General features: G+C 43.5%; 1 non-coding gene across 1 annotated transcript; it reads left to right on the top strand.

Moving 5' to 3' along the window:
• The first annotated feature begins 8537 nt into the window (after positions 1 to 8537).
• Positions 8538 to 8644, top strand: LOC145103467 (small nucleolar RNA R71). Its single transcript, XR_013706559.1, has one exon. It is a non-coding gene; the product is annotated as a small nucleolar RNA R71 (small nucleolar RNA).
• Positions 8645 to 72089: the final 63445 nt, after the last annotated feature.

The following is a 72089-nucleotide window of genomic DNA, read 5'->3' on the forward strand; positions in this document are numbered from 1 at the left end:
AGGCTGATGAAGGGATCTTTGTGGGCTACTCTTTGCAATCAAAGGCGTATAGAGTTCTGAATAAACGCTCAAAGAAGATTGAAGAGACATACTATGTCACTTTCGATGACAAGTATGTCAAGAAGTTGAAGACCCCTGAAGGTGCAATGCAGGAAATTTTTTCAAAGTCTAGTCAAGTCACTGTGCCTATCTTAAATCTTTTCGAGCAATATATGCTTCTCCGTGATGAACCTAAAAAAGCTATCGATTCTGAATCCACGACTGAAGATAACAAAGTCAATAGTTTGAAGCAAATTATTGACGATGTTGCACAAAAGATGGCATCTGAACAACCAAAGGCAAGCGAAAGGCCTGACTCAAGCGAACCTTTTGGTGACTGTTCTTCTATCCAGGGGGAGGGTTCCTCTCTACCAAATGATCAAGATTCAACAATTTAGAGGGAGAATTCATTGTCACAATCATCTAGCTCAACCGAAAGTCCAAACGAAGGGGAACGTTCTGATCCAGAAATTTGTTGGATAAGGTGTCTAAGTCCATAACTATTTCTGATATGTACTTGACCCGACTCGGCATGGTCCATTTGGGTTGCATGGCACCATGCAATTGGATAGACTAAATGAGAGAAATAACACTTGGGAATTATTAATATATTATAAGTTCTAATATATTAATAATATTATTTAATTAGTTTGATCAAGAATTAATTTAGAATTAATTAAGTGATCAAAAGATAACTAATTAAATATATGGGTTGATTATGTAAATCATCCATCACTTGTATAGTAGGCTAAGAGGCTCCATGGATTATCAAGTTGGGTTCCACCCATAGGATGCTCCATGGATGCTCCATGGGAGTTACAAACCCATGGCTCATGGAAATGAAGAGTCATGACACATTAGGGTTTACATGGTGTAACCCTAGATGTGTCAACACTATATAAGAAACCCATTCTCCACCAAAATCGGCTACACATATTAAACAAGAGGGCTAGACCGATTTTAGAAGTGTGTATTCTCTCTAAAGTCATTCGAAAAGCATTTGGTGTTGTGTGAAGCATTTGATGCATCACACTTGGGGTGCTAGGCTCACAAGGTTTCAAGGATCATAAGCAACATCAAGGTAAGTTATTCTATCTTTCATTCAAGTTAAAAATTGTTCCCCATGTATGCTAGATAGGAATATAACCTTGGAATTCAACTTTGCATGATAATTAGACAAACATATATCCAAGGTTATTTGGGTTGCATGTTGATGTGCACAAAAGTACCCACTAATTTTAATATTTATAACCTAACAAACTTAACTATCTATGCACTTATAGGCAGTGTACCTAGTCAGATTACAGTATAGCTTGGGTAAGTCGGGTGTCGATCACAGGGAACGGTGTTACTAATTAATTTACTTGCTATTAAATTAACCTAATTTATTAACAAATTTAATAAAGGGTTTTATCTGATTTTACAAGATCAGATGAACTTAAATCAAATTCAATAAGTAAAAACACACACTCTTGTTTAGATTGAATCCACTTCTCCCTTATGGCTAGCTAACGATTACGGATTACTAAGTTGGTTTTTAGTTGTATTAGTAATTTAGTTCTATCTTACCAATAATTAACTAATTTATGTCAAACCATGTATGTTCACAGATAGTTAAACACATAACTAATTATGAATGTAAATATGCTATGTAGGATTTGTTGCATAAACGCAATTATGATCACAATTCACGTTCTCTAGCACAACCAAACTTTTATTTATTCTAATTACTAACTAAGATTTGTCAATCCTAGCTCTAACAATTCAATGTTCACTAAATTATTAGGTAAACAAGTTCATGCAGTTTAATGGTCACTAAGCTACACAGAACATGCAATTAAGCAATTAGATAACAAATTTTAACATGCTAGGTTATACAAATCAAACACAAGCAAATTTTTACCAACTAAACTCAATCCATAATCATATAACTATTCATAAGTTTAAAGCTTCATCTAGCTAAACAAGAGTAGCTAGATTCAGCTGCTCATCATAGTATTTAAACTAACACAGCTAAAACTAATAAAAGACATGTTCTAAAAATAAACCTTTACTTCTTTTGGTGTTGAAAACCCTCTTCCAGAACCTTTCTTTCGCTCTGAAACGTCTTCTGGAAATCCTTCTTTCTGCCCCCAAAATGTCTCTATTCGTAAAGGTCAAGGATTTATATAGTTGCTGATATCCATAAATTCACGTCGTGAATAATCATAAATTCACGTCGTGAGTCTTAGATAACCGTGCCCTTCAAGGATTCCTTCACCCACGTACATATCTTCTAGAACCAACGATTCACGTTGTGAATCCTTTAGGTCTCACGTGGTGAATAACCTTTTTCCAGATTTACTTCACTTTTACTCTTTTGATTCCCAAAGTTTCTTTCTTTAACACTTTCAGTCCCCTTTTCTTCAAAATGTCTTCTTTTTGGCTGTAAACAACATTTAAGCTCATAAGTACCATTATTCTAAACAAATTACCAACTTTTTAATAAAAATGTACTTAAATATTGCCTAAAAATAAGTATAAATATGGCAATATCAAAATACCCCACACTTAGGCTTTGCTTGCTCTCAAGCAAATTTAAACTTAATTCTTAATTACTAACACTACACAGAACAATCCGACTCTAGTTCAGCCATTATGCCAAAACCTCAACGCATGCATCTGTGTCTAAAATTTTCCTAAAGTACCCCCCCATACTTTAAATACTCACAATCTTCATAAACACTCGCCTACTTTTTCCGAACAATGCTCATTTTATGCAACCCTCCGAATCCATCCGCAGAAAACCTCCTAACCTCAAGGTATTTTTAGTTGAGCAACCTAAGCATACATAAACTAGAATTACAATTTTTCGATACCACTATGGAGCTCTTTTGTAATTCTTCAATTCTTTGACATTTGATCTTTGATTTCTTTGAATTCACCACCTTCTTTGATTTGATTTCTGGTATCTTCAACTTTTTGAATTTCTTGGAATTTTGATCTTTTGATCTTCACTTTATTTGCTCCAAAATTCTTACAACTTTTCTGGTAATTCTCTCTTTTTTTTTAACATGTACCTCTCTTTTTTCACTAAAATCCCTACATGCTTAAGCAGAGGCGCTCAAACTCAACCTTTATTGATTAATGATAATAATTTTCCTGGATACATTTCTGGTTTAGGCTGCTAAACATATTGCATCCCTCAAACCAAGCGGGGTTACGTTTTTGTTCCATGATTTCACTAAAATAAGGGAGGCCACAAATGCACTATAACGTATATTGGCTCAACTAAACATTTGAGTTCTCATCGGATTATCTCATACAATAATAGAAAAAATTTAAATTATCACTAGATTTTTCTAAATTAAACTATTATTTCAAGTTTTTAAACTTTTTTTTAATTTCCTAAATCTAGCAATTTCATTTTTCTTTTAATTTTAATTTACTTTTACCGACCCCCTACCCTACACTTATTCCATACAATGCCCTCATTGTATGTATAAAAACAAATCAAAATTAAAGAAAAGGGAGAAAAAAAGGAACAGACTCCCCTAGGATAGTGGCGTGAGCATCTCCAAAAGTGCGGGAAACGTGCATCTTGAATATGGACTCCAAAAATAGAAACTCGGTTCTTGAACTTGCGAAATAAGGAGTGTACTGGCAAAACATGAAATCGAGCCTTCAATCATCTTCAAATATGGTGTAAGTCTCCAAAAGTAGAATGACCAATGTGGGAAAGCATACGCCACATTGCATGGTGGTAAAAAAAAATGAGCCCCAGTAATCTTGAATATATTGACAAGAAGAACCGCGTCAACCCATAGAAGATTAAAATGTCAAGGGCCATGAATCTCTTAAAAATCTAATATTCACGACGTGAGTGTGGAATAATTCACGACGTGAGATCGAACTGAGCATATTCTGAGAACCTCCTGATAACTGACTTACGACGTGAATTAGAAATGTTCACGTCGTGAGAACTAGACAAGTAGAAAACATTGCTCAATCCTTCTTCTAATGTCTTAATGTATTAAGACTCTTCCAAAGTCATCAGTTTATGACTCTTTCGCTGACACTCCACTCTATTAACTCACCCCACACTTATTTTGAAAATAGGGGTCTCGACTCTCGGAATTAAACACTCCCAGCTAAAAACGTACGCATTCATAACTCGCTATCCCTCCTAGGCACTCCGTAGCAATTTCTGAGAAACAACGAAGAATAAAAGTAACATAATATTCAAAGTAGTTCTTACAATCCCATAAAAACAAACTAAAAAAAACAAACTAAACACAAATCAAACAAAAGAAATAACGATCAATCATCCTCCTCATTGTCATGCGCTCCACTGGTACCAGCTCCATCACCTCCACGACCACCATACTCCGACCATCGTTGGCAAATCGGGTAATGATACCCTAAATGAGGCGGCTGCTCCACCCCAAGATGCCGAACCACATTCTCCATCGTGCCGCCTATCCAATTCACACTCAACGAAAACTGGTCAAAGTAACCAGCCATATCACCCCCAAAAGGTGCACCAACCATGGAAGCAGGTGGGTGTATCGGCTGCCCGCGGTCTCCCCTTCCTCTCACGTTCCTGCGCCTCGGTCTCGGCTCTGGCGTAGGTTGATCGGCTGTCTGATCATCCTCATCTTCACCCTCAATATCTGATGGAACTATTCCCCAATGCGATCCAAAATTTCTGACCACCCGCATAGTCTCCAGATATCCCATACCAAAGTCATGCTCGTCCACACACGTCATGGATCTAGTAATATCGAGAACAATTAGATGATAAGAACGGGCCAAACGAGTAACAAAATGCCCCCCACAAATAGGGCTCCCAGGGCGCGAACTCGCGGCAGACCCGACCAGAAAACGAGCTAGAAAATACGGGATGTTGCAACAGACACCAGGCTGTAAGATGCACCATAAGAAAAATAAATTCTGCTTAGTCACTTTGTCTCCATGCCTCTTATGGTTGATGGAAAAGGTAATGAACCGGTGGAGTAAACGATGGATCGGGGACCGAATACTGCTCTCAGGAGATGCTCCGGAATTAAACATCCCGGAGGCAATGTTATGCCAAAACGAATATCCCGTGACGCCCTCCGCATATCCTCTAGCAGCCTCACCCAAAAACATGCCAAACTTGGGAGTCATAGCCTCCTGTCGATCATACAGTCCTACTCTCCAAGCAAACTCAACTAGGCTGCACTCCCAGTACTCACCCCCCCAATCTAAATACCTACGCCTGTGGCCAATGTGGATCTTGGACCGTTTCCTGAAATGTCATCGTTGCGAAAAACTCGACACAAAATTCCTTGTAAACCCGCTCTTGCACCCGGAACAGATTTTGCCAACCAGAACAGGTGAACGAATACCCATCTCCAATGAATATCTTTGTCAAGAACGGGCCCACCCGGTCTACAAGCCCTACTTCCCTCAATCTTGTCCAATTGACTGTTGGAGCAACTGCAATTTCCCTGTTGTAAAGCCACCCCAATCTGTTGTTCCAACGGGTCAAAACATCACAGGCCGTTGTCGCGGGAAAATTGTAAAACGGGTGCAAACCCGCAACCCCAGCTGGAACCTCTCTTCTTGGAGCCATTCCTGCAAAAGCACGAAAAAGAAACAGCCAAAACCAATATCCACAAATTAAACATAGAATAAAAATGAATTTTGTTTAGCCCCAGAATTCACGTCGTGAATCATGTAGGATTCACGTCATGAGTTCGTAATCGTAGAAGGAAGAATCTTAACAATCGGGGAAAATCCAGTCAAAATATCCTTGGGTTTTACTCCTATACCACTTCCAAAAACTTAGCACGAACATTCCAAGGTTATTACGAATTGTAAAGAATTAATTTCGTCTTTTAACAAACCCTAACCCTAAATTGCTCTACTAGAACCTAAAATTAAACTTAATAATCAATAATTGGTACCTTTGTTGGAAGTATTACGTAAGCACAATGGTGATTAGTAGAATTGTCGGCTAAAATCGCAGCAATGGGGACCAAGGGGGACCAATTTCTGTTTCCACTTCGTGAACAATAAACAAATGAAAGGGTTTACTGGTTTCCAGGGACTTATCATGTGGTCCCGTACTTTTAAACATTCATGTCGTGAATTCTATAAGATTCACGTCGTGAATAGTGTCTGGGCTTAAGTTTGGGCCATGTACTCACGGACTGATCTTGAGCTTGCTAGTCTAATGGGTTAAGCCATATCATGGATTACGTGTCCGGTTCATTCACAATTCACGTCGTGAACTGCTAACTATTCACGTTGTGAATAAAATCTGGAAAATAATTTTAGAGTTTGAACTAAGTTCTTAATTATTACTACTTTCGTTTTAAGGTCCCCACATTTTGTTCTAATAGAGTTGGATGACTTGGTCTAAGTTTTCAAAATTAATTGCAAAAAGAAAGAAAAAAAAATTTCAACCCAAACTCGGGTTGCCTCCCGAGAAGCGCTTCTTTTTCTTGGAGTCTTGAGTTGGACTCCGTGCCTCTTACGTTGAGCCTTCGGAGGAGTCCTCCACCAAGATCTTTTGTTCCTTGAACCGCCTCTTGTAAGCTTGAATTCGACTTTTATAAGCTTTCTTTGAATTCTCCTTTTTAGCTCTTCCTTCTTCAAGCTTGCGTTTTGTCCCTTGGGTTCCTCCTTGCATTTTATGTCAGTCTCCTCCTCTTTCACCACCGGCCTTGTTACTCTTGAAGTGACCTCCTCTTCATCACTTGTTAATTCCTCTTCCTCTTTGCTTACCCAAGAAGGCGGACTCTTGTAAGCTATGACTTCAATCAAATATGGAACAGATGCCCTTGGTTTTGTCCTTTTGACTTGATGAACTGCCTTTATCTCTGCTTCCATAAGCTTTTCCAGTTCTTCTAGTTCATTCTCTTCATTAATTGTGAACACCTCTTCTTTATCTTCTTGAAAGTCATCCTTTATCCCAAAGACTTCTTGTTCATCTCCAACCCTCAAAGTTAGCTTAGACTCGCGGATATCAACAAGGGCACCAACAGTGTGAAGCAATGGCCGACCAAGGATTATCGGAACATCCGGATCTTCTTTCATGTCCAAGACTACAAAGTCTATTGGAAAAACAAATTTTTCCAATTTTCACCAAAATATCCTCCACTATGCCTCGGGGTTGCATCACTGAATGGTTCGCCATGTGAATCTTCATTTTTGTAGCCCTCATCTTCTGAATTTCCAATTTTTGATAAAATGAAAAAGGCCTTAGATTAATGTTAGCCGCATAATCGGCTAAAGCATTAACCTTCATTTTGTTCCCAAACTCACATGGAAGAGTGAGGCGTCCAGGATCCCCCATCTTTTCTGGTGTTTCTCCCAACACAACTTTTGAAGTTTGTTCACTTAGAATCACTGTAGACTACATCTTTAATTGCCTTCAAGTGTCTATCAAGTCTTGCAGTAATTTCTGGTTCTCGGGAGCTTTAGATAAGGACTCGACAAAGGGGGTATTAATCGGGATCCCCTTCACATGCTTGACAAACTCTCTATGCTCTCTCTCCAGTGGACTAAGGGTAGCTTGGGAAGGAAAAGGCAAATTTGGCTTATAAACCGAATTGACTGCAGAATTTTTCTGTTCATGACGGGCCCACGTCGTGAACATATAAGGTTCACGTCGTGAATTCTGGAACTCAGCAGCTTCATGATGTTCGAGCTTGATCTTCTTCATCTTTTGATCAGGCTTCCGTGGTTCTTCTTCCAATGCTTCCAGGAACTCCGAGATGGCTTCTTCTTCGGTGTCTATGGCCATTACATGAGATTGATTCTTTACTTCGGGATTCTTCGGGGACAATTTTTCATGAACTAAAGTGGCTAGTTGACCAAATTGTACTTCAAGGTTATGGATGGAGGCTTGCTGATTCTTTATCAAAGTTTGTTGTTCCAGAATAGCAGAATCAGTGGCATCGTGTCGCTTTTCTGATGCTTCCATAAACTTCATTAAAATGGTCTCTAGGTCGGGTTTCTTCTCGGCTGGTGGCTGCTCCTTTTGATAGAGGCCTCGACCTGTCTGCCTATACTTCTCTTCTTTTTGCTTCTTATACTCTTCATATGGCAGCCACTCCTTCTTCGGTTTTCTCCAGTCCTCATCAAGCTTATCCCCACTAGAGTAGCACACTTGAGCCTTTCTGTTCCCATAATCATCTATATTGCAGTCCTTTGTCAAGTGTGGACCACTGCATCTCTCGCAACCCACTCTTATGGCATGTATCGACTGGTCCATCTGTGTTATCCTACGGTCCATATTATTTAACATGGCCATGACCGCTGCTATTTCTTCAGTTTGGGACCCTCCTCCGCCTTTGATTCCTTCTTGCCTCGGGTTGTGGTATTCGCGGGAGTGTTTCGCGAATTCTTCAATTAGCTCATTGACCTCCCTTGGATTTTTCTTTGTCAAAGGTCCTTGAGAATCAAGGAGTTGTCTTGTCATCACGTTGACCCCATCATAAAAGATTGACATCTCTTGCTGCACATTTATGTCATGTTGAGGGTAATTTCTAAGTAAGCCCTTGTACCGCTCCCATGCTTCGTATAGTGACTCCCCCGGCTGTTGCTCAAAGTTGGCTATTGCCTTCTTGAGTTTGGCTATCTTGGATGGCGGGCAAAACTGATCCAGGAATTGCTCACACATCTGAGCCCAAGTGGTGATTGTACTCGGTGGGAGTGCTTTTAACCACTCCTTAGCAGCTCCTTTGAAAGTGATGGGAAGCATCCTAAGCAAGACTGTGTTTCTGGTGACATTTGGGACATTGAAGTAATCCGAAATGTCGTTGACTTCGTCTAGATGCTTAAAAGCATCCTCATGATCCTTCCATAAGAATGGGATGTCCTTCAGTGCTGTCAATATGTGTCCCTTCAGCTCGAATGTGGTAGTGACAGGAATTGCGGGTTGGACTAAACCGGGAACCACATCTTCTCGGATCTGCTTCTTGTAAGCTCCCATGGACATTTCTTCAATTGCTGCCATCTCGTTCCTTGGCTCGTTCTTGGCTTCACTCGTGTGTTCTTCAAATTCTGGCTCGGTATCGCTTTCGGACTCGGTTTACACGGGTGTGTGATCCAAATGCTCAAGATTGCTCTTGTGCTTTGCTGATGAACTTGACTCTCCTGTCTTCTTTCCCGACTTCCTAGAAAAGGCCGACTTCAATTCTTGCAAGGGCGTCTTTTTTTTGTGAATTGCAGACTCGGGATCTTCAAGTGGTGGCACCAAGGGTGTGTTTGAGCTTCTGGTCATGAACTCCTGCAACTTGCTAAACTAAAACGTAAAAATGGACTAAAATAAGAAAAACTAAAAATGGACTCTTCAGATTTCACGTCGTGAGTGTACTAAATCTCACGTCATGAACGTTGTGACAGAAAAAGAAATTAAACTAAGATAAGCTAGCAAACAAAATAAATAACCAATTAAACTTTTTGCAGATTTTATTCCACAAAAAGGGGCGATTAATCTAATGCAACTAAATAAACTAATAATCTGCGCCGTTCCCCGGCAACGGCGCCAAAAACTTGATGTGCACAAAAGTACCCACTAATTTTAATATTTATAACCTAACAAACTTAACTATCTATGCACTTATAGGCAGTGTACCTAGTCAGATTACAGTATAGCTTGGGTAAGTCGGGTGTCGATCACAGGGAAACAAGTTCATGCAGTTTAATGGTCACTAAGCTACACAGAACATGCAATTAAGCAATTAGATAACAAATTTTAACATGCTAGGTTATACAAATCAAACACAAGCAAATTTTTACCAACTAAACTCAATCCATAATCATATAACTATTCATAAGTTTAAAGCTTCATCTAGCTAAACAAGAGTAGCTAGATTCAGCTGCTCATCATAGTAGTTAAACTAACACAGCTAAAACTAATAAAAGACATGTTCTAAAAATAAACCTTTACTTCTTTTGGTGTTGAAAACCCTCTTCCAGAACCTTTCTTTCGCTCTGAAACGTCTTCTGGAAATCCTTCTTTCTGCCCCAAAAGTGTCTCTATTCGTAAAGGTCAAGGATTTATATAGTTGCTGATATCCATAAATTCACGTCGTGAATAATCATAAATTCACGTCGTGAGTCTTAGATAACCGTGCCCTTCAAGGATTCCTTCACCCGCGTACATATCTTCTAGAACCAACGATTCACGTCATGAATCCTTTAGGTCTCACGTCGTGAATAACCTTTTTCCAGATTTACTTCACTTTTACTCTTTTGATTCCCAAAGTTTCTTTCTTTAACACTTTCAGTCCCCTTTTCTTCAAAATGTCTTCTTTTTGGCTGTAAACAACATTTAAGCTCATAAGTACCATTATTCTAAACAAATTACCGACTTTTTAATAAAAATGTACTTAAATATTGCCTAAAAATAAGTATAAATATGGCAATATCACATGTACACTTAGGAAGTGTTAGAATGCTCAAAACCCATCAGCGGTATAAAGCGACTAGGCTTGTTTGTTTGTTATTTGTGCAAAATTGTTGAAAAAAGTCAATATTGTGCAATCTGCTTGATGAACTCGTCGAGTCCACGGGGGGACTTGCCGAGTTCATGTGTAACTCCATCCTACTCGCCGAGTAGATTCGTGCACTCGACGAGTAAGAGCCTCAGAATGCAGTTTTTCGACTTTTGTTACTGGAAATGGACTAGAAACATTACCCTAAACTGCTTTGGTACTTGAAAACTTGTTTTAGATGGTGTAATGTTTATGCTAATCCATTTGCAATGGCAATTATCAAAATTACAAAGTTTTTAAGTGTAACTTTTGATTCTTGAAAATGTGCATATTCATGTTCTTGAACTTATGAAGATTAGATGATCATAGGAATTGCTTGTAACCTTCATGGTAGTTTAATTAATGATCATAAAGTGTTTTAATGGAGTCCATTACTTGTCCTCAAGTTATGGAAAACCAAAAGTCACACTTTTATTAAAGCCATTAAAAGAACACTAGAGTTATAAAAATGAAGAGTCTTCATTTTTTATCACTCAATTAAATTCATAAGTTATAAGAAATGAAAAGTTTTGAAAGTTTACAAAACTTGCCCTCAAGTTTGGAACAAGTAAACTCTTGATTAAGACTTTAGTTCTAACCCTTAGAATTTTAAAAGTTAAAATTCAACCCTTATACTTTATAATATTATAAGTTAATATATATATATATATATATATATATATATATATATATATATATATATATATATATATGTATATATAAGATCAAGTCATCTTACCGCTAGTACGCCTGATTCACGAAGCCGATCTATAAGGGGGTATAAGGTTGTTGCTTATAAAATGGCAACTTAATGGGTGTCCACTCTCATCCACCGCTTCCTTGATCGGTGGAGGGTCGTTAGCCGAATGGGTAAGACAAGGACTTATAAATTCTCATTAAAAGTATCATGAGTATTATAAAGTAACTAAATGCTTTTATTAAATTCCCAATCTTAGTTACTTTAGGAAAAATGTGAATAAGGTGCTAATCCATGAAATTACACTAAGTTGTTGGTGGAGCGTGTATGGTTAACCGGCACACTAACTTGGACTTAACAAGGTAGGTAAAGGGTGACATAAGGTTTGACATAACATCAGTGGAGCGTGTGTGGTTTACCAGCACACCGATTGAGTGATAAACTTTAAGGGTACCAAGTTATTTGCATGGTTATTTCACACCTCGTTTTGTGATCCTCGGTATCCCAGTTACAAAACTTGGAGGGCACACTCGAGATTGAAACATGCCTTTGAAAAGTTCATTGAATCTCAAAAGAATCTAGGAATTTCTAAGAACCAATCAAAAACCTAATATTTTAATATTTCGTTTTTCATGGTGGAAATTGGTGAATCGTCATTCACTTACCTTTCAAATATGTTATAGCTTGGATTACGGCATACCTCTTCTAAGTTGTAATATGTTGTGATTGGATCCTAGCCTTAATATTACATTTGGGTGTTTTATTAAGGACTCTTTTAATATCTAAACTAATCTTGTCCTCTTCCTTCAGATGTCTTCAAACAATGTTGCTTCTGGCTCTAATCCTAATGGCTCCTTTACCCTTATGAACTTATGTGGGAAAGTGACTTTTGATGTATCCAACTTCAATGAATGGATCAGAAACATCAGGATGATTACCCGCTAAGAGGACAAAGAATATGTCCTCAACAAGGAGCTTAAGGAGATTGATGAGACCACTACAACTCCCCAGGAGATCGCTGACTTTCAGGCACATGAAAGGGATGCTACCAAAGTGGCATGCATCATGATGGCCATGATGACAGCGGAACTCCAAAAGTCCTGTGAGGACTTCTACCCTTTTGAAATGCACCAAGATCTGATGGAAAGATACCATCAAAGTGCACGACAAGAGAAGTATGAAATCATCTGCTCCATGATAACAACCATGATGAAGGACGGGGAATCCGTCACAAGCCACATGCAAAAAATGCAAAGGTATGTGGATCGGTTGCTGAAGCTTAATGTGAACTTCCCGGAGGAGCTTACAAAAGATATCGTTTTGCACTCTTTAACATCGTGCTATGATCAATTCCGCATGACATATCACATGAATAAGGAAGAGGTCACACTCAGCAAACTTCAGGGTCTTCTCAAGATCGCAGAAACAGGTCTTAAGGGGAAGTCGATTGTTAACACTCCTACTCCAAACTCCGCCCCGGTTTTGGCAATCGGGAAAAGTTGAGGGAAGAAGAGAAAGAGCTCTTCGAAGGGTACCAAGGCTAGGACCCTTGATGGCTCTTCTTCAAGTGGACCCAAGAAAGGTTTCGTCACTCCTTCTTCTGACACAAAACAGGTTGAATGCTTCTATTGCAATGAAAAGTCACATTGGAAGCGGAACTGCCCAAAATACCAGCAAGATGTGAAGGAAGGGAAAGTTAAACACAACCATCCAGGTATTTACACTATCTTATCTAATAACTCACCCCATTCTAACTCTTGGGTCCTTGATAACGGTTGTGGTATTCATATCTATTCTGATTTGGAGGGACTATGAAGAAGTGAGAATGTGGAGCAAGGAAGAATAAACTTAATCATGGGAATAGAAAAGTTTTACCTGTCACCAAGATTGGAGTTTCTACTTTATCGATAAGTAGTGAGTTTAGTTTAGATTTGAATAACTGTTGTTATTCGCCAGAACTGGAGAGAAACATTATTTCCTTTCATGCATTGTATAAACAAGGTTTCACCTTTTCATTTAATAATGAAGTTGGTTCAATTAATGCTTTCTTTAATAATGTTCTTTATTTTAAAGCATTACCTTGAGATGGCGTGTATGAAACAATATCTGTGGTTGATAACTTAGGAAATAATGTATTATGTATTGATTATGTTAACGATAATAACTTGGATAAAGCATCATTATGGCATTGTCATCTTGAACATATAAGCAAGAAACGCATAGGCCAACTCCAAAAGGATGGAGTCTTGGAGTCATTTGACCTAAAGTCAGGATGATAGTTGCGAATCATGCTTACTTGGAAAAATGACAAAGTCTCCCTTCACAGGTTCTTGTGAGAGGGATGAAGGTTTGTTGGATCTTGTACACACGGATGTGTGTGGGCCCTTCAAACATGCCACAAAGGATGCTAATCATTATTATTTGACTTTTACTGATGATTACAGTAGATATGAATATGTCTACTTAATCAAGAATAAGTCAGAGACTTTTGAAAAGTTTAATGAATTTAAAAAGGAAGTCGAGAATCAGTTGGGTAGGAACATTAAGATGCTTCAATCCGATTGAGGTGGTGAGTATCTTAGTTCAGAGTTCCTCGACTATCTTAGGGAATGTGAGATTGTCTCACAATTGACACCTCCCAGGACACCGCAGTTGAATGGTGTGTCTGAGAGGCGTAATCGAACCTTGTTTGATATGGTTCGTTCCATGATGAGTCGAGCTTTGCTACCAATTTCATTTTGGGGGTATGCCTTAGAGACTGCCGCCCATATCCTTAATCTAGTCCCTACAAAGAAAGTTGCCAAAACACCTCATGAGATGTGGACTGGTAAAGTACCCAAACTAGACCACATTAAGATTTGGGGTTGCGAGGCTTTTGCGAGACGCGAGACTCATTATAAGCTCAAACCTCGAAGCGAGAGGTGTATTTTCATCGACTACCCACAACAATCCTTTGGTTACCTCTTCTACGGACCTAGTGAAAATGTGGTCTTTGTAGCTAGGAGGGATTTCTTCAGAGAGAGAGAGAGAGAGTTCATAAGCCAAGGAAACAGTGGGACGCAAGTTGACCGTGAAGAAATTCAAGAGTCAAGTGGTGAAGGAACTTCAAACCCTAGCACCCAACATGAGGAGGAAACTCCTGTTGAGCCAAATGACAAGTTTGTACCTCTAAGGCATTCCACAAGGGTTAGGAATGCACCTGAGCATTACTACGAATTCCATATTACTGCAGAAGGTGATACACTTATCAGTGATGGGACACTGATAGGTCTAGATGAACCTAACAGTTACGCGGAAGCCATGGAAGGAACTGAGTCAGCCAAGTGGAAAGAGGCAATGGATAGCGAGATATAGTCCATGTATGACAATCAAGTTTGGAACTTGGTTGAGAATGTACCAGGTCGTAAGACTGTAGGGTGCAAATGGATCTTCAAGAAGAAAACCAACATGGATGGTAAGGTACACACTTATAAGGCACGACTGGTTGCAAAGGGTTTCTCACAAACTTTGGGAGTTGATTATGATGAGACCTTTTCTCCAGTGGCCAAGATTAAGTCTATTAGGGTTTTGTTAGCCATAGCCGCATTTCATGACTATGAAATATGGCAAATGGATGTCAAAACCTCTTTTCTTAATGGAAAGTTGGTTGAGGATGTTTACATGAGTCAGCCTCTTCGTCAGGAAGAAGGACGGTTCGCACCGGATGTGCATCGATTATAGCGAGTTGAACAAGTTGATGGTGAAGAACCGTTATCCACTCCCGAGGATAGATGACATCTTTGATCAGTTATAGGGTGCATCTTGGTTCACCAACATAGATTTGAGTTCGGGGTATCATCAAGTTCAGGTAAGAGAGGAAGATGTGGAGAAGACCGCGTTTCAGACTCGTTATTGCCATTACGAGTTCGTGGTGATTCCATTTGGGCTCACTAATGCGCCAACAATATTTATAGACCTGATGAATTGGGGTCTGCAGACTGATGCTTGATTGCTCGGTCATAGTGTTTGTTGATAATATCTTGGTATATTCCAATACCCGAGAGCAGCACGAGGAGCACCTCTGGGAGTTATTGGGAGTTCTGAGACCAGAACAGTTGTATGCTAAGTTCTCGAAGTGTGTGTTTTGGTTAGGAGAGGTCCAATTCCTCAGACATCTCGTTAACTAGGAGGGGATCCTGGTCGATCTGGTGAAAATCGACGCAGTCATTCAGTGATAGGTGTCGAGATCTCCCTCGGATATCAGAAGTTTTCTTGGATTAGCAGGTTACTACCGTAGATTTATTCGGGATTTCTCCCAAATTGCGGTACCCCTCACTCATCTGACGAGGAAAAGGGTGGATTTCCAGTGGGGCCCTTAGCAGTAAAGGGTATTTGAGATCCTCCGTCAGTGGTTGTGCGAGGCTCCAGTTTTGACTCTCCCGGAGGGAGTTGAGCATTTTGTGGTGTTATATGATGCATCCATCACAGGCTTGGGGGTGATCCTCATGCAGAGAGGGTTAGTGATACCCTACGCGTCGCGACAGCTGAAGCCGCATGAGACGAGATATCCTACTCATGATTTAGAGCTGGGAGCGGTGGTGTTCGCTCTCAAGATATGGAGACAATACCTAAACGGGGTCCATTGTACTATATACACAGATCACAAGAGCTTGAGACACATCATGGATCAGCCAAACCTGAATATGAGGCAATACAGGTAGTTGGATGTAGTCAAGGACTACGACTGCGAGATCCTTTACCACCCCGGTAAAGCGAATGTGGTGGCGGATGCTTTGAGCCGCAAGTCAGTTGGGTCATCCACCCCAGCGGTATGTATGAGAATTGCGTTGGATTCTCCGCTTGTAAGCTTGATCAATGATGCTAATGTTGAGGGAATGCGACCAGAGAACTGGAAGTTAGTGAGGATTAAGGGTGAAAACACCCGCTTTGTGCAGGATAGCCGGGGATTATTGACCCGATGCGGTAGGGTATGGGTTCCGATGACTGGTGGGGTCAGACAGACAGTCATGGAGGAGGGTCATAAGTCTCATTTCTCTATTCACCAGGGGCCACCAAGATGTACCCAGATTTGAATTTGAGTTATTGGTGGCCATGTATGAAGCGAGAAATCGTTTGGTATGTCGAGAGGTATTTCACCTACAGGATGGTCAAGGCCAAGAATCAGAGGCCGCATGGTATGTTGCAGCCTCTAGAGATTCCCATGTGGAAATGGGAACATATCACGATGGACTTCATTACCAAGTTGCTGAGGACGTCAAAGGGATTTAATGCTATATGGATCAATGTAGATCGATTGACCAAGAGTTCCCATTTCTTGGCAACTCAGGAGAGTTCGTCGGCCGAGAAGTTGGCCTACATGTATGTCTGTGAGATCGTGGCATGCCATGGGGTTCCGGTCTCCAATATCTTTGACCGGGATGTTAGGTTCACCTCTCAGTTCTGGCAGAAGTTCCATGAGGAACTGGGCACGCAGCTGCACTTTAGCACATCTTTCCATCCACAGACTGATGGTCAGAGTGAACGGACCATTCAGACCCTCGAGGATATGTTGAGGGTGTGTGTCATTGACTTCGGTGGGAGCTGGGATTCCCACCTACTGCTTGCAGAGTTCGCCTACAACAACAACTATCATTCTAGCATTGGCGCTTCGCCCTTCGAGCTGTTGTATGGGCAGAGATGTCGCACCCCAGTTTGTTGGGGTAAGGTCAGACATAGGGTGCTGGGACAGACGGAGGTAGTCTTGCATACTACCGAGAAGATTCAGTAGATTAGGCAGTGACTGCAGACCGCTCTGAGTCAGCAGAAGAGTTACGCCGACAGGCGCCGATCTGAGTTAGAGTTCCAGGTGGGTGATATGATGCTCCTGAAGGTTTCACCCTGGAAAGGTGTGATCTGCTTCAGGAATAGGGGGAAATTAGGTCCCCGCTACATTGGACTGCTCAGGATTGTTGTCAGGGTTGGCAAGGTAGCATACAGGCTAGAGCTACGGGAGGAGCTTAGCCGGATCTACAACACTTTCCACGTTTCGCAATTGCAAAAGTGCATCATGGATCAGGAGGCAGTGGTGTCACTGGATGATATTCAGGTCGATGATCGCCTGAATTACGTGGAGAGGACTATGGCTATACTAGAAAGGAAGAAGAAGGTTCTAAGGAACAAGGAGATACCTTTGGTGAAGGTACAGTGGGACCATCGGAGGGGGTCCGAGTGGACATGGGAGCCCGATTTCGAGGCGCAGGAGCATTACCCGGATCTATTTGTCTTAGCAGACTTCGAGGGCGAAGTCTAAGTCAAGTGGGGGAGAACTGTAACATCCTGAGAATTTGGTAGGTATTTCCGAACCCTCTTCTATCATTACCCTGTCATTTATGGTCCTTGGGGTTTGAAGTGAAGAGCCAAGAAAAGTTTAAGGACCAAGTTTGCAAACTTGGGCCAAAAATGGAGTAGGTTGCACGTACATAAGAGTACACTAAGTGTATTAAGGTTCGCCTTAGTACGCTGGGCGTACTCATGTCTGGGTGAAACCCTAATATTTAGGGTTTGGGGCCTATATAAGCAACATAATGTAGACCAACACCTCTTTTACCTCAGCCTCCATAGATCAAACTCGTCTCTCTCAAACCCTAGCCTCCCCTTTGTGTTTTAAGCTCATTTTGGTGTGTTCTTGAGTGCCTTAGTAGGAAACCATTGCATCAACGATTTGAAGGAAGAGATCATGTAACACTGTAAATTTTTCAAACAAAATTTTAAATTTGAAAACTCATAATCACATATTATAATTCTCAAAATCTCAAGTGTAGGTGTCATAACATATTTCAAAATAGTGTTGAAAAGCAATTATTCAAATCCAGGATCATCGTTCATGACTCTTTTCTCTTGTGTGTACAATCGAGCCTCCGCCTTCCCGCGATCCTGATAAGAACCTGAAAAACATAACACATAACATGGTAAGCACGAAACTTAGTGAGTTCCCCAAAATACCACATACGCATACTAGTCACCTTAGGCTACAAGACCTTCCGATCATTGTGTCTCAGTGGGATCTTCGGATCCCATAATCCTGTTCGACCTTCCGGTCCTAACTCTGTTGAGCTTCCGGTCCAACTCATACAACATATACATATCGTATCAAATCATATAATTCATACAAGCTCATAAGACCTTCCGGTCACACATAGTTACCATTTCAGGTAAAGTATAGTGAAAAGACTCACCTTGGAAGTAACCTCGCGACAGCCTCGCACTCAGAAATCTCGACCTAGCTTCCGCCTAGCACATAGGATAAACATTTCTTAGAAATACTTATTCATACTCAAATATACCCAAGGCTTTTCTCTTTTTCTGTCTAGCTCTTGATGTGGATGAAAGACCATTTTACCCATCCATGGTCTCCATTACACATGGTTGACCCAACCCTAAAGACAACCAAAGTCTATCTCATGTCCACAGTCCCGGATTGACCTGACATGGCGAGTGCACCCTTGTGACTCATCGAGTCCACTCATTTTCTCTGAAGTTTCGCGAGGATTCAATTCAACTCGTCGAGTTGACCCCACAACTCACCGAGTTAGTACGTAATTCAGATCGATCAGGAAAACCCTACCCGACTCGTCGAGTCGGCTCATTGACTCGGTGAGTCTATCCAGTCTCATTCTCATTCAGACGATTTCAACCAGGTCTATCACTCTAAACCATAGATCTATCATCTCAAGGATCAATAATCACATAAAGCTTCAATCTTTACATTCATGCATGATGCTATTGCTTCAAAACACTATTACATGCTCTTCATGAGGGATTTAGCTCATCAACCCTCATTTGGACAACTAAATTTGGGGCATCTAGTCTTCAAGGACCCCACAAGGTTCAGATCTGAGGTTTCCCACCTCAGATCATGTCTCAATAATTTCATAGATACAAGAGAAGGGGAGTAAAACTCTAAAACTCCCAAGATCATGAGATCTAAACAAAATAGATGGAAATGATGTAAGCTTATACCTTCTACAACAACCCCACGTGAAGAAGTGCTAGATCCACAGCCCCCAACTCGTTCTTGCTTGAATCAAACTCTTTTGCTTCTAAAAGACCTACCAAATTACTTGATTTCATCATAAGAACTCTCTCATGGTTCCAATGGCGATCTAGGGTTTCTTACAGGATGTATGGGCAGCTGGTGAGGCGCATATTAGGTTATAAGTTCCCTTAAATAGGCCCCAACCACGGAAACTTAGGGTTTTCCCTGCCCAGGACCTACTCGGTGAGTCATTCCTCTGAATCATCGAGTCCACTCATTAAATCCATGTGGACAACTTGACACGACTTGGTGAGTCAGACCTTCGACTCGTCGAGTCTCTCCTTAATCCTCAAAATTGAAACACAAAATATTATTCCTGAAAATCCGGATGTTACAGATCAAGCTTGTATATTTGAAGTTAGCTCGTGCACAAGAAGCTCCAGAAGGTATGAAGTTCCAAACTTTATGCTTATATGATAAGATCTCTCCATTTTGCTTTAAAAGACCCATTTCTTGTCCCAAAAACCACAAGGTGGTGCATGTTGTGTTTTGAACTAAAAGGATTGTCCTTCTGGACTCTTGAAGGCACATGGAATGATAAAAATTAGGTCCCATCAGCTAATGGTGACCCATGCATGGAAAGATAAGGGCTTAACGGATTAAGACCATGCATTTAGAACTTTATGGACGTCCAAAGTGATAAAGTTCACAACTTTATAGATCCTTGGCATGTTAGATCTCTGGATCCTAGGTTTGGGCTTAAGTGCTTAAGCCATTAAGCACTTAACAATGTTTTGGCAAACTGTCCAGTATGCCCAGCGTAAATCCAGTACGCCCAGCGTACGGAGTCAACCACCCCGATGGTGGTCAACGTCTGGATGAGTACGCCCCGCATACCAGAGGAGTACGCCCTGCATACGTCCTCTGTTGGGCCATTGACAAATGTTAAGGACTTGGTGTCGGGCTTTGCCCCAACAAAAGGGAATGGAGTTAATGAGTTATGAGGACACTAAATAAAGGAGTAATATTGGGTATTAACCTAGTATTTATTATTATGTGACAGTTCGGGATTCCCGGTGAGACAGCAGTCAGAGATTTGCAGTATTTCAGCACTACTTATGAGGTGAGTTATCCTCACTTTATCAATAGGGTCTAAGACACCAAGGCCGGCCCTTATGGATTGTATCTGGTTATGGCATGATATGTTTATTGGTTTGCCTCCTAGTAGTTAGGATGAGTTTATGTTATGCTTAGTGACCTGGTTAGGTCAATGTCCTTGTTATAGGTTGGTATTACACAATATGCTAGTATGATCTGTTAGACTGGTATCCTGATAGACAGGATGGTATGATGTGTTATGTGGTATGGTCTGTTTTGATCAATTGTTGTCTATAAACTATTATGTGATTATTTGATATCTATATGTGCACATGTTTGTTTGGCGGTTGAGGCTTATATACTTTGTGCGGAGGCCAATAGACTGTGGTATTCCAACGTGTTGGTTGTGGGCCATGAGTGTTCCATCTCGAGGATGATTGGAATCATAGTATGTGGGCATTCTATGTATATTATCGTGGTTATGGGTGTTTTGGGGGTAGCTCACTAAGCTTTCGGGCTTATAGTTTCAGTTCGTTGTTTTAGGTACTTCCGGTGATCACAGAAAGGAGAAGGCATGATCGTACCGCTCCTCCTACTGTTATGTCTTTATGATTTGATACTAGGATACTCTGATAATTATTATTTTGAAAAGAAACTATGTAATGTTGAATGGTTTTAAGTGTTTTGAAAATGTTTAAAATTGGCTTAAATTTTATGGGTGTTACAAGTTGGTATCAGAGCCTTGGTTTGAGTGAATTGGAGGAACACTCTTGTGACTCTAGTCTCAAATCAAGGGAAAGATTTTAAAATGATGTTTTTTTCTAATGGTTTTAAAAATAAGTAAAGGAGGATGCAGGGGTACGATCAGCCAGAGCCAATAAGTAATCCCCAAAATATCATACAATTATTTGATTATGTGATATGTTAGAACAACATGCTAGTACTAGGCTAGGGATTTTCAGGAATTGTACGATAGAATTGTCTGATTACATGATGCCTGCTAGCCTAGGGTTTTCCCTATATGAGATTGACATCATTATTGTAGTTGTTGGTGTATATATCACGGTTGTACGTAATTAAGATCTTATAGCCCGAGAATGTTCGATTTGGCCTTATGTTATGTTCTTATTGATTAGGTCTTAGGGTAGGATCTGATATTCGAAAGTCTATAGGGCCCAACATTATGTATGGTTAGCATACACTAGTGCTGCAGGGGTTGGTGGAAGTCTCATGGATGAGTGAGGTTGAGCGACCACCATGTGCATGTATAGTGTTAGGATGTTGTGGTGATACTTGAGACAAATATGGGTGGGTGTGGAACGTAGTATGGGCCCGTACTACTGAAAGCACAAGACCCATATGCATAGCAAGGAAGTCATAACCGCTAGGTTTTAGTAGGGAGTTGGTTCCCGGTTATTTATGTTGATTGTCTGACATCTTCCTGTTATATTTTTAGTATGGTGGCTACGAGGCATTTCGTGATTGGATCCGGATAGGGTGATCAGGAGGCCCCAACGGCGCCTGAGATTATCACCTGGGAAGAACCAGTGTTGACAGAGGATCGGGTTAGGGAGATCATCTGTCACACCCCCAAACCTAGGATGGCGGAAACGTCTGGGGGTGGAGGACTTCATGTATAATATCATAACAACGAATATAATAGTGCTCAAAGTATAGAAAACCAACATAAATATAATTGAAAAAGTTACATCATAGTATATGTTTACATGATTCTAAATCAATTACAGTATGTTGACAAAAATACAATGTTTGACGCCTTAGCGTTCCATCCTCAAAAGCAGTCGATTACCTGTTTAGTGATTCCCTGAGAATACAAGTAGTTTTGAAAAAGTGTCAACAATTAAGTTGCTGAGTTCATAAGCTTTTGAAGGTGATGCTAAAATCCTTTTTCTTGTAAAAGTGATGTTTGTTCAAGAAAAATCCAATATTTTCCTTATGTAATGCATTGTAATCTTAAAAGTCAAGACTGAAATGTACAAGTATTTTACCATACTTAAAGAAATGTATGCAAGTTTAAATCAAGATAAACTCGTTAAATTTAGAAGGAAAACCCGTAAATCTTATGTTTTGTTAATACCCCATGTGAGTTATTATAACCATACTACGACCCAGACGGCCTCGTAATACGATGTTCTTCAGGCATCGCAAGTTAAATGACACTTGTCACCCCATACTTGCCGGTCTAGCTGTTGCATGCAGCTCAAATGTGGGTTTGTCAGATCCAATATAGATCTATACACAACTATCATGTTCTCCCTACAAGAGACTCTGGTTACAATTTACAGGACTTTTGATTTCGTTACTTTGGAAGTAACGCAAAGCGAATGTCTCACAAATTTATTCATTAAGAGATTTACGTGAACTGAAAACCTTAGGTAATTAGTTTGAAATGTAAATGAAACATAAAATATACCTATTATAGTTTATCGTAATCGTTTATAATGTAAAAGAAACATAAACTATACTACCATAGTTTATCAAATGTTTGTATACAATGGATGTAAACTTTGTTTATAACAATTAATTAATTACCATTCTTATGAAGGTAAAAATCCATTTGTTTTCTGATGTATGTCTATATACTAAGACGAAATGACATATAATCTTAAAACATATATTCACATAATTGCTCAACAAGTTACATGGTGTAAATGAAGTTGATAACATTTTTCTAGTGTTAACATTTCTATTCCTGTTCTTAGAAGATTTATAGAAAAATCATCAAATATTCAAATTAGAATCCGTATATTCTGAGAGTTTGGAATGTGTATAGTTTGTTCATAAATTTTATTATGATGTTTAGTGACCACCAACTTGTGTGAAAAAGTCCATATTCACAGACTGGTCCGGATTTGTTCTTGAAATGATAGACAGTTTTGTAAAAATCACCATAAATTGTAGAAAAGTTATATGGTGATGTGCAAGTAGTCATTTAAAGGTATGAACTTGAACTATTTGCATCTAATACAGTTTTGAAAACTAAAATGTTTAAGTTGACCAAAACAGTCCGTGAATGGAGTTAAAGTTTCTTGATGAAAGCTGTTGGATGAGTTTAGTTGTGTTCTTGGTGTTTTAACTTGTATTCCCCCCCCCCCTTTAAAACTTAAGAAAAATGTGAAAAGATAGGGGTATGAAATCACCTTGTATGGTTTCAGTGAATGGATGATGAAGAAAGGAAGTGTTCAACTCAAGAACACTTTAAATGATTCTTGAAGATTCGAAGATCTAACACAAATATGATGATATTTGTGTAAGGAACTCATGATTTGAGTGAAGAAGTGTAAGGAAATTGTTGGGATTAAAACCCTAATTGAGATTTGATGAACAAGATGCGGAAAATAAGAACAAACACAAATATGAAGATTATGTCGAATGATCACTCGATTTATTGAATTGTGAGGAACAAATTACACTTAAGAAATAAGAATCTAACTCTACAAGAAACCTCACAACGTGGCGGCTACATTTTGCCTCACTCTTAACCCTAATAATGAATAATACATGACTATTTATAGGGAAAAGACAAGTCTTGGGCTTTTAACCTAGAATTCATCAAAGGGGCCCATTGCCATCATCCATGGAGTGCTTTGAAACCCTACAATCTCCCCCTCAAAGTATGGAATGGATGACAATGCTTTAATTTCCAAAACAAGCATCTAGCAAATAAAAAGATCTGCAACGAGGAATATATGAAGCAATCCTCGAATCTTGATTCTTCAATGGTCTTCAAACACGGGCTCTAGGATATATAAATCAAGCACTGAAGTAATGTCTTTAAACTTCATTTTCGAATGTAATCCCAAAGAATCTTCATGAAAACCAAACCCGCCATAAAACCCATCTCAGAACAAAGAAACTGAATCACTTCTTGTCTTTGAAGAGCTCCCCCTCCAAGTTACAACGATCTTCAAATAAGCTAATGATATAAGCCATCAAAAAATATCATGTAACAACCCAAACTTTAAGATTCGTAACGCCACTTGATCGAGAAAATACAAGAAGTCGGAGATATAACAAGTCCTTAGCAGAGCTCGATGAAGAACTCCTGCTGTAAAGGATACTTCTCTGTAAAAACCTTAGTAGAGCTCGATGAAGAACTTCTGTAAAAAAACTACCTTCATAATTCTCCCACAAGCTTTATCAAAAATCTTCGACTTTGAAAAGTCACAAATCCAATTTCGAATGGCCATACCAAATTCTCCCCCGATTTATAATCAAAAACATGATTATAAAGCCTTCAAAAGGTCATGAGAATGATCTTGAATGGATAAAAATTTACTATGCTCCCCCGCGACAAAAAGATATACAAAAAAAAAAAATCCGAAAAAATCGTGAAAACTTGACGTTAAAAAAAACGACTTTCCGAACCGCCAAGACTTGATGGAATCTTTATTTTTCTGTTCACAAAAAAAATATGAACGTTAAAGAATCCAAAACTGTTCACCGGCCCTCAATGTAGTAACTTTTCTGAAAATTGGGCCGAAACTGTCACTTTATGAAAGACAGGGGCTGGAATGGTAATTCAGCATCAACAAACCCTTTTATATGTAACAAAATCTGCAAATGGTCCAAAACTGCCAAGGCATGAAAAGTATAGGGACCAGATCGTTAAATTCTTGAAGTGGCAGGGACCAAGTATGAAACATTAAGTCATCTTCCCCATTTATACAAACACAGCGACTGGAACATGATTTCAAGCGAACGCGAATCTGAGCCACTTTCGTTTCAAGCACAACCAACCGAACCAAGGTTCGTTTCAAGATCGCCATTGATTCACGCGAACATAACCGAACGTTCGGTTCGTTTCTTATTCCAAATCAAGCTTCATCAGGCGAAACTCCTTTCGCTTTCGGTTCATCCTTCGTTCGCTCCAACCATTAACAACCGAACCCAGTTTCATTGATACAAAAGCAAAACCGAGCATCCCGATTAGAATAGGGAGCGAAACCTTAGCCAAGCCATATCACAGGTTCGCTTTCGGTTCATCTCCTATTTCAGTCTCAGCATAAACACGCGAACCCAAGATCGAGGTTCGTTCCAAGAGCTGCCAACGCGAATCTCCCCCCTTTTGTTCCAAGTGCTAACAAATGACCCCAAGTTTATTTCACGTTCGTTTTGAGCACAAGCCTTCATACCGAGCCCTGAGTTCTGAACACCAAGAATCTCACCCAAAGCGAACCAATTTCAAACACGAACCCAATGTCAGATCGAGGTTCGTTCCAATTCCGTTGATTATACCCCAAGGCGAGTCTCCATTCCCAGGTTCGCTTACTGTCTTCCCTTCTTTCGTTCTAAGGAAACAGACGAACCCAGTCATATATTTGCTTCAATTTTGACGATTATACCCCAAAGAGAAGAACAGTACACGAGCATTCATAGGTAAGGCTTTCATAGCGATTTTGACTTTTCAGTATTTGACCACAAACAAACGCTCAATCATTCCGATAAGTTCCAATTCCGATTTTGTTTTGATGTGTACCGATTCCGAATGCAATTTCCATTCAGAATGCGTCCAGATTCCTTAGCATAAATCCGAAGGCAAGTTCCAGTTCAACTATGATATTAGTTCTGATTCCTCAAACATTTGTTCGATTGCGAGTGAAAAAAGCGAAACATAATTTGCAATTACAACAGCCTTCATTCTGATGTCTAGGTCCCTTCCAAAATCAATTACGAAATCACTCTCCCATTTACTTCCGAAATCTCATCTAATTATCAGATTTGGCTAAGATTATGAGATCACGATGAGAATCAGAAATCCAAGAATACCGATTTTGACTTTTCTGCTTTGACAACCAAAATCAATTAACGCCAAACAACAAAATCAATGTTTTTCAACTTAATCTCCGCGCTAAACAGGTTGATTTTGGAACATGATAGATGAACAAAATCAAAATCGATTTTGATAATGATATTTTTCAGAAATCTCAACTCAGGACAGAACTATTAGTGAATTAAATAAATATCGAGAATTGTGAAATCCAAAAAGAATGCTTAATCGTCATGAAGTTAAACCCATAAATCGAATAAGAATATTGACATTCGAGATTCAGAATTTTGTGATTTCAAACACCGATGAACGATAGATGAACAATAAACAACAGTTGAAACTATTGGGCTTTGAAGAAATAGGATGAATAGTAAAGAATAACTCTTTGGGCTAAATCGAAAGGGATTGATCCACAAAGCAATGTATTAATTTCGGACTAAACAATTTATTGGATCCAAATAAAATGCGAATCAGATTGAGAAAAAAATACCCAGATGAACAGTGATGAACAGTTTCTTGAACAGAATTTTGATTCCATGCCGCCAAAACACCAATAATCTTCAATATATGTGCAGAAAATCACCAAATCAAGAACCGATACTTCAAAAATCAATAGATTTTCAAAGACCCGCTCTGATACCACTTGTTGGGATTAAAACCCTAATTGAGATTTGATGAACAAGATGCGGAAAATAAGAACAAACACAAATATGAAGATTATGTCGAATGATCACTCGATTTATTGAATTGTGAGGAACAAATTACACTTAAGAAATAAGAATCTAACTCTACAAGAAACCTCACAACGTGGCGGCTACATTTTGCCTCACTCTTAACCCTAATAATGAATAATATATGACTATTTATAGGGAAAAGACAAGTCTTGGGCTTTTAACCTAGAATTCATCAAAGGGGCCCATTGCCATCATCCATGGAGTGCTTTGAAACCCTACAGAAATCAAGTGTGGGAAGAGATTTACTTACAAAGGTGTGTAAAGAGCTTAAGATCAGCCTTGAATCTCAAATTCTTGGTGAGAGGAAGTGAGAGAGAATGGGTTTTGCTTTTTGGTGAAAAGTGAGTGAAATGGGAGGAGAGATAAGGATCCTTCTAGACTTTGATCAAGATTATGGCTGGAAATGAGTGTAAAAAGGACAATAATTGACTAGGTATGGGTGAATAGTGACTGGGAATGGCCATGGAGTGAGTATGGGAGGTAACTTGTGTCCTTGCCCAAAGGGTAAGTCAACACTCCACCTAAATATCTTACCCACTATATTTTTAATCTTAAATAATGATTACCCTCAAAATGTAATTAGATTATGGAAATATGGGAACTTATATGTCAAAATATAAGTTTGGGTGAAAATCCCGCGTTAAAATCATGAAAAACGGGCCTAAAACGAAGTCGTGGTCGAAAACCGGGTGAAATGGGCCTTACAGCGAAGCTTCTCGGATGTGGGCTGAAGGTTCGGTCCCTGCTCCATGGACCAAAGACGAGTAGGAGCGAAATAGCCCGAAAGCAAAGTGGGGAGGTTCGGTCCGAAGAGAGGGGTTTGGGTTTGGTCCTCAGCAGGCTTCAGGTTCGGTTCAAGCCACTTCGGTTTAGTACTTCGGTTTCGGTCCTTCATAGTTTGGTCCGAGAGGCTTCACCCCTTAAGGGAAGGTTTCGGTTCTTCAAGGCTATTTTTCAAGAAATCTTCCCATTTCGAGTGGTTTTTGACCCGGTTTAGGGTCGGGGTGACCCAAATGATTATAAAAAGTTAAAGGAAGTTTTGAGAGAGATTTTTAATAAAGAGAGATAGAGTGAAAGAGATTAGGAGAGACTTCTTTTGTGACCTTTTTGAGTGTTTGGCTTTGTAACGCAAGGTCCGTAAACCCCGTTAAGTCATGTTTAAGGATCTTACACACCCCCGATGGGTATGCAATAGTGTTTTATCGTTTTGCTACATCAGTTACCCCAATTAGGGTTCAAGAATCCTAAACATACAAACTTTTCAAGTGATGACTTTTTATTAAAATAGCGAGTTGTAGAATAATTACATAATGTAAACCCTAGTATACAAGGGTTAGTTAAGTTGACCGATTTGACTTGGTAACTTTATTTGACTTTGACTTGACTAGAATTTGATGATTGTCACATCATACGCAAGGAGGTGGTCGAGATTGTTCAGGGTCAGATTTAGGAGTTGTTTGGGACTAATAATTCCGCTATCATGGAGTGCTTCGATGACAGATACCCAGCGCTTGCAGAGATGGCTGCCGCTACAGCTGCATCAGTTGTAATAGTGGAAGGAGGAGTAGTAGGAGCAATTCAGGGCTTCCAGTACATGGACTTTGATAACATGAAGCCCCCACTTTTGATGGGAATCAGGATCCCATCAAGGCTATGAGGTGGATTTCTGACGTAGAGGTGTGTTTATTTACTTGCTCGTGTCCTACTGACCAGCAAGTTAGGTATACTCTGAACTTGCTAAGGTTTGGGGCCAAGGACTGGTGGAGGTTGACGACAGGATCATACACTGATGATCAGAGAACCTTGGTTACCTGAGAGCAGTTCATTGATATGTTTCATCCCCGATACATTCCACGGGTTGAGCAGGAATGATTATCTCAAGAGTTTTTGAGTTTGAGACAGGATGGGGAGTCGATGTCGGAGATCACCCGTATGTTCACCGAGAGGGTGATGTTCTGCCTAGAGTTTGCTTCCGAGCAGGCTCAGATGACTCGTTATCTAAGCATGCTCAAGATGGACATCTGTCAGTTTGTTGCCATGCAACGATGTGATACTCTTCTGGATTTACAGGAGGCCGCTAGACGGCGTGAGTTGGAGATTGATCTACAGCTGAGGGAGCAGCATCAGGTCCCGACACAGTCTCAGCTGGCGCCGAAGCGGTCTAAGACCATTGATACTAGGATTGGGGGACAACCAGGTTGTAGTTGTGGGAAGTGCGGAAAGCCTCATTCAGGGATGTGCCGATCAGGGAGTGGATGCCACCGATGTGGCAAGCAGGGCCATCTGGCCAGGGATTGCAAGCAGCAAAATCCGGCTTTCAGAGTTATACTTTGATATCATTGTGAGCACGTGGGCCATATGAAGGCCCAATGTCCTCTTCTAGCCGCCAAGTCGGCACAGGTTCCAGCGCTGGCTACATTGAGGATTGTAGATGGGAGGCCAGTTAAGGCCGAGCCTCCGAAGGTTTAGGGGCGTGCCTTACAGCTTACGGCAGAGGAGGCCACGACAACACCGGATGTGGTTGTTAGTATGTTTCTATCCTCTATCTCATTTATTATATATGTGTTATGGTTATTTGTTGTACCTGTGTTTAGGTACGTTTTTAATGAACTCCTTGCCTGCATTAGTTTTATTTGACTCGGGGGAAAGTCGGACTTTCGTATCTCTAGCTTTTGGTAGGGAGTTTAGTGTGCTAGTAGGCGAGCTAGAATGTCAGTTGCGAGTCTCTATCGCCAACGAACACGGAGTTTCTGCTTCTTCGGTCTACCGAGGATGCGAGTTGGAGATCTTCGGAGTATCCTTTCCGATAAGTTGATTCCTATTCCCATGGGGGATGTGTGTGTGATTGTGGGGATGGATTGGCTTAGCCGATTTGGTGCTATGATAGATTGCGAGGGCCAACGAGTGGTAGTTCGAACCCCAAGTGGGGGAGAACTGATGGCATATGGCGAGGGCACCAGAGTGGGATCAGGGTTCTGTTCAGCTGCCAGGGCTCGACAGTATATTCAGCACAAGTGTACGAGATTTCTGGCGTTTGTGGTGGAACGCGAGCCAGGGATCAGATTTCAGTTTTAGAGGTTCTAGTAGTTAGGGAGTTTGCAGATGTGTTTTCGGAGGAATTGTCAGGGATACCTCCGGAGACGCAAGTCGAGTTTCGAATCGACCTGGTGCTTGGTGCGGCCCCTATCGCCAAGGCGTGGTTGGCGCCACCCAAGATGCAGGAGTTGTCATCGCAGCTACAGGAACAGAACTGATGGGCAAGCAGTTCATTCGACCTAGCAGTTCTCCATGGTAATATATATATATATATATATATATATATATATATATATATATATATATATTTGAAAAGTTTATACGGAAATAAATGAAGTTCTCGTATGAGTGCTTTGAGATATTATACCATGATTAAATTATGGACATTTAAATATGAGAATTGAGTTCAATGAAATCTTCATTTTTTTTTGTTGAATTTTGTAATTTTGCCCAGCGTCCCTGCTTTCGTTATCTTGAATAACATTTAGCTATCATTTTAAATAAAAAATAGGGTTAAAGGGCCGGGGTGTGGTAAAGGAATAAAAGTAAGGGTCGGATGTTGTAGTTGTGATGAATATATCCTTATAAAAAAATAAATCCTTTGAATTTTCTAAAGTTTATGTATTGACAGAATATATTTTTTTAAGATGATAAAAAGAACATACCTAAGGATGATGAAGATCTAAACTCGGGCATAAAGGTTGTATTATATACTCTTCCTAAGCATAAAATCTCAAATGAAAAATTTATTGCCTTGGGAGTGGTCATTGTTCAAATGGATATATAATATGATGAAAATAGTAATCTAGTTAAATTTGTTTATTCACCATTGAAAATCAGATTTTGGTATATTAAATATAAAATACTTTAGATAATAGTAAATTGTGTCAAAAATTTTCATGTTCATATATGATTTGTGTAACGCCCTAAAATTCAGAGTAAACCCTAATTCGGGAGCCATATCTAGGTCTTTCATACAATTGTCAAATGCTACTACCATGTCTTTCTACATAATATAATCAATGGGCCGACATTGGTGCGTTCGACCCTCAAGTAGAGTGAGGAGACTCACCTAAATCACATAGCCGACCAAAACCAAACTCAATATTGTGCGGACCACAACTAACCGCTCTCACTGCCAAAAGATGGGTGCTAAGCACCTCCCAACAATCCACACAAGGTAAACCCTAAGCTTACTTTCTAAAAATAGAAATTTCACCAAAAGCCAACCCATGCCAAAAGTCAACGGCCAATCGTTGACTTTAGTCAACCACCATGTCGTGGCCATCCATGGCCACGTCGTGGCCCTTATACAATCGAACAGTTGGGCATTTCGTAGTCGCCACGTCATGGAGACTTATAACCATGTTGTGTGAAACACCCTTAAAATCAAAACAAATTTGAACTTTAAAAATCAACCCAAGTTCATAAAATGTTTACAAATCATAGTTTTCAAAACATTTTCCAACATCAGAGTTTCCCAAAATCATGAGTCATAAACAAAAGGATGTCTACGGTTACACCTTTGCCTTCTCGTTGTCATCCGAAGTACCTGAAACATATCCCAAAACTGTAAGCTAACACTTAGTGAGTTCCCCCAAAGTACCACCACATAAACGGATAACATATACAACAACATCATGTTGGGTCCAATCAACCATCGGGTTAGAATACCCTAGGCCTAATCAACCATCGGGTTGGAATGCCAATATACTATCGTCCACTCTCCTCAAGATGGAATACCCTCGGGCCAAATCAACCATCGAGTTGGAATGCCCCGGTTTGTTGGTTCACACACAAAAGCAGTAAAGCATCAATCACCAACCAAATATATGTGCACATATAACAGATAACCATATAATTACTCTACAGACAGTCAAGAAGATCTACAGATCACTAAGCATATCATTATCCGATATACCAGGATACATATAATGACAACATACTATCACATAATAGGATATCTAATCCAATTGGCCGGCCTTGGTGCCTTTGATCCGTAAGTACAGTGAGGGAAAACTCACCTAACAAATTGGACAAAAGCTGATGAGGTCTCGACTCTGAAACTCAGCTATAATCGACACCTTTTCGAACTAAAAGACCAATCTCAATCAAAATCCTAAAATACCCTTAAGTTCAAACTTGGTCAAACTTGTTCAAACTCAAAGTCAAACTTGTCAAATCAACTGAGTCAACCCATCTATATCAATTCAGCCGAGTCAACTCAAAGTGAGTACGCAGGGCGTACTGCCTATGTATGGTGGGCGTACTCGCATGTTGACCACCATCGGGGTGGTTGGCCTCGTACGTTGGGCATACTCTAAATATGCGGGGCATACTCCCAGAAGTTCCAAAACCTGAATAAGTACTTAGTGGCTTAGCACTCACGTCCATTTTTTAGATTTATGGCTAAAATACCCTCAAGAGTCATAAAGTTTCCAACTTCATGACTTTACATGTTCATTAAATGCTTAACTCAACTTCTTAATCCATTAAGAACTTCTAAATTATGCATGTAGAAAAACTAACCATTTGTAACCCATTTTTATGACTTAAGACACTTGCAAGGGTCTGAAAGGACATCTATGGGTCAAGAGCATGCTATGTTCTTTAATCATCATTTTGGGACCAAAAAGTAACTTAAGAGAGCAAAAACCTAGATCTACAAGATGGATTCGAAAAGATGCAAGCTTTATACCTTTAAGATGTTGCAAACCAAGAAGAAATTTTAGATCCAAAGTGCTCTCAACTCCAAGATATTCTCACCACCTTATTCTATCTTCAAAACAACTATAAACCTCTCTTCAAGGCTCAAGTTTTGCACTCTCTTGCCCTAGGGTTGATTGACGGTCGATATCATAGAAGGACGCGAGATAAGAAGAGGATATAAGTCCATATGGTTGCTTAAATATGAGCCAAATCCCTAAAATTAGGGCCTGCATGAAATCCACGTACGCCCAGCGTACTAAGGCGGGCCTTGGTACGTTTAGCCTATACACACGTACGAACCACGTACTAAAAAATTCCCAAGTTTTACCAAAGGTCCACTACTGGCCCCTTTTTCACACTTTCTAACACTTAGGGCCAAAATGGAATATAATTCAATTATATGGACAAATTTAGAAGTACCTCATCATCGGGATGGTACAATTCTCCCCCACTTTAACTAGACTTCATGCTTGAAGTTGGCTGCGGCAAATAACTCAGGATAATGCTCCCGCATCTCAGCCTCCGGCACCCAAGTCCACTCGAAGCCTCTCCAATTCTAACATAGTACCTTTACTAAAAGTATCTTGTTGTTGTGTAGAAGCTTCATCTTCCTTTGTAGAATAGCTACCGACCTCTCGACATCGTTCAGGTGCTCATCAACTTGAATATCATCCAACGGAACCACTACCTCGACGTCTAACACATACTTCCGCAACTAAAATATATGAAAAATGTTGTGGATCCGACTAAGCTCGCTTGGAAAATCTAACCTGTAAGCTACCTTGCCAACCGTGGAAATCACCCGAAAAGGACCAACAAACCGAGGAAACAATTTCCCCCTTTTTCTAAAGAGTATGAAACCCTTCTAGGGTGAGACCTTTTGGAGCACCATACCACCGACCTGAAACTCTAACTCTAATCATCGTCATTCGGCATAGCTCTTCTACCGAATCTGAACGATCTGCAGTCTTTGTCTAATCTGTTGGATAAGATCAATGGTCTGAAGGACCACTTCGATTGTAACAACCCGAATTCAGAAGACCTAGAAAGGAAAGGAAAGCCTCAAACTTACAAGGAGACTCGTCGAGTAGGTGGGGTGACTCGACGAGTAGGGGCGCATTCCGAGTTGCGGGTTAAGTAACCTACTCGGTGAGTTGGTCAGGGTTTGGGAAACCCTAAATTCGGGACTTGGAACCCTATTTAAGCATCTTATTCTCCACCTCTTGGTTCCATTCCCAGCCCCCGTTGTCTAGAACTTAACCCACGAAACCCTAGATCATTTGGTGAGTGTTTGAGCCATTCTTGAGTGTTTTGGTGTTGTTGGAGGCTAAAAGAAGAAGAAGGATATTGAAGATTCATGGAGGAACTTGTAGATGCAGCAACACCATCTCATTTCCATCATTTTCTAGTACTCAAGTCTTTATCTTGACTTATAGCTTCTCAGATCTATTTATGTCCACTTTATGAGAGTTTTGGTCCATGGATTTTGATCTATGGGACAAGGATGTCCCAAGCAAAGATCCTTTAAGATCAGTAGTCCCCAAGAGTGGTTAAGGCATAAAGGTGGAAGCTTTATGCCATTGGAACCGTCAAACAAGCTTTAAAGAGGTTATTATGGCCTTTTGAGAAAAACGGGCCATGCATGGATGTAAAGGCAGAGGCTTTGCGTGTTATTTCAACCCTAGAAGGTTAGATGTGGGTCCTGGATGCTTTGTGTTCGGCTGAAATCGTCTTAATGGAATTGGACATAGGAGTACTCGATGAGTTGCTCTTGGGACTCGGCGAGTCAGGCCTTTTTCTTGCCCAAAACCCTTCTGATTGCGAGTGTGTGTTGAGTTGGTAGAGGACTCAGCCAGTTGGGTTCATTACAGACTTGAAGATCATAGTACTCGACGAGTTCAAAGGCTAACTCGGCAAGTCTAAGGCAATATCCCTAACTTATGAACATGGACTCGATGATATCAAAGGTGAACTCGGCGATTCAGTTGAATAAGGGTCTCGTAGTGTTTGAAGGTGAACTCGACGAGCTCAAGGAAGACTTGACGAGTAGGATCGAAATCCAGAGTTACGTGTGGAGTGTGGGACTCGACGAGTTGGTGGGACAACTCGGCGAGTAGCGTCAACTCAGAGCGTTGACTTTGACCAAGTTTGGCATGGTTTGAATTTTGAGGGTATTGTGGTCTAAGCGTTATTTTGGATATTGATAGTTCAGGGAGCCGAAGGATCGACAGTTCAGGAGTTGTCGGTTAGCAGTCAGAGGTGTTCAGCTAGTCTTCAGCAGTGCAAGGTGAGTCTCCTCACTATTTGTATGGGTCTAAGGCACCAATGATGGTCCATTTAGTTTATGTATGATAAGAAGACCTGGGGGTTAGCCCTACATAATATGTATGAAAGACCAGGAGGTGGCTCCTGGCACACTGTATGCTAATATGTATGAAAGACCAGGAGGTAGCCCCTGGCATACTGTATGCTATTATGTATGAAAGACCAGGATGTGGCCCCTAGCACACTATATGATAATTAGCTAAGTAGAGTAGAATGTATGCTAGTTGTCTTTGTGATACGTGCATGGAAGACCAGGAGGCGGCTCTTGGCACTTGTATGTAAGACCTGGGGGGTATGGCCCCAGGCTTGGCAAGAAAGACCATGTGCGGCCCATGCCATAACATCAAGACTATGTTTGGCACATAGCACCTTACATAATTATGGATGTGCTTGACATGTGTGGCCCAGTTGATATGTATGGTATGTGGTACTTGGGCAACTTACTAAGCTTTGTGCTTACGGTTTACAGTTTTGGTTTCAGGTACCTTCGGTTTTCAAGAAAAAAGGAACTCGGGACGATCGCAGCGCACTCACCCATGTTATTCTGCATTATATGACCTTTAGGATCAGACTCTGATATTTGTTTAATTGAAATGTTTTCAATGTATGGAATAAAGTGATTAACGGTTTCTCTATATCAAAAATGAAATTTTTTGGCCTTGAATTTTGGGATGTTACAAGTTGGTATCAAAGCCTCAGTTTGAGGGATTCGGGCATGCTCTTGGGTGTGTCCGAACTCAAACTCAGGACTAGGTATGAAAATTTTCAAAAGAAAATTTTTTATAATAGAATGTTGAAAGCAATTTGAAAGAGAAGGAACTTTGAAAAGAATGGGGTTAATGTGTGCAATTGACCGAGCTCAAGTAAGTGGTTCCCAAAATACCAATACATGGTTGTTATATGATATGATATGATTATGTGACTCGCATGCTAGATTAGAGTTAAGGATCTAGGAGGTTGCCTTATATGCCTGTTATATGTTTATGAGCCTTATGTGTTGCATGCTAGTACAGATTCCTGAGTAGGGGATAGAGCAGTATGATTGGATTATGTGGTAGATTTTCCTCTTGTCGGAATGCTACTTGCTTTGTGCTTTGTGGGACTCTGAGTGATAGGAGTAGCCATTAGGTGAATACGTCATGTCACATGTGATCAAGGTTGAATAATCTCAGAGTGCTGGATTTGGCCCTATTGTGCAGCTCTTGTTTGAGTCTAACCGTTGTAGGAACGAGTCCTTTAATCGAAAGATTATCTGAACCTCGTCACATATTATGGTATTCAGGTAGTGGCTAACTTGAATTATGAGGATACCTTCAGTAGCTGAGGACTGGGTGTGGGTTGGAGGTTACCCTAGGGCAAGCCTAGGATGAGAGTAGTGATGAGGGCAGTCGTGGCAGTAATGGACTTGGTGAAGTCAAATCAATCCTTGAGGAAAGTACGGATAGATGTGGAAGGTAGTATGGGCCCATACTACTGAAAGCAGAGGATCCGTACTCGAGTCAAGGAAGGATGAGATAGAACCATGGAACTTGTAGTATGTGAGACCTTCTAAGGTTACGTATGACCCTAATGATTATGTGTTTCTTTTCAGAATGGTGATGATTATGTGACACGGGGCAGAAGGATCAGGATCAGGATTGGGATCAGGTTCAGGTTCGGGATCCGAACTAGTTGATGAGAGTCTGCGCGAGTTTATCGCGTCGGAGATCACTAGAGGCATCCTTAAGGCGACCCCGATGATTTTCGGGTCGATCAAGGAGGGGGTTTTCGAATTGATGGAGGATCGTCTCAGGGTGTTCAGGAGTGATATGGCATTTGGCCAGATTTGGACACACACACTCTCCTTCAAGGACTTCAGGGGATGTGGTGCGCCAGACTTCCACGGGGTGAAAGACCCTATTGTTTCCAGGAGATGGATTACAGACATGGAGTCTGCTCATTTGATTAGCTTCTGTCCTGAGGGGTCGAAGGTTCGGTACGCTGCGGGATGTTTGAGAGACAGAGCTAGAGATTGGTGGGAGTCGGTTGGTGACTCTCTGGGAGCCTCAGCCGTTAAGGCTATGACATGGTCAGATTTTGTGGCCCGATTTAGGCCAGAGTTCGTGCTAGATGTGGAGCTTCAACAGTTTTCCAGGGAGTTCCTTGACATGATACAGACGACAGAGACTGTAGCGGAGATTACCACCAAGTTCTAGGAGAGGGCCTTGTTGGTGCCTCAGTATGCGGGAGATGAAGAGATGGTAAAGAGCCGCTATCATGACATGTTGAGAGCTGAAATTCGGGAGCATGTCAGCTACTCGGCATGCCCGACCGTGGATTCTATGATTACCAGGGCGCGGGAGAGGGAGATTGATTTGGAGCACATTGCGAAGAGGGGGTCAGATCAGATGTGTACCTTGGAGGGTCCCGAGAAGAGACCCAAGACTTTAGATCAGCGAGTGGTAGGTTGGCAAGGCCGAAGTCGGTGCAACACGTGCGGGAAAACTACATGAGGGAGTTTGTTACTCCAAGGGTTCAGGCTGCTACAAGTGTGGCAGGGATGCTCACGTCAGCAGGGATTTCCCACAGGGGGCAAGACCATTATGTTTTCACTGCAATCAGGTGGGCCACAAGAAGGCCGACTGTCCGACGATCAGGGGAGGAGCAGGGAGTGCGACAGCCCCCGACTACTTTGAGGATTGCAGATGGGCGAGAGGGTAGGACCTTGCAGTGAAAAACGAGGATTCCAGATTACAACATGCAATGTCGTAGGTATGTATCAGTTACTCTTTTCTATTCTATATGTATTATGATCATGCTTGCCTCGATCTCGGTTAATGGTATGTAGGAGTTATTTCCCTGCATGTATTCTAATTGTAACTGCGGAAAATGTCATATGCCAATTGAATACCGGGAATTATTAGTAGCTAGTGCAAGGTCATTTCCCCATTTCTGGTTTGAAGGGTTCAGTGTTATCTCGATTACAACCGAGATCAGTTCAGGAGCATCATGAGAGATCTGCGGCCAGGATTCAGTAGGATGGTTATCCACCATCGTCAGGAGTCGGTGAAGCTTACTCTTTGTGTTAGGGATCGCTTTTGGAAGCATCAAGAGAAGTAGTTTATCGCTAAAGAAGTTGCTATGAGCATCGACTAATTCGAATTTAAGGTTGAGAAGGACATCAGGTTAAGCTTTTGGGGTTATTAGTGTTGGGATTTCTGGAGGTGTTCATCTAGTCTTTAGTGATTGTGCAACCTTTGGAGTGGGGTACTGATGGATCGCTAGCAAGATTAGGGGGGAGAAATGACCTTGCGCTCAAAATCATGAGCAATTTTGAAAATGGGGGTAAGTTTCACTTTCTTGTCAGGGAGAAGGACGGCCTAGGCGGCTGTACGAATTGAGGATAGTGTGAATTGGAAGTTCGGAAAACTTGCCAATGGTGAGATCGCATTCTCTAGATATCAGACAACAGGTTTTAGAAAATTTGGTTGGGAATTTCATTCAGGACGTGAGTATAGTTTGCGGTACTAGATTGTGCTTGTATGCTCGATCATGGTGGATGTCAGATTAGTAGTCAGTTTGGAAGGTGTTGTAAGACTGCGGGTTAGATGTAGCTTTCACCAGGGGCCAGATAACAGGAGAAGTATGGCAAGACTGCGGGGCGGCCCGTAGCAATTGTTAGTAGATAGTGTAGAAGTGTTGTAAGACTCGGGGGTGGTCCGTATCGTTCACTAGTTGGTAGATAGAGTAGGAACATTATAAGACTACGGTGTGGCTAGTAGCATTCCCATATTAGCATGGTAAGACTGCGGGGTGGCTCGTAGCACTGGTATTGCAAGATTGCAGTGTGGCCCATAGCATTGGTATTGTTATACTGCTGGTGGCCCATAGCAATCGTTAGTTAGCTAATAGTATATTGGTATCATAAGACTGCGGGGTGGCCGTAGCACTCATCAGTTAGCTGTTATTATAATGGTATGGTAAAATTACGGGGTAGCATGTAGCATTCACTAGTGATCGGTTTATATGGAAGCATGAGACTGTAGGGTGGTCCGTAGCATTCATCGGTCCTGATTCAGCATTAACAATGTATCGAAGATGTGGCTCGCTTGTGCAGTTTTTAGATAGGTTAAATCGGGGTAGGGCAGGTCACACAGATGTGGGACGGCCACAACATGATTGGGTCCGGTAACTGGGCATAATCCGGTATTTCTAGATAGCCGACAGGTAAGTTGGGACCAGGGAGGTCTCGGTTCATCCGAAAATCGGAGAAGACACATCAGGGTTTTAAGAGAGGGGTTGCGATAAGGGAATTCTCGTATGGAGCAGTTAGTTGACCGAGTGGTGCGACGTCTCTCACAGTAGGGTTAAATAATCTCATAGGGAAGGACTTGATTCTGTTGCGTAGCTCTCGTCGGAGTCTAACCATTGTAGGAACGAATGTTTTACTCGAAGGATTATCTGATCCATCTGTTGGGTTGGGTATTCAACACCGAGCCATGATAAGAGAAAGCATTTAGTGGTTGACAGCGAAGGAACCAGTACTGGGAGTGACTGGAGATTTGGTATAGTAAAGGGTTTGTTCTACTCAGGGTTCGAGAAGGTTGTTGTTACGGAAAGTTGCCTTGGGAAGGCCAGTCTTCACACAAGAAAAGATGGTGGTGAACCCCAAGGATGTTCAACAGAAGTACTTAGGGAGTACCGAAAGGATTGTTAGTCGAGTAGGATTCGTGTTCTCAGGATTATAGGTTATTAGAGTGCTCTAGAGATTTTTATCGTCAAGGACTAGTTTAGCCGAGTGACCGGGCGGAAGGCCAAAGGAAGCGGCCCTCAAAGGATTTGATGAGCAGGCGAAGTACGTATCGTATCGGAGCACCATGAAAGATTGCAGGGTTGTGGGTCGTAGCAGACTTCGAGGACGAAGTCTAGTTTAATTGCGGGAGAGTTGTAACACCCCGAATTCAGAAGACCTAGAAAGGAAAAGAAAGCCTCAAAGTCAGAAGGAGACTCGTCGAGTAGGTGGGGTGACTCGACGAGTAGGGGCACATTCGGGGTTGCTGGTTAAGTGACCTACTCAGCGAGTTGGTTGGGGTATGGGAAACAATAAATTCGGGACTTGGTACCCTATTTAAGAATCTTATTCTCCTCCTCTTGTTTCCATTCCCATCCCCCATTATCCAGAACTTAACCAACGAAACCCTAGATCATTTGGTGAGTGTGTGAGCCATTCTTGAGTGTTTTGGTGTTCTTGGAGGCTAGAAGAAGAAGAAGGAGATTGAAGGTTCAAGGAGGAACTTGTACATCCAGCAACACCATCTCATTTCCATCATTTTCTGGTAATCAAGTCTTCATCTTGACTTATAGCTTCTTAGATCTATTTATGTCCACTTTATGAGAGTTTTGGTTCTTGGAGTTTGATCTATGGGACAAGGATGCCCCAAGCAAAGATCCTTTTAGATCTGCATTCCCCAAGAGTGGTTAAGGCATAAAGGTGCAAGATTTATGCCATTAGAACCCTCAAGCAAGCTTTACAGAGGTTATTATGGCCTTTTGAGGAAAACGGCAATGCATGGATGTAAAGGCAGAGGCTTTGCATATTATTTCGACCCTAGAAGGTTAGATGTGGGTCCTGGATGCTTTGTGTTCGGGTCAAATCGTCTGAATAGAATTGGACATAGGAGGACTCGATGAGTTGCTCTTGGGACTCGGCGACTCAAGCCGTTTTCTTGTCCAAAACCATTCTGATTGCGAGTATGTGCTGATTTGGTAGAGGACTCAACCAGTTGGGTTCATTATAGACTTGAAGATCATCATACTCGACGAGTTCAAAGGCGAACTCGGCGAGTCTAAGGGAATATCCCTAACTTATGAAGATGGACTCGATGAGTTCAAAGGTGAACTCGGTGAGTCAATTGAATAAGGGTCCTGACGTGTTTGAAGGTAAACTCGACGAGCTTAACGAAGACTCGACGAGTAAGATCGGAATCCAGAGTTGCGTGTGGAGTGTGGGACTCGACGAGTTGGTGGGCTAACTCGGCGAGTAGAGTCAACTCGAAGCGTTGACTTTCACTTGGTTTGAATTTTGAAGGTATTGTGGTCTATGAGTTATTTTAGGTATTGATAGTTCGGGGAGCAAAAGGATCGTCAGTTCAGGAGTTGCCGGTTAGCATTCAGAGGTGTTCAACTAGTCTTCAGCAGTGCAAGGTGAGTCTTCAGGAGTTTCCCATTTAGTTTATGTATAGTTGGAAGACCCGGGGGTTAGCCCTAGGCAATATGTATGAAAGACCAGGAGGTGGCTCCTGGCACACTATATGCTAATATGTATGAAAGACTAGGAGGTGCCTCTTGGCACACTGTATGCTATTATGTATGAAAGACCAGGATGTTGCCCCTGGCACACTATATGCTAATTAGCTAAGTAGAGTAGAATGTATGCTATTTGTCTTTGTAATGCGTGCATTGAAGACCAGGAGCTGGCTCTTGGCACTTGTCTGTAAGACCGAGGAGGGATGGCCCCATGCTTGGCAAGAAAGACCATGTGCGGCCCCTGGCATAACAGCAAGACTATGTTTGGCACATAGCACCTTACTTGACTATGGATGTGTTTGACATGTATGGTGTAACGCCCCAAAATACGGGCCAAAAATTTCATTTTTTATTAAGTGATTTGCACAACGTTTGTAACATAATATCATTCGACCAATTCATTTAATAAAACATGTCTCGTATGTGTGATATGCCACTACCGCGCCAGCTCCTTCCCCTTGGCTGAAGAGGTACCTGAAACAACAACTAAAAACAGTAAGCACGAAGCTTAGTAAGTTCCCCCACTGTACCACATAACATATAACCACATATTATACATATATTTTCAAGCATATCTGGGTGCCAGACCTACCCCTTCGGTCCTCTCAACCGGATATTAGCTATCATATCTAGGTGTTGGCCTCCCCTTCGGTCCTCTCGACCGGATACTAACTAGCATATCTGGGTGCTAGTCTCCTCTTCGGTCCTCTCGACCGGATGCTGGGACTATTTCACCCCCTACTACTACCATATAACACATATCACATAATCTATCTAGCATGGCTCGGCATGACTGCCCCTTCGGCCCTATCGACTGGTAAACCGGGGACTATCTCCCCTACTGTCACTAGCACATAGCATCATATCATACTAGCACATAAACATATCACAGGTATTAGCAAACCTAGATGAATATCACAGAGACAATCATCTAATCGTACAACTCCTACTGGTGGGCCGACATTGTGGCCGTAGACCCACTGCTACTGGAAGGTAACTCAGCTCGAAAGTAGCTGCTGAAAGTCTGCTTGCTGAGCGCCTAACTGCTGAACCGGTAATCCTCCGGCTATAAATCATGAACATAGATTAGACACTCATAAATACCCTTAGGTCAAATGACTGACCCTCCCCTGGTCCAAGGTCAACTCCTTGGTCAAAGTCAACTTCTAGTTGATTGGACTCGCCGAGTCATGGCATAGAATCGCCGAGTCCTTCTCCTACTAACCCGGTCCTACTCGACAAGTCCCTCTTCCCGCTCACTGAGTCACCCTTAACTCACTACATGGGACGATTGAACTGACTTGCGACCTGACTCGCCGAGTCCCCATGAGCAGATTTCCTGCTCGCTTCTAAATCCCCACAAAAGCATCCTTTTTGAGGATTTGGGTTTCTGGGACTATTGATACACGCTAAATTGCTAATTCCGCGTGCAGATACGAAGGGTTGGTCCTCCAACACTTAAACCCCTCTCACTCAGTAACAATTCATCTGACTCGCCGAGTTTGAAGAACAACTCGTCGAATACCAGGCAATCTTCATAGGACTCACCGAGTTGTTCATCCAACTCGCCGAGTCTAAGGCCACCTTCATAGAGCTCGCCGAGTTCGACTTTGGGACTCGCCGAGTCCCTTGACCCATTTCCCATATAGACCAAATCTGAGACATGCAACGCTTCAAAACCATATATCTATGTTCCTAGGGCATGCTTATCACGTAAAGTTGCAAACTTTACGTGCATGCATTGCCTTACAAGCTCCAAAAGGCAAATCCAAGCTTTTTATGAGGTCATACACTCAATGGGGACCTCAATCACTCCAACCACAGAAACTTTATACTTCTAATACGTCCATAAGGTCCAGATCTGAAATCCTTTCGGATCATTAAACACAAACACAAGGAGTATGGTGTTTTAGGGCTTGAAAACCACCATTGTAGGGACAAAAAGGGAATCTAAAGAACTAGTGATCAAGGTAGGGGCTTTTCTACCTGAATGGAAGCCTCTTGCAGTGTAGATTCCAGATCTACCTCCCCTCCTTACACACTACAACCTCTTTCTTCTTCTTCTAAGCTCCAAACCTTCTTCACAAAGCCAAAATCACTCCCATGAACAAAATGGGGGCTAGTGTTTCGCTCTTCAGCTCTCTGGAAGCGTTAGGGACAAAGGAGGCCAAGTTAGAGCGTTTAAATAGGGTGAAAGCACCCGGATTAGGGTTTTTGCCCAAACAGGGTCTACTCGCTGAGTCCAAGAACCGAATCGCCGAGTCCAAAGTTCAGTCCCCGCGTCTTATCCTGCTCCTACTCAGCGAGTTGGTCTATTAACTCGCCGAGTCCATGGAAAAAATGCATTATTCTAAAAATTTTAATTACAAGGAGTACGTACCCGGAACCAGGTGCAACAAATCTCCCCCACTTATCTTAGACGTCGTCCTCGTAGTTTGCTGCTCTATCCTGAAATAGCTTGGGGTAGTGCTCCATCATCTCTTCCACCGGCTCCCAAGTCCACTCTGATCCCTTCCGGTGCTGCCATTGCACCTACACGAGTTCCACCCTTTTGTTCCTTAGATCCTTCGACTTCCTGTCGAGGATTGCCATAGGCCGCTCGATGTAATTCAGGCTGTCATCGACCTGAATATCCTCCAAAGGCACCACTGCGAGTCATCCACCAAACACTTCCACACCTGAGAGACATGGAAAGTATTGTGGATCTGGCTGAGTTCGGTTGGCAGGTCCAACCTATATGCCACCATGCCCACCTGGGCTACAACCTTGAATGGCCCGATGTACCTTAGGCCTAACTTTCCTCACTTTCTGAATCGGATGACGCCTTTCCATGGCGACTTGGAATTCCAAGTCTGAATCGGATGACGCCTTCAGAAGAACCGTATCCCCGACTTGGAAATCCAAGTCTGAACGGCGCTTGTCGGCATAACTTTTCTGCTGACTCTGAGCAGTCTGAAGCCTGCTCCGGACCTGCTGAATCTTCTCTGTCATCTGGAGCACCACTTCGGTGCTTCCCATGACCCTCTGGCCAACCTCTCCCCAACTTATCGGGGTCCTGCATCTCCGTCCGTACAACATCTCGAAGGGAGGATGGTCAATACTCGTGTGGTAGTTGTTGTATGAGAACTCAGCTAAAGGAAGATAGGTATCCCAACTACCACCAAAATCTAGCACGCATGCCCGCAAGATATCCTCAAGAGTCTGGATGGTCCGCTCACTCTCGCCATCCGTCTGCGGGTGAAAGGTAGTGCTAAAATGCAGACGAGTGCCCAACTCATCATGAAACTTCTTCCAAAACCTGGAAGTAAAACACACATCTCTGTCTGAAATCACTGATACTAGCACCCCGTGCCGCGCCACTATCTCCCTGATATAGATGTCGGCCAACTTCTCGGCCGAGATGCTCTCCTGAATCAGGATAAAATGGGCGCTCTTGGTTAATCGATCTACGATGACCCATATAGAGTCCACTCCTCGCGTGGTCCTGGGAACCTTCGTGATAAAATCCATCGTAATATCTTCCCATTTCCACAACGGGATATCCAACGGCTGCATCTTGTCGTGCGGTCTCTGATGCTCGGCCTTGACCTTCCTGCAGGTCAAGCACTGCTCAACGTACCATGCCACATCTCGCTTCATGCAGGGCGACCAATAGTCCAGACGAAGATACCTATACATCTTCGTCGCCCCAGGATGAATGGAGAATCAGGATTTGTGCACCTCCTCCATCAAGATCTGGCATATACCTCCAAGGTATGGCACCCACACCCTGCGTTGTAATATCAATAATTCCCTGCTGTCATAGTTGAAGGAGGAAACCTGACCCACTATGCGCTCACTCTTCCTATGTTCCTCCTTCAGGGCCTACTGTTGGGCCTCCCGAATCCGCTCCAAAAGCGGAGTCACCACTGTCATCCGCATGCAAATATCCCTGATCGGCGCTGCCTTGCGGCTGAGCGCATCGGCCACCACATTGGCCTTCCCCGGGTGGTAAAGGATCTCACAATCATAATCCTTCACCACATCAAGCCACCGACGCTGTCTCATGTTCAAATTCGGCTGATCCATGAGGTACCTCAAACTCTTGTAGTCCGTGTAAATGGTACACTGATGCCCATAGAGGTAATGTCGCCAAATCTTGAGAGCGAAGACCACCGCCCCCAACTCTAAATCATGCGTCGGGTAGTTCGCCTCGTGAGGCTTCAGCTGCCTCGTAGCATAGGCAATGACGTGCCCTCTCTGCATCAATACCGTGCCCAACCCCGAAATGGAGGCGTCACAATATACCACAAAATCCTCTACGCCCTCTGGCAGGGCTAAGATTAGCGCCTCGCACAATCTCTGTCTCAGAACCTCAAACGCTACCTGCTGCTCAGGCCCCCATCGAAAGACCACAACCTTCTTAGTCAACTGTGTCAGGGGTACGGCTATCTTGGAGAAGTCCTGAATAAATCTCCGATAGTAGTCCGCCAAACGCAGGAAACTCCGAATCTCAGATAGAGTTTTTTGAACCTCCCATCCCATCACGTCCTCTATCTTGGCCGGGTCAACCAGTATACCGTCCTGGTTGACATGGTGCCCAAGGAATTGCACCTCGTGCAACCAAAACCCGCACTTGGAGAACTTGGCGTACAAGCTCTCCTTCCTCAGGGTCTCCAAAACCTCTCTCAGATGCTCCTCGTGCTCCTCCTGCGCCTTGGAATAAACCAAGATGTCATCAATGAAAACTATCACAGACCAATCCAACATCGGTCTGCACACACGGTTCATGAGGTCCATGAATGCGGCAGGAGCATTAGTGAGCCCAAACAGCATCACCACGAACTCATAATAGCCATAACGCATCCGAAACGCAGTCTTCTGCACATCCTCCTCTCTAACCCTCATCTGGTGGTAACCTGAATGAAAATCTATCTTGGAGAAGCAAGATACTCCCTGTAACTGGTCAAAGAGGTCATCAATCCTCGGGAGTGGATAACGGTTCTTCACCGTTACCCTGTTCAGCTCCCGATAATCTATACACATCCGATGCGACCCGTCCTTCTTCTTCACGAACAGAATCGGGGCTCCCCAGGGTGAACTACTTGGTCTAATGAATCCCTTATCTAACAGCTCATGCAGTTGCGTAGACAACTCCTGCATCTCGGGAGGAGCCAACAGGTACGGTGCCTTGGCTATCGGAGCCGCACTAGGGACTAGGTCGATCCTGAACTCTACCTGTCGCTCTGGAGGTATTCTAGGAAGCTCCTCCGGGAACACATCAGCGTAGTCTCGCACCACTGGAACCTCACTCACCGTCTCCTTACCCGCCTCCCGAGTATTCATAACATACGCGACATATCCCGCGTAACCCTGCTGAAGGTAGCGCCTAGCTCTCGCTACTGAACATACTGTGGGTCCACGTTGTGGCCTCTCGCCGTGGATCACCAACTCTCCCCCACTTGGGGTCCTGATCCGCACCAGCCGCTGTGCGCAATCTATCACCGCCCCATTAGGGCTCAACCAATCCTTGCCTATGATTACCTTGTTCCCATGCAACGGAATGGGAACCAAATCCACCAAATAGCATTCCTCAAACAACCTTAGAACACAATCCCTGAACACTGCTGATGTTCGCACCGATCGATAATCGGCAATCTCTACCTCTAAAGGGCAATCCAACATACCCGAAGACTCAGTAAACTTCTTGCTGAGCGCAAGAAAAACAAACGATCGGGTGGCACCCGAGTCAAACAACACCTGAATTGGGATACCGTTCACATGGAACGATCCTAATGCATAAACACAGAGCAGATATCAATATCATAACATCATATAAATAAAATAGATGAAAAGAATCATATCTGTCACCACATCGGGTGCGGCGCGTGCCTCCACGGTAGTCAGCTGAAACGCCCGACTCCTCACCACTAGAGCCTCTGCTTTGCCCTGCCGGCCATCAGTGATCCACAAGGTCACTGGGGCTGACGCCTTCACTGGCGCCGATGTTGCTATCAGCTGGGGGCAACTGGCCTTCTTGTGGCCCCTTTGGTTGCAATGGAAACATAGCAACTCAGACGTCTGTATCACAGGTGCAGGGGCAGTACAATCCCTGCTGAAGTGCCCTAACTTGCCGCACTTATAGCAGCCTAACAATCCCAACTTGCACGCTCCCTCGTGCGTCTTGCCGCATTTCCTGCAGCGGCCCCGCCCCCATTGGCCTTTCGGCCCCGCATCTGGTCCCTTGGGCTTCTTCCCCGAAGCCCCCATAACATGCCCTTCTTCCGCCTTCCTCTTCCAGATGTACTCCAGATCTATCTCCCTCTCTCGTGCCCTGGCAATCATAGAGTCCAGGGTAGGGCAAGCTGAAAAACTAACATGCTCTCGAATATCAGCTCGTAGCATGTCATGATAGCGGGTCCTCCTCATATCCTCATCACCCGCGTACTGGGGCACCAACAATGCCCTCTCCTGGAACTTGGCGGTGATCTCCGCCACAGTCTCTGTCGTATGCCTCATATCTAAAAACTCCCTGGCCAGCTGCTGAAGCTCGACGGCCGGTGCAAACTCTGCCCTGAACCTGGTCACAAAGTCCGACCAGGTCATAGCCTCAACAATCGAGGCTCCCAACGAGTCACCGACGGACTCCCACCAATCTCTATCTCGGTGTCTCAAACATCTTGCTGCAAATCTCACCTTCAACCCCTCGGGGCAGAAGCTAGTCAACTGTGCAGACTCAATGTCTGCAATCCATCGCCTGGCAGCTATGGGGTCCTTCGCCCCGTGAAAATACGGCGCACCACTTGTAACACCCCGTCTTTGGTATGTTGTCCCCGTGGCATTTATTTAGAAGTTTTATTGTGGGACACGGCGAGTCTATGGCTTGACTCGTCGTGTAGGGTCGAGTTTTCGAGCACGTGTTAGTAGGCGACTCGGTGAGTCCATATTCGGGACTCGGCGAGTCTGCCTGTCTGGAAGAAACCCTAAATCCCCGGGTTGCTCACTATTTAAGCAATGCTTTATGCCCCAAACTCGCCTCCTTCACCCTCAGAGAGCTGTGAGAAAACCCTAATCCATCCCTTGTTTGTTTTAAGTGCTTCTGTGTGGATTTTGAAGGCTTGAAGAAGAAGAAGAAGAAGAAAGGAGCAAGGAGAAGAGGTGTTGAGCAAAGATCCAAGGGCAAAATCAGAGTTCATTGAGGTATTTCTCGGATTCCTTCTGTTTTATGCTTTAGATTTCCATTTGAACTCTTCTAGGGCTAGTTTGATGCATTCTCCAAGCCTTATAGTTGTTTGGATGCCTTAATAGGTCGAGATATCCCTAGATCTGTTCATTTAGGAGTTGTAGAGCCCGGATCTATTGCCTTTTTGAAGATGCTTTGCATAAGAACCCTAGATCTACTCTTCTAAGTGCCTTTTTAGCCTTTTTCTCCTTTTTCATGTGTATGTACACGTAAACTTGGAAACTTTACGTGGTGAATCAGCTTTTTGGACTCAGATCTATCATTTGTATGCGAGGGATTCAAGCAGAATCGAGTTTAGAGTAGTTGCATGGATGTGACTCGGCGAGTCGGAAGAACGACTCGGCGAGTCAGGTCGCGAGTACCTTTTCCCCTTTTTGAGTGATTTCGAGTGGAAGCCTGTGAGTAGTAGAGTGGACTCAGTGAGTTGGAGAGCAGACTCAGTAATGGAGGGACTCGACGACTTGTTCATACAACTCGGCGAGTCCAAGGCAATCTTCTTAAGCTCAAGAACAACTCGTCGAGTTGTTCATATGACTCGGCGAGTCGGATGCAGATTGTCTGAGTTCTTGGATCGAGAGAGTACTCGTCGAGTCGATGCCATACTCGACGAGTAGCCACGAGTGGGGTCGTGAAATGAGACTAGAGACTCGGCGAGTTGGCGGCCCAACTCGGCGAGTCAGGTCAACTGTGGGTTGACTTTGACCGGGAGAGTTGACTTTGACCAAGGGTAAAAGAGTCATTTTACCCCAGTGCACTGTTTAGTATTTGATTGGGTGTGTTTATGGACTTGTAGCCGGGGAGATACCGGAGCAGCAACAGTTAGCTTCCAGAGCCATTCACACAGCAGCCAGTTCACGAGGTGAGTTTCCTTCCATTAGGAATGGGTCTAAGGCCACAATGCCAACCCGTTTAGCTAGCAGTCAGCTTCGGACCTCGATCCGCTATAGTAGTTAGTATGTTTGATGCCTTCGTGGTTCAGACAGGATTTTTGTGTTTATGCCAGTTGACATGTTTATGCTATGTTCAGTCAGCTTCGGACTTCGGTCCGATGTAGGGGACAGAGGTCCAGTCAGCTTCGGACTCCGGTCCGATGTAGGGGACGTAGGTCCCAGCCAGCTTCGGACTTCGGTCCGATGTCTCAGTCAGCTTCGGACTTCGGTCCGATGTCCTAGTCAGCTTCAGACTCGGTTCGATGTAGGGGACGAAGGTCCCAGTCAGCTTCGGACTTCGGTCCGATGTTCCAGTCAGCTTCGGACTTCTGTCCGATATAGGGGGCAAGGCCTCGGTTAGCCGGACTTCGGTCCAATGTAGTAGGCAAGGCCCAGTATGTGCTTTATATGTTATTGTGTGGTATGTGGTAGTTTGGGGAGCTCACTAAGCTTCGTGCTTACAGTTATCAGTTTTGGTTTTAGGTACTTCCGCAAGCAAAGGGAAGAGCTTGGGATGATGGCATCCCACACACCACAGCTACAGTTTTTATCCTGGGAGTTGATTAGCTATCTTAGATATGTTTTGCTACAGTCGTGACACCGTGTTCTCATTTGTATTTTTAGTATGGTTTTGAGATTTGCAACGCATGGTTTTATTATGATATACTCCGTTTTATGATTTTGGTTATATTAAAAATGAAATTTTCGGGTCGTATTTTTGGGTCATTTCAAGTTGGTATCAGAGCCCTGGTTTGAGGGATTCGGATACACCTCCGGGTGCATCTGAACTCAAACTAAGGGAAAGATAAAAAGATTTTCAAAAATAAAAATGGTTTCAAATGAGATTTTGAAAAGCACTTAGAAAGAAAAGAATTTTTAAACAAGATAAGGGTGTGGTGCATGTGATCAGCCGAGCTCAAGTAAGTACTCCCAAATTACCAATACAAGTTTTATTATTATGATTAATTGTTCCAGTTTCAGTAGAACAGCATGCTAGTATAGGACTAAGGATCTAGGAGGATGCCTTATGTGCCTGCTATATGTGTTACAGCTTTATGAGAATTGCATGCTAGTATTGAGTAGACGGCAGTAGGATAGCCTGTTTAGGTTATGCCTGGTGGCGCGAGCTTAGCATTGTATGCTAGAGTAGCTTCTCGTTATGAGAATAGTTTTGCCTGAGTATCTTTCCCTTATCCGAATGCTGCTTGCTTTGTGCTTTGAGGGACTCTAAGTGGTGGGAGTTAGCCATTAGGTGAATACGTCACATCACATGTGATCAGGGTTGAATAATCTCAGAGTGCTGGATTTGGCCCAATTGTGCAGCTCTTGTTTGAGTCCAACCGTTGTAGGGACGAGTCTTTTACTCGAAGGATTATTCGAGCCTCATTGTATGTGATGGTATTCAGGTGGTGGCTAATCAGCATTACAAGGAGGCCTTCGGCAGTTGAGGACTGGTATGAGTGGAGTCAGAGATTTCCCTTGGGCAAGCCTAGGATGAGAGTAGCAGAGATCAGTAGTAGTAGAAGTGAGTTGGTGGAGTCAAGACGGTTCTTGACGAAAGTACGGATAGATGTGGAAGGTAGTATGGGCCCGTACTACTGAAAGCAGAGGATCCGTACTCGAACCAAGGAAGGCCGAGACAAGACCAGGAAGCTAGTAGTAGTATCAATGATCCCTTGAGATATTTCAGTTTTCTGATATTGCTATGATGTGTTTCAGAATGGTGGTTTTGCTTCCGAGGACAGCAGCCAACAATGGAGGTGCCGGGGAGGGATCAGGATCAGGCTCGGGGAACGAGCACATGGATGAGCAGACCAGAGAGTTTCTTTCTTCAGATATTACTCGTATCATTTTAGAGCAGACTCCTGTGATCTTCGGTTCGATCAAGGAGGGTATCCTAGAGCTGATGGATTAGAGATTGGGCACCTTCCGTGCCGAGGTGGCGGCCATGATGGGGTCGCGCACACTTACATTCAGGGACTTCAGGGCATGTGGAGCTCCAGACTATCATGGGGCGTGGGACCCCATAACGAGTACTAGATGGTTGGCGGATGTGGCCAACGCGTTCCGCACTAGCTGGTGTCCCGAGGGGGACAAGGTCAGATTGGCGTCCTGTCTTCTGAAGGACAGGGCACGGGATTGGTGGGAGGAGGTCGGACATACCATTGGAGATGATGCAGCATTGGATGCCATGACCTGGGCTGATTTCTCTACCAGGTTCAGGGCGGAGTTTGCACCAGTTATTGAGGTGCAGCAGTTAGCTAGAGAGTTTCAGGACCTCACCCAGACTATAGAGACTGTGGCGGAGATCACCGCCAAGTTCAGGGAGAGGGCTCTTCTTGTTCCTCAGTATGCAGCCGATGAGGAGATGAAGAAGGCCCGATATCATGAGATGTTGCGGAGTGATATTCGCCAGTTTGTGAGCCGGTCCAGCTGTAAGACGTTGGACGACATGATTGCTAGGGCTCGAGAGAGGGAGATTGATCTCGAGATGGAGAAGAAGAGGAAACCGGAGGCGGTTTCGGGTTCAGGAGGTTCGGGCAAAAAGCCTAAGGTTTCAAATCACAGGTCCAGGTTTCAACCGAGCCACAGTCGATGTGGCAGGTGTGGGAAGATGCACGATGGGGTGTGCAAGGCAGGGAGTTCCGGCTGCTTCAAGTGCGGTCGGACTGGGCATTTGAGCAGGGATTGTACAGCCCCTGCTACTGCCGTTGCAGCATCAGATCTGATTTGCTTTCAATGCAATCAGAGGGGACATAAAAAGTCCCAGTGTTCGAGTTTAGCTGCAGTAGGGAAGGTGGCTGCACCTGCCTCTGCTACTTTGAGGATTACAGATGGCCGGCAGGGCCGAGCCGAGGCGCCAGTGGCGAAGAGTAGGGCGTTTCAGATGACAGCAGAGGAGGCGCGAGCGACTCCTGATGAGGTGACGGGTATGTATCTTCCCTTCATCTCTTTATTTTACTGATTGATTATTGCTTATGATTGTATGTTTTATATAGGGTCGTTCTCTATGAACGGCATTTCTGCTATGGTATTATTCGATTCGGGGGCTACCCGATCATTCGTATCGCTTGCGCTTAGCAAGAGATTTAGCAAAGCTCCAGGGGAGCTAGAATGTCCACTAGAGGTTGAGATAGTAGATGACAGGACCGTGAGGGTTGCCAGAGTGCATAGAGGGTGTTCTCTTCAGTTGTTTGACGAGCAGTTTTCGGTGGACCTGGTTCCTATTCCCCTGCGAGGGAATAAGGTTATTGTGGGCATGGATTGGCTAAGCCCCAATGGGGCGGTGATTGATTGTGAGCTTCAGGTAGCGAGGGTTCGCACTCCCAGTGGGGGAGAGTTAGTGATTCAGGGCGAGAGGCCACAGCGCGGACCGACCTTTTGTTCCGCCACAAGGACGAGGCGCTATTTTCAGCAGGGTTGCGCTGGCTATGTAGCTTATATCTTGGATGCCCGGGAGAAGGGCAAGACGACAGTGGGTGATGTTCCGATAGTGCGAGACTTCCCAGATGTATTTCCCGAGGATTTACCGGGGATACCTCCTGAGAGGCAGATTGAGTTTAGGATCGACCTGATTCCTGGTGCGGCTCCGATAGCCAAGGCACCGTATCGCCTAGCTCCCCCTGAGATGCAGGAGTTGTCTACGCAGCTGCAGGAGCTGCTAGACAAGGGTTTCATTCGGCCGAGCAGTTCGCCTTGGGGAGCGCCGATCCTGTTTGTGAGGAAGGAGGATGGGTCGCATTGTATGTGTATAGATTACCGGGAGTTGAATAAGGTAACGGTGAAGAACCGTTACCCACTTCCGAGGATAGATGATCTGTTTGACCAGCTTCAGGGAGCGTCTTGGTTCTCCAAGATCGATCTACGCTCCGGGTATCATCAGATGCGGGTTAGGGATGAGGATGTGCAGAAGACTGCTTTCAGGACCAGGTATGGTCATTATGAGTTTGTGGTGATGCCATTTGGGCTCACCAATGCCCCAGCCGCGTTCATGGATCTCATGAATCGCGTGTGCAGGCCGATGCTGGATCGGTCAGTGATAGTATTCATAGATGATATCTTGGTATATTCCAAGACGCAGGAGCAGCACGAGGAACACCTGAGGGAGGTGCTGGAAGTTTTGAGGAGGGAGAGACTTTTCGCAAAGTTCTCCAAGTGTGAGTTCTGGTTGCGCGAGGTGCAGTTCCTTGGTCACCTCGTCAACCAGAAGGGTATTTTGGTGGATCCGGCCAAGATGGAGGCCGTGATGCAGTGGGAGGTCCCAAAGTCTCCATCTGAGATTCGGAGCTTCCTAGGGTTGGTAGGGTATTACCGGAGATTCATTCAGGATTTCTCCAAGATAGCAGTGCCGCTCACCCGACTGACCAAGAAGTCGGTGGTATTTCGTTGGGGGCCCGAGCAGCAGGCAGCGTTCGAGACCCTCAGGCAGAGATTGTGCGAGGCTCCAATCCTTACCTTGCCAGAGGGAGTAGAGGACTTCGTAGTCTACTGTGATGCCTCAATCACAGGTATGGGAGCAGTGTTGATGCAGCGAGGCCATGTGATAGCTTACGCCTCGAGGCAGTTGAAGCCTCACGAGGCTAATTATGATACCCATGATTTAGAGCTGGGGGCGGTTGTGTTTGCCCTCAAGATTTGGAGGCACTATCTTTATGGGGTCCGTTGTACTATCTACACGGATCACAAGAGTTTGAGGTACCTTATGGATCAGCCGAGTCTGAACATGAGGCAGAGGTGGTGGTTGGATGTGCTGAAGGATTATGATTGTGAGATCCTTTACCATCCAGGGAAGGCGAACGTGGTGGCCGACGCCCTAAGCCGCAAAGTGTCGGCAGCCCCTATCAGAGATTTGTGTTTGAGGATGACAGTGATTACTCTGTTGTTGGAACGGATCAGGGAGGCTCAGGTCGAGGGCCTCAAGGAGGAGAGGCAAAAGTGTGAAAGGATAGTGGGCCGAGTAGCTTCGTTTGATTATGACAGTCGGGGATTGCTTACACTTCATGGGAGAATGTGGGTACCGTATTGGGGTAAGGTACGACAGGTGTTGATGGATGAGGCTCATAAGTCTAGATTTTCTATCCACCCAGGGGCGACGAAGATGTATAGAGATCTTCGACCCGATTATTGGTGGCCCTGCATGAAGCGGGATGTCGCTTGGTATGTTGAGAGATGCCTGACCTGCAGGAAGGTCAAGGAGGAACACCAGAGGCCTCACGGCAAGATGCAACCGTTAGACATTCCCATGTGGAAATGGGAGAACATCACCATGGATTTTATCACCAAGCTTCCCAGGACCGCACGAGGAGTGGATTCGATATGGGTAGTAGTGGATCGGTTGATGAAGAGTGCTCATTTTATCTAGATCCAGGAGAGTATATCAGCAGAAAAGTTAGCCGATATCTATGTGCGTGAGATCGTGGCACGTCATGGAGTGCCGGTATCGGTAGTGTCAGACCGAGATGTCCGTTTTACATCCAGATTCTGGAAGCAGTTTCACGACGAGATGGGTACTCGTCTTCATTTCAGCACCGCTTTCCACCCTCAGATGGACGGGCAGAGTGAGAGGACGATTCAGACCCTCGAGGACATGCTCAGGGCATGTGTTCTAGACTTCGGTGGCAGTTGGGATACGTATCTTCCGTTAGCGGAATTTTCGTATAACAACAGTTATCATGCGAGCATTGATCGACCTCCCTTTGAGATGCTTTATGGGAGGAAGTGTAAGACCCCGATTTGTTGGGGCGAGGTCGGTCAGCAAGTCGTTGGGAGCACAGAGGTGGTGCTCAAGACGACCGAGTTGATTCAGCAGGTCCGTAGTAGACTGCAGACTGCGCAGAGCCGGCAGAAGAGCTACGCCGACAGGAGGCCTTCAGACTTGGAGTTCCGGGTGGGCGATATGGTCCTCCTGAAGGTCTCACCCTGGAAGGGTGTCATCAGGTTTCGGAAGAGGGGCAAGCTGGGCCCCAGGTTCATTGGTCCCTTCAGGGTTTTTGCCCGAGTGGGTCGGGTTGCTTATCGGTTGGATCTTCCTGTAGAGCTTAGCCAGATCCACAACACTTTCCATGTGTCTCAGTTGAGGAAGTGTTTGGTGGATGAGTCAGCAGTTGTTCCCCTAGAGGATATTCAGGTTGATAGCAGCCTGAATTATATTGAGAGGCCGGTCGCGATTCTGGACCAGAAGACAAAGACCTTGAGGAACAAGGCAATTCAGTTAGTGAAGGTGCAGTGGCAGCACCGGAAGGGGTCTGAGTGGACGTGGGAGGCTGAGGAGGAGATGAGAGAGCATTACCCGGAGTTATTTGCAGATTCAACCGCAGCAGACTTCGAGGACGAAGTCTGAGACAAGTGGGGGAGAATTGTAACGCCCCGTCTCTGGTATGTTGTCCCCGTGGCATTTATTTAGAAGTTTAATTGTGGGACTCGGCGAGTCTACGGCCTGACTCGTCGATTAGGGTCGAGTTTTCGAGCACGTGTTAGTAGGCGACTCGGCGAGTCCATATTTGGGACTCGGCGAGTCTGCCTGTCTGGAAGAAACCCTAAATCCCCAGGTTGCTCACTATTTAAGCAATGCTTTGTGCCCCAAACTCGCCTCCTTCACCCTCAGAGAGCTGTGAGAAAACCCTAATCCATCCCTTGATTGTTTTAAGTGCTTTTGTGTGGATTTTGAAGGCTTGAAGAAGAAGAAGAAGAAAGGAGCAAGGAGAAGAGGTGTTGAGCAAAGATCCAAGGGCAAAATCAGAGTTCATTGAGGTATTTCTCGGATTCCTTCTGTTTTATGCTTTAGATTTCCATTTGAACTCTTCTAGGGCTAGTTTGATGCATTCTCCAAGCCTTATAGTTGTTTGGATGCCTTAATAGGTCGAGATATCCCTAGATCTGTTCATTTAGGAGTTGTAGAGCCCGGATCTATTGCCTTTTTGAAGATGCTTTGCATAAGAACCCTAGATCTACTCTTCTAAGTGCCTTTTTAGCCTTTTTCTCCTTTTTCATGTGTATGTACACGTAAACTTGGAAACTTTACGTGGTGAATCAGCTTTTTGGACTCAGATCTATCATTTGTATGCAAGGGATTCAAGCAGAATCGAGTTTAGAGTAGTTGCATGGATATGACTCGGCGAGTCAGGTCGCGAGTCCCTTTTTCCCCTTTTTGAGTGATGTCGAGTGGAAGCCTGTGAGTAGTAGAATGGACTCAGTGAGTTGGAGAGCAGACTCAGTAATGGAGGGACTCGACGAGTTGTTCATACAACTCGGCGAGTCCAAGGCAATCTTCTTAAGCTCAAGAACAACTCGTCGAGTTGTTCATATGACTCGGCGAGTCGGATGCAGATTGTCTGAGTTCTTGGATCGAGAGAGTACTCGTCGAGTCGATGCCATACTCGACGAGTAGCCACGAGTGGGATTGTGAAATGAGACTAGAGACTCGACGAGTTGGCGGCCCAACTCGGCGAGTCAGGTCAACTGTGGGTTGACTTTGACCGGGAGAGTTGACTTTGACAAAGGGTAAAAGAGTCATTTTACCCCAGTGCAGTGTTTAGTATTTGATTGAGTGTGTTTATGGACTTGTAGCAGGGGAGATACTGGAGCAGCAGCAGTTAGCTTCCAGAGCCATTCACACAGCAGCCAGTTCACGAGGTAAGTTTCCTTCCATTAGGAACGGGTCTAAGGCCACAATGCCAGCCCGTTTAGCTAGCAGTCAGCTTCGGACCTCGATCCAATATATTAGTTAGTATGTTTGATGCCTTCGTGGTTCAGACAGGATTTTTATGTTTATGCCAGTTGACATGTTTATCCTATGTTTAGTCAGCTTCGGACATCGGTCCGATGTAGGGGATAGAGGTCCAGTCAGCTTCAGACTCCGGTCCGATGTAGGGGACGTAGGTCCCAGCCAGCTTCGGACTTTGGTCCGATGTCTCAGTCAGCTTCGGACTTCGGTCCGATGTCCTAGTCAGCTTCGGACTCGGTTCGATGTCGAGGACGAAGGTCCCAGTCAGCTTCGGACTTCGGTCCGATGTTCCAGTCAGCTTCGGACTTCGGTCCGATGTAGGGGGCAAGGCCCCGGTTAGCCGGACTTCGGTCCAATGCAGTGGACAAGGCCCAGTATGTGCTTTATATGTTATTGTGTGGTATGTGGTAGTTTGGGCGAGCTCACTAAGTTTCGTGCTTACAGTTTCAATTTTGGTTTCAGGTACTTCCGCAAGCAAAAGGAAGAGCTCGGGATGATGGCATCGCACACACCACAACTACAATTTTTATCTTGGGAGTTGATTAGCTATCTTAGATATGTTTTGATACAGTCGTGTCACCGTGTTCTCATTTGTATTTTTAGTATGGTTTTGAGATTTGCAACGCATGGTTTTATTATGATATACTCTGTTTTATGATTTTGGTTATATTAAAAATGAAATTTTCGGGTCGTATTTTTGGGTCGTTTCACCACTGCCCCTGATGTCCTTAAAGGACAATGTGCGAGATCCTGACTGGACAGATGCCATGTCACTCCTGAATGCCCTGAGGCGGTCCTCCATCAACTCGACTATCCCTTCCATGATCGACCCGAAAATGATGGGGGTTGACTCAAGGATGCCCCTGGTGATCTCTGACGCGATGAACTCGCATAGCCTCTCATCTACTGGCTCGGATCCTGATCCCGAACCCGATCCCTCTCCAGAACTGCCACCCGCTGGACTCTGACGTAGTACCACCATTCTGCAATACACACAGACAACCATTAGTGATACTAATACCTCTAAAGGGATCACATCTGTTTCAAGTTCCCCGGTCTTGTCTCGGCCTTCCTTAGTTTGGGTACGGATCCTCTGCTTTCAGTAGTACGGGCCCATACTACTTTCCACATCTATCCGTACCTTCTTTAAGGACTTCCTCGACTCCACCATATCCCTTTCACTACTACTAATCACGGATATCCCCATTCTAGGCTTGCCCTAGGGAAAATCTCTGACTCCACCCAAACCAGTCCTCAGCTGCTGAAGGCTTCCTTGTAATGCCAATTAGCCACTACCTGATTACCATCACATGTGATGAGGCTCAGATAATCCTTCGATTAACATACTCGTCCCTACAACGGTTATACTCAAACAAGAGCTGCGCAATAGGGCCAAATCCAGCACTCTGAGATTATTCAACCCTGATCATATGTGACATGACGTATTCACCTAATGACTAACCCCCATCACTCAGAGTCCCACTAAGCACAAAGCAAGCAGCATTTGGATGCAGGAAAACTGCTCAAGCAAATCTTTCCTCATTGTGAGAAGCTGAACTAGCATATAATGCTACGCTCATACTACCAGGCATAACCTAAATAGGTTGTCCTACTACTGTCTACTCATTACTAGCATGCAATTCTTATAAGCTGAAGCACATAAAGCAGGCACATAAGGCATCACTCCTAGATCCTTAGTCCTATTCTAGCAAGTTGTTCTGCTGAAACTGTTAAACATAACATAAACTTGTATGGGTCCTTTGGGGAATACTTACTTGAGCTTGGCTGGTCGCGCACATCACACACTTCGTTCTTTCTTAAAAATCTTTACTTAATCCTTTATAAAACTTTTTCTTTTTCGAAATTCCTTAATCCCTCGATTTGAGTTCAGACACCCCCGAAGGTGTGTCCTAATCCCTCAAACCAGGGCTCTAATACCAACTTGTAACGCCCCAAAATACGGGCCAAAAAATTTATTTTTAATTAAGTGATTTGCACAACGTTTGTAACAAAATATCATTGACCATATCATTTAATAAAACATGTCTCGTGTCTGTAAACCAAAACGTATATCATAATAATGTCAGAGTACAAATCCCAGAATGTCTCATAGTGCGGAAAAACAAGAGCGTGTGTGTGATATGCCGCTACCGTGCCAGCTCCTTCCCCTTGGCTGGAGAGGTACCTGAAACAACAACTAAAAACTGCAAGCACGAAGCTTAGTGAGTTCCCCCACTATACCACATACCATATAACCACATATCATACATATATTGTCACGTATATCTGGGTGCCCGAGCTACCCCCTCGGTCCTCTTGACCGGATATTAGCTAGCATATCTGGGTGCTGGCCTCCCCTTCAGTCCTCTCGATCGGATACTAACTAGCATATCTGGGTGCTGGTCTCCCCTTCGGTCCTCTCGACTGGATGCCGGGGACTATTTCACCCCCTACTACTACCATATAACACATATCACATAATCTATCTATCATGGTTGGGCATGACTGCCCCTTCGGCCCTATCGACTGGTAAACCGGGGACTATCTCCCCTATTGTCACTAGCACATAGCATCATATCATACTAGCACATAAAACATATCACAGGTAGTAGCAACCCTAGATGAATATCACATAGACAATCATCTAATCATACAACTCCTATTGGTGGGCCAGCATTGTGGCCGTAGACCCACTGCTACTGGAAGGTAACTCACCTCGAAAGTAGTTGCTGAAAGTCTTTTTGCTGAGCACCTGACTGCTGAACCGGTAATCCTCCGGCTATAAATCATGAACATAGATTAGACACTCATAAATACCCTTAGGTCAAATGACTGACCCTCCCCTGGTCCAAGGTCTACTCCTTAGTCAAAGTCAACTTCCAGTTGACTGGACTCGCCGAGTCATGGCATAGACTCGCCGAGTCCTTCTCCTACTAACCCAGTCCTACTCGAAAAGTCCCTCTTCCCACTTACTGAGTCACCCTTAACTCACTACATGGGACGATTGAACCGACTCGCGACCCGACTCACCGAGTCCAAGAACAACTCGCAGAGTCCCCACGAGCAGATCTCCTGCTCACTTCCAAATACCCACCAGAGCATGCTTTTTGAGGATTTGGGTTTCTGGGACAATTGCTACATGCTAAATTGCTAATTCAACATGCAGATACGAAGGGTTGGACCTACAACACTTAAACCCCTCTCACTCAGTAACAGTTCATCTGACTCGCCGAGTTTGAAGAACAACTCGTCGAGTACCATGCAATCTTCATAGGACTCGCCGAGTTGTTCATCCAACTCGCCGAGTCTAAGGCCACCTTCATAGAACTCGCCAAGTTCCACTTTGGGACTCGCCGAATCCCTAGACCCATTTCCCATATAGAGCAAATCTGAGACATGCAACGCTTCAAAACCATAGATCTATGTTCCTAGGGCATGCTTATCACGTAAAGTTGCAAACTTTACGTGCATGCATGACCCTACAAGCTCCAAAAGGCAAATCCAAGCTTTTTATGAGGTCATACACTCAATGGGGACCTCAATCACTCCAACCACAGAAACTTTATACTTCTAATACGTCCATAAGGTCTAGATCTGAAGTCCTTTCGGATCATTAAGCATAAACACAAGGAGTATGGTGTTTTGGGGCTTGAAAACCACCATTTTAGGGACAAAAAGGGAATCTAAAGAACTAGTGATCAAGGTAGGGGCTTTTCTACCTGAATGGAAGCCTCTTGCAGTGTAGATTCCGGATCTACCTCCCCTCCTTGCACACTACAACCTCTTTCTTCTTCTTCTAAGCTCCAAACCATCTTCACAAAGCCAAAATCACTCCCAAGAACAAAATGGGGGCTAGGGTTTCGCTCTTCAGCTATCTGGTAGTGTTAGGGACAAAGGATGCCAAGTTAGAGGGTTTAAATATGGTGCAAACACCTGGATTAGGGTTTTTGCCCAAACATGGTTTACTCGCCGAGTCCGAGAGGCGTCTCGTCGAGTCCAAAGTTCAGTCCCCGCGTCTTATCCCGCTCCTACTCGACGAGTTGGTCCATTAACTTGCCGAGTTCAAGGCAAAAATGCATTATTTTAAGAATGTTAATTACAAGGAGTACGTACCAGGAACCAGGTGCTACATATGGCCCAGTTGATATGTATGGTATGTGGTACTTGGGGAACATAATAAGTTTCGTGCTTACGGTTTTCAGTTTTGGTTTTAGGTACCTTCGGTTTTCAAGAAAAAGGAGCTCGGGATGATCGCAGGGCACTCACCCATGTTATTCTGCATTATGTGATCTTTGGGATTAGACTCCGGTATTTGTTTTAATTGAAATGTTTTCAATGTCTGGAACAAAGTGATTAAAGGTTTCTCTACATTAAAAATGAATTTTTTTGGGCTTGAATTTTGGGATGTTACATCGGTCCTTCCTACGACCTTATGACCAACCTCTCCCCAACAAACCTCTTCCATAAAATGGCAGAGCACCAATGCTAGAGTGATAACTATTGTTGTAGGAGATATTTGTAAGAGGTAGTTAGGAATCCCAACTCCCACCAAAATCAATAACACAAGCCCCCAACATATACTCAAGGTTCTGTATTGTCTGCTCACTCTGGTCGTCGGTCTGCGAATGATATATAGTGTTGAAACGTAACCTCATGCCTAGTTCCTCGTGGAACTTCTGCCAGAAACAATATGTGAACCGAACTTCTTGGCGGAAAGCATTAATGATCGGAACCCCGTGATAAGCAACAATCTCCCGTACATACACATCGGCCTACTTTTCGGACGAAGAACTCTCCCAGATGGCCAAAAAGTGGGCACTCATGGTCAATCGAACCACGATGAACCATATACCATCAAAACCATTTGCCATCTTCGGAAACTTGTTGATAAAGTCCATGGTGATATGTTTCTACTTCCACATGGGAATCTCTAGAGGTTGTAGCTTTCCATGCGACCTATGATGCTCGGCCTTGACCATCCTGCAAGTCAAGCACCTCTTGACATACCAGGCTATCTCCCTCTTCACACACGACCACCAGTAACTCAATCTTAAATCCCGATACGTCTTGGTGACTCGTAGGTGTATAGAAAAACCATACTTATGAGCCTCCTATAACATTGTCTGTCTGATCCTGCTTGAAACTAGAACTAAAACTCGACCACATCGGGTCAACAACTCTCAAGTATCTGTGACAAAGATGTTGAATTCACCCCTGATCCTTTCCTGTTTCCGCTTCTTCCTCCGAACTCCCTCTACCTGAGCCATTATGATCAATCTCAAAAGCGAAGAATCAACATATATCCTCATATACATCTCCCCAAACGAAGACCCAACCAACATGTAGCTCAAAGCATCCGCTACCAAATTTGCATTGCCCAGATGGTAATGGATTTTGCAGTAATAATCCTTGACCACGTCCAGCCACCTGCGCTGCCTCATGTTTGGGTTCGGCTGATCCATAAGATATCATAAACTCTTGTGATTTGTATAGAGAGTACAAGGGACCCCGTATAGAAAATGTCTTCAAATCTTGAGGACAAACACCACTGCCCCCAACTCCAAGTCATGTGTGGGATATTGCGTCTCATGCGGCTTTAGCTTCCGCGAAGAATAATTAATCACCCATCCTTTCTTCATAAGGACCACCCCCAAACCAGTGATGGATGCATCACAGAATACCACAAAATCCTCAACTCCCTCTAGGAGGGTCAATACTGGGGCTTAACGTAACCTCTGACGAATAGTCTCAACTGCCGACTACTACTCAGGGCCCCTATGGAAATCCACTCCCTTCTTAATCAGACGAGCGAGGGGTACCACAATCTTGGAGAAATCTTTAATAAATCTCTGATTGTACCCTGCCAAACCCAAGAAGCTCCTGGACCTCTCGTAACCAAAACTCACACTTCAAGAACTGGGCATAAATTCGTTCCTGCCTCAAACCCCCAGAACCTCTCGAAGGTGCTCCTCATGATGCTCTTGGGTCTTGGAATACACCAAGATATCATCGATAAACACAATGAGAGAAGGCACATTGGTGAGCCCAAATGGCATCACCACGAACTCGTAATGCCCATAAAAAGTTCATAACACGGTCTTCTCCACGTCCTCCTCTCTCACCCTCACCTGATGATAGCCAGACCTTAGATCTATCTTGGAGAACCAAGATGCACCTAGGAACTGATCAAATATGTCATTAATTCATGGAAGGGGACAACGATTCATCACCGTTAAGTTGTTCAACTCCCGGTAATATATCCTCATATACATCTCCCCAAACGAAGACCCAACCGAGATGTGGCTCCAAGTATCCGCTAGCAAATTCGCATTGCCCGGATGGTAATAGATTTTGCAGTAATAATCCTTGACCACGTCCAGCTACCTGCGCTGCCTCATGTTTAGGTTCGGCTGATCCATAAGATATCATGAAGTCTTTTTATTCATGTAGAGAGTACAACAGACTCCATATAGAAAATGTCTTCAAATCTTGAGGACAAACACCACTGCCCCCAACTCCACGTCATGTGTGGGATATCGCGTCTCATGCAGCTTTAGCTTCCGCGAAGAATAAGTAATCACCCATCCTTTCTTCATAAGGACCTCCCCAAAACTAGTGATGGATGCATCACAGAATACCACAAAATCCTCAACTCCCTCCAGGAGGGTCAATACTGGGGCTTAACGTATCCTCTGACGAATAGTCTCAACTACCGACTACTAGTCAGGGCCCCTTTAGAAATCCACTCCCTTCTTAATCAGACTAGCGAGGGGTACCACAATCTTGGAGAAATCTTGAATAAATCTCCGATTGTACCCTGCCAAACCCAAGAAGCTCCTAGACCTCTCGTAACCAAAACTCACACTTCAAGAACTGCGTATAGATTCATTCCTGCCTCAAACCCCCAGAAGCTCTTGAAGTGCTCCTCATGCTGCTCTTCGGTCTTGGGATACACCAAGATACTATCAATAAACAAAATGACAGCAGGCACATTGGTGAGCCCAAAGGGCATCACCACGAACTACTAATGCCCATAAAAAGTTTAGAACACAATCTTCTCAATGTCTTTCTGTCTCACCCTCACCTAATGATAGCCAAACCTTAGATCTATCTTGGATAAATGTCACACCCCCAAACCTGAACGGCGGAAACGTTCGGGGGCGGATGACTTCATGTGGTAGCGTAACAAATGGATACATAGTAAAGAAAGCAATACAACCATAATATATATAATTGAAAGTTTACATTTGTCAAAAGTTACATGTTCAAAACCAATTACAATATGATGCCAAAATACGAGATTAAACTGACGCCGCAGCATCCCTTCATCAAAAGCATAATGATACCTGAAATTACTGATTCCCTGGGACATACAAGTAATTTTGAAAGAGTAGATAAGCATTTAAGCTGGTGAGTTTCATAAGTATTTAAGTGACAATGTTTGTATGAAATGAAATGTTTTGTCTTTGTTTGTTTGTGTTTAGAAAATCCTATATTTTCTACTAGTATAAAAGTAGCCTTCACTCAAGACCAATGTTTGTTTCTAAAATGTATGTAAGTGTAAAATAACCAATTTGTTTGAAAAACTTAGTAAATCAATGCATTTTTAATACCCCATGTGAGTTTTATAACCATACTATTGACTCGGAATGCCTATACACAACGTTCTTCAGGCGTTGGAATGTTATGACGTTTGTCACCCCAAACGGTGGACTGCAGCTAACAGTCAGGGTGCGGGTTGTCAAGCCCGTATAGATCTATACACAAACACCATGCTCCCCCCTCCAAGGGATTCTGGTATATAATACAGGACTTGAAATGTGTACTCGAACGTACATGAAGTTAGTGTCTCACAAAACCGTGGTATAAAAACAGATCTACTTGTTAAAATGTTACGTTTGTTCTTGTATACGAAAGTGACTTCTTGAAATTCATGTCTCTAGTACATAAGAGTTAGAAATTTGTTCGTAAAACTATACCTATTATAGTTTTCTAACAGTGTGTCTCGTTTGTTTAGAAATTCCTAGAAAAGGAATCATTTTTTTATGAAAGCATAGATTTTTGGTGTAGAGTCTAAGATAGACAAGTAAAATCTACGAAAAGTTTAGTTTATACATGTATTACAACAAATTTATATTTCGAAAGATAGAATGCTATTTTAACATATGTTATATATATGAAGGTTCCTAAAAAGTTTGTAAATCGCATGTGATTTGAATATATGAAAGCATATAAAAGAGTTCTTTATGTAACACACGATAATACTCGTGTGTTTTACTTGTAATCCCCCCCTTGAAAGCATATACAAGAATTTATAAAATATTTAAAAGGTAAATTAAGGGGTATAAACTCACTTGAAAGTTTGGAGATAGCGAGATGGAAAACCGGGCAGAGTTTCGTCTCGGGAAACGGATTTTTCTCGGGATTCTCGGGAATCTCGGGAGTAAAATCGACCCTCGGGACTTGAGCAAAAAGACCAGAGCTTCGGGTTTAAACGGGCACGGAAAACGAGGCAAGATTGTGAGAGAAAGGAGAGAAATGAGCATTTTTCTCGGAAGCCCTCGCATTCTATTTATAGGAGGGTCTGAGAAGCCTCGTACGCGGGGCGTACGCTCGTACGCAGCACGTACGCGTACGTCATGCATGACCGAAACCTCGACTGCCTCGGCTTCGGATGGGACAGATCGGATGGGGCGGCGGGTCGGATGGGACGGCGGGTCGGATGGGACAGCGGGTCGGACGGGTCGGTCGGACGGGCGAGTCGGACGGGTCGGAAGCCTCGGATAGGGCGACGTGGACGATCAGAGGCCAAGTCTCTCGGGTACGCAGGGCGTACAGGGGTACGCAGCGCGTACCTCGGATGAGGACGCTGACTCCTCTTCGGATAAGGCTTGAATTTTGATTTAAATAAATATATAATTTATTTAATAAACTTCAAAAATTCATATCGTCTTCATACGAACTCCGTTTTCGATGGTCTTTATATCCACGCGTAGGTGAGACTACGCTCTACAACTTTCGTTTAGACTCCGTTGGCCAATTCCGAAATTATTTTTATTATTTATTTTATAACTAATCGTGTTTAAGGAATTTCTTCAAAAATTCATAACTTCTTTATCTGACGTTGGTTTTTGCCAGACTTTTTACCGCTGAAATACCATTGTCGAGACCTTCGATTCTCATTTAGGTCATTCCGGCCAAAAGTCGCTCGATCTCCGATTCGAGTTTTTAGCTGTCTGTTGCTAAGCTGAACTTGGAAAAATCATAACTTCAATATATGAAGTCGGATTTGGGCGTTCTTTTTACGTACGATCATGGTTTAAAGACATTTAAACATAGAAGGAATTTAAATAGAACTATTTGTACATTTTATTATGAAAGTAAATTTTTATTACTCAAAAGTGGTTACAATACTTGACCCTTTTAGGCCATTACAAAGAGTTGAAATATCGGGTTGTCACATCATCCCCCTGTTAGAGAGAATTTCATCCCGAAATTTAAAGTAGTAAAGATACTAGTGAACATGAAAGAGATGAGGGTACTTTTGTTTCATCTGATCTTCGCGTTCCCATGTGAATTCAGGTCCCCGCTTGGCGTTCCAGCGAACCTTCATGATGGGTATGCGACTTTGTTTTGTTTGTTTGACCTCTCGGTCCATGATTTCTACTGGTTCTTCCACAAAGTTGAGGCTCTCGTTGATCTCGATCTTGTCGAGTGGAATAACAAGAGTCTCGTCGGGCAGACACTTTTTCAAGTTTGAGACGTGGAAGGTTGGATGGATGTTACTAAGTTCGTGCGGTAGGTTAAGCTTGTAAGCCATAGGGCCGATTCTGGCAAGAATCTCGAAAGGCCCTATGTATCTTGGATTTAGTTTCCCACGCTTTCCAAAGCGTATTAAACCCTTCCACGGTGAGACCTTTAATAAGACGTGGTCTCCTACCTGGAATTCCAAAGGTTTCCTCCTTTGGTCAGCGTAGCTTTTCTGTCGGTCTCTAGAGGCTTTCAATCGTTCACGAATCTGAACGATCTTCTCTGTCGTTTCTCGTATGATTTCCGGACCGGTGAGAGTGCTTTCAGGAACTCTTCCTCTAGCTAACTGGGTATCGCCAACTTCAGTCCAGCACAGAGGGGATCTGCACTTTCGACCATAGAGGGCTTCAAACGGAGCAGCCTTTATGCTTGTATGATAACTATTGTTGTATGAAAATTCGACAAGGGGTAAATGGATATCCCATGCCTTTCCAAAGTCAATCACACAGGCTCTTAGCATATCTTCTAAAGTTTGTATTGTTCTCTCACTTTGTCCGTCTGTTTGTGGGTGGTAGGCTGTACTCATGTCTAGCCTAGTTCCCAGGGAACTTTGTAGTGACTGCCAAAATCTTGAAGTGAATCTACTATCTCTATCGGAGATAATGGATATCGGAACACCATGCAGTCGCACTACTTCCCTTAAGTAAGTTCTTGTAAGCTTCTCCATTTTGTCAGTCTCCTTGATGGGTAGGAAATGCGCGGATTTGGTCAATCTGTCAACAATGACCCATATGGTATCGAGTCCACTTGTCGTCTTGGGTAACTTGGTTATGAAGTCTATAGTAATCCGCTCCCATTTCCATTCTGGTATCTCTGGTTGTTGTAGTAATCCTGACGGTTTCTGATACTCGACCTTAACCTTAGTGCAAGTAAGACATTTACTCACGAAGGTAGCAATTTCTGCTTTCATGTTAGGCCACTAGTACAGTTTCTTAAGATCCAGATACATTTTATCTGAACCCGGGTGAACGGAATATCTTGAGTTGTGAGCTTTGGTCATGACTCCGTTTCTGAAACCACCATGTTTCGGGGTCCATATTCGGTCCATGAGATAGTAGGCTCCGCCACCCTTGACTTCAAGATTCTTTTCCATTCCTCGCAGGGATTCACCCGCCACATTTTCAGGTTGCAAAGCTCCCATTTGTGCCTCCTTAATTTGTGTGGATAAGTGGGAATGGATAGTCATAGTCAGAGATTTGACCCTCCGACCAGTGTATTCTTTTCGACTGAGGGCGTCAGCTACTACGTTGGCTTTGCCAGGATGATAACGAATTTCGCATTCGTAGTCATTTAGTAACTCAACCCATCGTCGTTGTCGCATGTTGAGTTCCTTTTGATCGAAAATGTGTTGAAGGCTCTTGTGATCGGTGAAAATAGTACTCTTTGTTCCGTATAAGTAGTGCCTCCAGATCTTCAGAGCAAATACCACTGCTCCTAACTCGAGATCGTGTGTCGTATAGCTCACTTCGTGTGTCTTAAGCTGTCGGGAGGCATAAGCGATAACCTTCCCTCTCTGCATAAGAACACAACCAAGTCCTTGATTTGACGCATCGCAATACACTACGAAGTCTTCTATCCCTTCGGGGAGGGATAGTATCGGTGCGGTGCACAAGGCCTGCTTTAGTGTCTGGAATGCCTTCTCTTGTTTCGCTTCCCAGTCAAAGGCCACGCCTTTCTGAGTTAATGAAGTAAGAGGTTTCGCAATGCTCGAAAAATTCTTTATGAATCTGCGATAGTAGCCAGCTAGACCTAGAAATTGATGAATTTCTGTAGGTGTCTTTGGTGCCGACCAGTTCTCAATGGCCTTAATTTTGGAGGGGTCCACGTGTATACCTTTCTTGCTAACAACGTGGCCTAAAAATTCGACTCTTCGAATCCAAAATTCGCATTTAGAGAACTTCGCATAGAGTTTCTCTGTTCGCAGTGTTTCTAGGACTTTTCGTAGGTGCTGACTATGCTCTTCCTCACTTCGAGAGTAGATAAGTATATCATCGATAAAGACGATGACGAACTGATCCAAGTAAGGGCGGCATACCCTATTCATTAGGTCCATAAATATTGCTGGTGCATTGGTTAATCCGAACGGCATCACTACAAATTCGTAGTGTCCATAACGAGTTCGGAAAGCTGTCTTTGGAATGTCCCCCTCTAGAACTCGTAATTGGTGATATCCGGATCGTAGGTCTATTTTTGAGAAGTAGTTCGCCCCTTGAAGTTGATCGAATAGGTCGTCGATACGGGGTAGAGGATAGCGGTTCTTGACAGTAAGTTTGTTCAGTTCTCTGTAGTCGTTGCACATACGGAACGATCCGTCTTTCTTCTTTACAAACAAGACCGGTGCTCCCCAAGGTGAGAAACTTGGTCTTACGAATCCTTTTTGAAGGAGTTCATTAAGTTGACTGGAAAGTTCCTGCAGCTCTGCTAGTGCAAGACGATAAGGCGACTTCGCTACTGGGGTAGCTCCTGGAACTAAGTCGATTCTGAACTCGACTTGGCGTTGCGGTGGTAATCAGGGTAGTTCTTCTGGAAAGATATTGGGAAAGTCGCGTACTACCGAGATGCCCTTGATGTCCTTCAGTTCTTGACTTGTATCAACGATGTGCGCTAGGAATGCTCGACAATCCTTCCGCAAGCACTTGCGAGCTTGGATGCACGAAATGATGCGAAGATTTGTACTAGATTTGTCGCCGTAGATAACTAATGTTTCGTTGTTAGGGAGATTAAGACGGACTGCTTTCTCAAAGCACATGATGTCGGCACGAAGAAGACTCAACCAATCCATGCCGACTATGACGTCGAAACTTTTAATTTGGACCGGCATGAGATTGATTGGGAAAGAATGGCCGTCTAAAGTTAACGTACAGCCCATGTATATGCAGTTAGTGTTTTCGGTTTTTCCTTGGCCATCTCTACAGTGAATGATTTTTCTAACTTGCTAGGAACGTACCAGCAACTATAGTTGGGTCAGCTACAGCTTCGTCGTGGCCTATTGCCAAAACTCATCCCACACCTCCGGTGCCTGCTGCCTTAGGACAGTTCCTCTTGTAGTGGCCCACCTCGCCACAACTGTAGCAAGTCTGTCCTACACCCGCACCGGGAACTTGAGTGATCGGCTTTGCGGGGTCCTTGCAGAAACGGGTTGTGTGTCCCTTCCTGTTGCAGTTGGCGCACTGCATTTCCCGACAAGGTCCATGGTGGTGGTAATTGCATTTGGTGCACTTTGGGAGGTTACCTATATAAGGCTTTGTTGGGTAGGTATTTGTAGGAGCTGTAGTAGGTACAGTGGCAGCATTCACTGAAACCAGTTGTTTCTTTGTGGGCTCTTGGGAAGACCCACACTTCCCTTTATTCCATACTCTCTTTCTGCTATTGTTGTTGTTGTTGTTGTTGTTTCCTTTCTGTGGTTCTGCTGCAGAAGTGGTTGAGTTCTGATGACCTCCGTAGTCAATCAGAGATTGTGCCAGTTCCTTAGCACTTTCAAAGGTGTCAGGTTTGGAAGCTAACACGCTTGATCGAATTTGGGGCGTCAGTCCCCAGATGTACCTTTCTATTTTCTTGCTCTCGGGAGCAATCATATCTGGACAAAGAATTGCCAGCTCGCAGAATTTGTTGGTATAAGTAGCGATGTCGGTACCAACCATTCCGAGAGTCCATATCTCGTGTTCAAGCTTTTGAATCTCTCCCCGTGGGCAGTATTCTCTCATCATCATGGCTTTCAGGTTCTCCCAGCTTATGGAGTTTGCCACGATTAGGGTAAGTACTTTAACGTGGCCATTCCACCAAGTTAAAGCTTTATCAATAAGGGTGAAAGTTGCAAATTTGACTTTGCTGTGCTCGGGACAGGAGCAGATTTCAAAGACTGCCTCCGTCCTTTCAATCCACTGCCTCAGGGCCATCACACCACCAGTTCCATAAAACATCCGGGGCTTGGCATTGGTGAAGTCCTTATAGGTGCATTCTCGAGGTGGTCCATGAGTCTTAAAATAGAAGAATGAAAGTTATTTGTAAGACTGAAGGTATGAAACAAGTATTGGGTTTCACAAAGACCATTCAAGGTTCGAACGAAATACTTAACATAGTAGTAATAGTGTCACTTATATTAATATAAAAGTTGTTACAACGATCATGAAAATTTGACCCCTATAAGGGTCTCCGATTACAAAGTTCGAGAAATTTAAAGACTTTTAGCCGAGGTCCTAAGCTATAACAAAATTTGAGTCCTTGACAAGCACTACTTGCGTCGTAGGTTGCGCTTGGAGCTTGACTCCGCATCTGATTGCTTCGACTCCATTAGACGCCTATCAAAAGCGGCTTGTTGTTCCCTCAGTTCGGCGAGGGCTGCAATCATTTGCGCTTGAAATGCTTTGGTTTGGAGTTGAGCATTGTCTTGTATCTTGTCCAGCCTACGGATGTCAGAAGTGTGAACCTGCACTTCCACGTTGACATCCCGGAGTCGACTAGCTTGAACTCCAGATTGATAAGACTGATTGGCTAACTTACCCACCATTACCGGGAGTGCTCGATCAGCCGAACCTCCGCCGCGGACATCATAGAAGTCCCGACACATGCCGTAAGGAGGGCGTAGGTTTTGCTGTTGGCTCCAATGGTGGAGGTGACTTCCGCAGACGGGAGTCGGTCCTGAAAGTTCCTTATGAAGACGGGAGGTTGAATGGGTGGTGGATCGATAACTTCCGGCTCTGAGTCGGTACCGGAGTCATCACCCACTTCTATGGGTTCCTCGTCCTCTTCGGGATCATCTTCGATCCATCCTCCGTTGCCTTGGTTGGGAAAGTAGGGGTTGCCAGGGTGGTGAAATCCAGCCATTTGACTGTATGAGAAATAGGGTTATAAGAATTGAATAAAGTTGAAACATGCAAAACATGTAAGTTAAACTAGTTTAGATAGCAAATACTCCTATAGTTTTTAAATTCTTGTGTTTGATTCTAGTAATGGTTTGGTAAGTTTTGACTTGTTGCTTGCTACGATCATTCCTCGATATACGTTGGTCCAATCTCGGGCAAATATAGTTGATCACGCTATATTTGTCCAAAATCTGATTACATATATCGAGTCTCAATCGTAGTGTCAACTTGTCTAAATACTTGTATAGTTGGATAACATGAAAATAATTTGTGGTATGCATGTAATTGTACTTAAATGAACTAT

Source organism: Lactuca serriola, chromosome 4 (genome assembly GCF_051521515.1).
Source record: "Lactuca serriola cultivar US96UC23 chromosome 4, Lser_US96UC23_V15, whole genome shotgun sequence".
Taxonomy (NCBI): Eukaryota; Viridiplantae; Streptophyta; class Magnoliopsida; order Asterales; family Asteraceae; genus Lactuca; species Lactuca serriola.